Source organism: Hyalella azteca, unplaced genomic scaffold (genome assembly GCF_000764305.2).
Source record: "Hyalella azteca isolate HAZT.00-mixed unplaced genomic scaffold, Hazt_2.0.2 contig163, whole genome shotgun sequence".
In the NCBI taxonomy this organism is placed as follows: Eukaryota; Metazoa; Arthropoda; class Malacostraca; order Amphipoda; family Hyalellidae; genus Hyalella; species Hyalella azteca.
Window position 1 is genome coordinate 36,178 of NW_025930523.1, and position 72,089 is coordinate 108,266.

The 72,089-nt window shown below is 40.0% G+C and overlaps 2 protein-coding genes across 2 annotated transcripts; both read right to left on the reverse strand.

Annotated features, from left to right (window-relative positions):
• Positions 1-2,109: 2,109 nt before the first annotated feature.
• Positions 2,110-27,512, reverse strand: LOC108682050 (extracellular matrix organizing protein FRAS1). The gene is made up of 24 exons (XM_018171154.2): positions 27,495-27,512; positions 26,672-26,878; positions 25,695-25,981; positions 25,139-25,346; positions 24,603-24,775; positions 23,852-24,005; positions 22,965-23,119; positions 22,362-22,717; positions 21,640-21,898; positions 21,149-21,312; positions 19,505-19,754; positions 19,067-19,333; positions 16,819-16,945; positions 14,852-16,583; positions 13,687-14,602; positions 13,174-13,296; positions 12,781-12,972; positions 12,091-12,288; positions 11,483-11,905; positions 10,561-10,691; positions 9,325-9,427; positions 7,890-7,972; positions 6,942-7,038; positions 2,110-6,585 (listed from the first exon to the last, which is right to left on the reverse strand). The coding sequence occupies exons 2-24, from the start codon at positions 26,862-26,864 to the stop codon at positions 5,902-5,904; spliced, it is 7,275 nt and encodes a 2,424-aa protein (XP_018026643.2). The 5' UTR covers positions 26,865-26,878; positions 27,495-27,512; the 3' UTR covers positions 2,110-5,901.
• Positions 27,436-36,175, reverse strand: LOC108682051 (extracellular matrix organizing protein FRAS1). Its single transcript, XM_018171155.2, has 12 exons — positions 36,057-36,175; positions 35,325-35,437; positions 34,636-34,773; positions 33,749-33,913; positions 32,955-33,268; positions 32,284-32,644; positions 31,458-31,649; positions 29,855-30,844; positions 29,256-29,671; positions 28,514-28,772; positions 28,193-28,320; positions 27,436-27,654 (listed from the first exon to the last, which is right to left on the reverse strand). The coding sequence occupies exons 1-12, from the start codon at positions 36,173-36,175 to the stop codon at positions 27,436-27,438; spliced, it is 3,414 nt and encodes a 1,137-aa protein (XP_018026644.2).
• Between the last annotated feature and the right edge of the window lie 35,914 nt (positions 36,176-72,089).

Genomic DNA, 72,089 nt, shown 5'->3' on the forward strand with positions numbered 1-72,089 from the left:
AGGGGCCAAGGGGTGAGCGCCTTGCCCCAAGCCCATGGGCCCATTTTGACACTTTTAAAAAATAGTGTTTCATTAAAAATTGAATAACTATTCAATCATACATTCCTTCACATCATACATTCCTCATTAGTTGTAACTTTAAACAAAACAAAGAACCACCTTGTATCAATTAAAACATCATCAAAAATTTAGTTAAAAAAAGGGGGGGGCGCTGCACCATGTTGCCCTATACGGCTATACCACAGCATTTAAAGTAATCTTCCAAAAAAGGAGTTAATATCAACTTAATAGTATAGCATAGAAATCAGAAAACCTATTTGATAAGGAAAAGCACATACAAGAACAACTACACGATGCTAACGGTTCTAAAATAACAATAACTTCTTCAATAGTTTGTGTTCATCCCTTAATTTTGATCCTAGGTTCACCATTTGAAACAGGATTGTTATATTCCATAGTCTGATTAGCCAGCATTCGAAATAATGTACGATCATTATCTGACGCATGGCAGTTGCTCTAAACGTGTTAATTTGCTTCTTCTAAAGATTTCCGACATATTTAAGAATTACCAATTATTAATGAAAATATTTGAGTTGGGAAACACTGAGAGACGGACAAATGATCGTATAAATGAGATTACTTCTTACTTGGTTAAGGAGAGGCGCTTCATCGACTACTTGGCGCCCCCATTCAGCAGTCTTTGGGGGGGGGCATTAGATGTTGTCAAGCATGTTGATGTCCTGGAGGTACTTGATAATTATGTCAGCAGGAAATTCAGGGGCTGTGAGCGAGGTCAGGCTGAAATAAATGAGATATGAAGTATAAATGGAAAAGACCTATGATGAAATCGAAAAATGTATCGGTAGAATTCAAGGCTCCACCGGGAACTGCGGGTCCGGATGCAGGCTCGGCTGATGCCCTATGAGATTCTATCACTACGTTGATTCATCATAATTTAGCTCGTAAATGAAATGCCAATCTGGATTTTTTCTCGCATATTCAGTTATTTATTTAAAATTTCTCTACAGAAACAAAACATGTAAAATTTGTTTAACATCCGTTATGATAGAAGAAAATTTTGTACATCGATGTTCATTTTACATGCGACAAAACCTAAATTTGTTAAGCATAGGGAAGTCGTGCTATTTATTCTCAGCTGATCAGTGTTAGACACATATCTAAATAAACCGCTATTTTAGAGTCATTTTTCACCAAAAAATAGATAGGTTAGATGAATTAGATGCCCATCGTGTAATCAGGATACGTGTAATCAGAAATGTGTAACCAGGATACGCGCTCAGTGGCCGGGTGCTGTCCCGTCTTCGTAGCCGTGACATCCAACTAGGAAGTATGTATCACTGGGCATAGACAATCGAGCAAGTATGTGTAAGCTAATATGTTATAGTATGTTCCACACAGTACAGCATGACAAGGTCACTAATGCGTAATTGTCAATTACATTAGGTAGCATCTGCTGGAGGCTGAAAATATCCTACTTGTGGGCGTGGTGGTTACAGCCAATTGATATCATAGAATAAAATAGCGGTTTCAGCGTTTATTAGGCCGTAGGCCTGTCGCCGATTCTTAACATCGCAGAATATTCACGGCTTATTGCGGTCTCGAACGCGCAACTCACTGCTTCAATTTTTGCTTTGCTTCACCGCCCGGCCTCCTCGCCGATTCTGACCGGAAACTGGCGCACACTGCACATAGCTGGGATCGAATCCAAGCCTCTCTGACTTTATGCCTCATTTCGTCAATTTAATGTTTCGCATGGCGCATGCAAAGACGCGTGAACACGAAAGGATATACGTAAGTCGAGTTGTACTTTTGAGCAGCTGTCTCTTTAATATGGAACGAAGAGCTGTTGAGCTGGCACATAATGAAATGATAGGCTGTAGTCAACGCTATCCCATAAACGTATACGTGTACGCCAAAAAGTCTCTGTTTCGATCGAACCCTAAAATATTGTACACCTCACAGGTGTTCATAAATCTACGGACGTTCGCGTTCACATTTTATTTTCTTTGCTCTACTGTTCAATTTGTAAATATTGAACTGAAAAGCAATTTTACTCAGACTTCTTACAAAGGTGAATAAAAAATGTAATTCATTATGATACTTTACACAGAATGAGACTACGTACAGCAATTTAATTCGTTGGCAGTGCAAAAAAGAATCCTGAAGCTTTGAGATCAAAGGTAACTTGAAATGTAAAAAATAATGCCTTAGCGGTGCTACCATGAACTGTTAATGAACGGATAACGACTCTATTCGTTTACCTTCAACCAGCCGCCAGACTTTAAAAAGTTTTTACGACATTAAGTTCTTGACAGGATCAGCTTACCGCTGGAAAGACCGTCTTCTGATTGGATTTGCAATATCGTATTCTTATAAGGGGATCTGGTAACTTATGAGCCAATCACATCTACATCGGCAATTGAAGTGTAGATCGGTTTGATCTAATTAATCTGGATGTAAATAAGAATCTCGTAGCTGATAATATTATCGTTGCTGAAAATACTGTCATAATATTCACAGTCTACAAACATTCTTAGACTTGATAACAAAAAAATATTGTTTTCAAATACGTCTAGGAAAAAGACATCCAAGTTTTAACTTACTAAATTCTTTTTTAGAAAACCTAGAAAAGAGTTAAACCTAACTAGTCATCTTATGGACGATGACTACGGCAATGCCTGGAGTGAAAGGGAAGGTTGAAGTTAAAGCGAAAAGTTTCCTGGGTCCGTTCTACAGTAGAAGCAATACATTAGTCAGGTGAAAGTCATGTTATTTACATGGAAATAAAGTTTAAAAGGGGACCACTATAAGGAGCGTTAAAAGTAACCCGTACGGCGACTCTAATGACCGCTCCATTAAGAAACGAGAAGTTAAAAAGCATTTGCAGTCTGTAAGCTGCTGCTATGGCTACACGGTGAAAAGCAATTTTTGCAAATTGGCAACGTCGTCTTCATCAAAACATCGAGATGACACCAGCACGAAGACACACATCAAGGCACCAACATTGGGCTACACTGAGAACATCAATGTTAAATAGTATTAATAATGTCATTGGATACTTCAAGTAAACTGAGTTAAAAATCTTTGTTTTCCCACTAAATATTCTTTGCAGAACACAGATTTTTTCTCCGATTTTTTCCTCTCGGAATGTCAAACCAGACATGAATTGAAAACCAGCAGCCCAAGTTTTTAAACTATAAGAAGAAGACCACAATGGGCTTTTCACTTTCTGATTAGATCGTTGTTGTTGGTAACGATGCATTTCGAAGATTGGGATTTCGTTTAAAATCTTTTTGGTAAATTTGAAAGTTTAGAAATGGAACGTTGGAATAAATAGTTATCTGCAAAAATAACGTTACATAAAATATAAGTCGACAATAAACCGCCCGATTTTGCACCTTACCAGGTTCCGAGGAAGCCTGAGACACTTGCAAAGTTTGATGCGGGAAACTTAAGATGCTCGACTTCTATGCACAACCAAGATTGAATTACTACATCAAAACTAGTGCAAAGTAAGGCAATTCAAATGAATGGATATTTGCAGAAGTTAAATATTAATGTAATGAAAGAGTTCAATAGGTTTGGCATATTTCACCACAGGATGAAAATGCAGCCATATAGGCACTCTCGTAAGGCAGCATAGTTATTCAAATAGGAAGGAAGTCCTCAGGCAGTGGTTCCCAAACCACGGTCCTACATAATGGGGCGCTAAGACACGGTAAATGGGAGTAATTTTAAAAGAGAGATTTGTAAATTTTACTTGCCTTTTCCGAACAGTTTCTCTGCGAGACAGGCTTTTCAGCTGTTGCATCCTTAAAACCCAACTATCGTTCGCAGCTGAAAATTTCATCATGATTCGAGACTGACAGTTTCGAACCTATGAAGACGTATTATTATGCAAAATAGTCTTATTGCAGTCTCTAATGAGTACTCGTGCTTTGACGATTGCGAAACCGTATTGTTTACTATGGTTTGCCTTGTTGTGGATTCATGCGCTGCGAGCACAACTGCATTCTTTTTTTCACGTTTTTTACTTTGTGTTTGTTGTCTGATGTTTTTTATTTTATTTCAGCTCATCATATTCCGACACTGCGTACGGGTTTCATAACGGTTTGGAATGTACTTTCTAAATAGTGTATATTGTTGGCGCAACAGTCACCGGTGATGTGTGTAAATTCTCACTTATTTCAAGCTGGAATGCCCGAAAAAGTTTGGGAACCACTGTCCAAAGGAAACATTTTGAAGACTTTAATCTCGTTACAATTTGTGATTAGGTTTCACCTAACCTGAAACGATCATCTTCTCAAAAAGCAAAACAATAAGAAAATTACACAAGCATCAAAATTCCTTATACCGAAATTTGTTACAAGGAAGTTTATAGAGCAACGATCTCATTGATCAAGTGTTTCAACAAACCTTAACAATACAGGGTGAGAATCTGCTATTTCCATAATATTTACAGTATTTATATGTGCATTTAAACATTCGATTAACATTTCTCAATTATGCTTAAGCTCCCGAAAGGTAGTGTATCAGCATAGCGTTCAAATGTAGGCAACGATAAACACTCTTTCGCGAGGGAAGGCGCTTCTACCGCGCTGAGCGCCTAGATTAAAAACGACTGATGAGGCTTGACAAATGATATGTGAAGCAGGTCGAAACATCCGTAATATTCATTAATCAACTGTTCCTGCTCGATAACGTATTTAAATAGGATCATAAAAGGATTTATCGTTCCATTTAAATGAAACCGGGATGGTGCAATATAATACGTATTTACAAGAGTTTATTCCTAATATATAAGAAGAAATAGAAAGGAAGTTAGAATAGAAGATTGGCTTCAGCTCTCTGGCTCAGAACTGGCTTCCTACCCTCGCTTGGCACGCTCTAATTCATATATGTTGTTATAATAAATATAATAAAACTATCGCAACATTAGATTATTAACGGAACAGCACTCTACTTACACGAGGAACTTTAGAACACACCTCACGCGCAAAAAAATTTTGCGCAAAAAGGTCATCTCCACTAATTATATTAGCAAAAATTGATGACAGTTTCCCCTATACAGTATACACACAAGCACCTCTGCAGCAGAGTGCTTGCGACGTTCTCCTGGTTCTTACACATTAGGTATTTCATCACAAAACTCAGACATCCAGTTGATCAGTTGATCAACCGAAAAGTAAACTAGATCGTTCGAGATAATCATTTTGAAATCAAATGATCAACTGAAAAGGAACCTAGTAAGGCTCCTTGATATGCAATATTACGGTAGCACCGCTCCCAGCACCGCGACGCCTCCAGAGTACGCGCTGAAAAAAAAAACTTATGCCAGTGTTGCCCTCCAGCTCATTCAGGTTCAGTATAACGACGATTCTGAAACACTTTCGAGAATCTTAAACTATTAGGAAACTGTGTGGCTTTCTATGTAATGCCTCTTGGGAAGATTTAAATGCTTTAACGTGCTAATAACTTTTGCACTAAAATGAGAGGTAGGGTAGCATCTTCGTCCATCGGAATTAGTAACTTGCTCACAATTTTAACATCTGACGAATATTTGACATACGATTATAGCTTTACTTCAACATAAGCAACTCTTTGTCACTGTCGCTTTATAAAGCTCCCGTCACTTGTCAATTCAATAATTTATAGTTTATCATTTCAATCAGTGATGATTGCTGTAAAGGTTTATGCACCTCGAAAACATCGAAGTAAAGTATTTCAATAATTTTGACTGATGACACTGCGATAATAACGACACAAACTTCAGTAATTTCACCCTGAAGAATGACTTTTTTCCGCACAATTTCCATAAATTATGCACGTTCTCTAGGCATTTTGCTCATGAGAGTGACGTGTCACTCCCATGATTCATTACTATACTTCAGTCCCTTCCTCTTCCAGATTATTTCTTACGGTAACTGCCAGGGTTTTGACCTTAACTAACTGCAAGTTACTTTCACAATTAAGGGTAGTGTGAGGACCAGCACCTTTATCCCCCCAACTTTCCCTGTCACGTCTTCGTGTTTCCTCTCTTTCATTCTTGAGGCTCTTAACCACCACGATGTCGTCGGTCTTGTGCCTACCCTTGTAATGGCGCCAAACGAGTAACAACACTCCGATAATCAGAGCTATTACTATAAATACTGATAATAAAATGTATAGGATGTATGACAGATATGATATGGAAGATGTTTTTTGCTGGGAGATCATGGAGTCTCGCAGAGTGAAGCCTCGTATGTTCGTCCCGTTACGAGTTTCGGACTGCAAGTATGAAGGTGAAGGTAAAGGCTCGTGAGTCCAGTTCGTATCCTCTTCTGTCCAATTCAAGGAGTCTCTTCCAATGAACGTTACATGAGACCAGGAATCTTGCTTCGTGGTATCGGTGCCATTTTTATACAATAATGTTGGTGTTAAAGGTGACGTCACAGCTTCGTTGACTGAACTGAAGATTTGAAATTCAAGATCTTCAGTCGAATTTTCACTGTCGTAATCATCAGTAAAGTTGCCAGCATGCCGTCTTGTGCGGGGACTGTCGCGAGGTCCAATAGTGTACAACACCTGAAAAAAAAACGCATCAAACGTTGGCCAACATTGGAATTTATATCGAATAATTAACCAATTAATGGGGACGCTATAGAGGTGGTATGATGTATCAGGAAATATCGATGGGAATATTGGTATTGATTTTGGCCATGATTTTGTTGATAGGATGTTGTTGGTGAAGCTGATTTTTGGAAATCGCCTGTGTATGTCGCTGAAGCCGACATCAGAGGGAAACAAAGCTTGACTGCGGTCGAAACTAGCAAATTCGTTAAAAAAAGCACAAGTTTATTTGCAAGTAAAGAACAAGCGCTAAAACGACAACTATTAAAATGAAAGGCTTAAAAAATGATAACTGCTACTGGTCTCCGCACCTGCAGGAACCAGCGTTGGTCTGGAGACGCGGTGAAGAAGGGTTCCAGGTCCAGCACAAACCCGTCCACGCCAGGCAGGTCACTCAGGGCGACGTATCTGGATGTATGGAAGCATAGTGTAAAGATGGATAAAAATAAAAACAAACAGAAGTAAAATTTTGCTTGATAAGCCTACATAGAATGTGTCTCCAAAAATATAACAATTACTAATTTAACCAATATAAAAACAATTTCTTGATTATTTTCAAGTAGTTGTGAGAATTAAATAGAAACTGAAACTCATAAATTACTACACTAACAACTAAACTTGGTGTTGCTCGGGATAGATAATCCCTGATATTCAATAATCCTTTCACCCTAATCCCGTTTCTCTTAATTCTATTTCCGTTAACCCCGTTTCTAATAATATATTTGTAATTTTCTGTCCTGTTCATTTCTCTTTGCATTTTTCAAACTACTGTAATGCGAGTAATGAAAGGCCCATTCCCATGCACATTTAGCATGAAGCTTTCATTTTGCTTCCAGTTAATATACAAAAGAAATGTTGCTTCACTTATTTTCGATTATTAATATTGCATGTATTAGTAAAAAGTGGAATTTCTATATTGAAATAAACTCTCTCCTCTCCCATTTCGTAATACCTAACGATTTATTCTACCACTGAGAACGAAATTTAAAGACAAAAAAAGTAATATTCAGACATGGTAGGTATTGAGGATCCGCACTCGAATAACCGCTGAAAATTTTTCGATGCTGAACTTAAAACAAACATACAAGCAAAAAAACTTTTTATTCACACAAGTTTGTAGGTAAAAAATAACTTGAACTAACTTCGCATGCATTGGATAGAACACAGAGCGCTATATTAATAGAAAATAAACTAACTAATCGAAAGAAGCAGCGAAATATTTGGTGAAAGATATTGTGCTCTTCATAATCACGCCTCACCTGTCAGACTGTGACACCAGGGAAGCTTTGATCTGCATGGGATTGAGGTCCGGCGAGATTGTCAAGCTCGGCTCTGCCCGATCCTGCATGAATTAAAAACCTCGACTAAGGATGAACGTAGGAGTTTCAAACACAGAAAATATTTCAATTTTTCTCCAGTTGTAAAGCGGAATTTCATGCTCAAATACGAGTATATAGGACATTAGATTAGAGAGGATGCGCTGTAAATGCGTAAATTACTAGCAATGAGACGGTGGAATGTAACGCAAATAATGAGCAATAACAATGATTAAGAGTTTATCTGTTCTTAATTCAATGAATGGCAGTGAAACTAGGTAGATTGACTGTTATTCCGAATGACATAAGAGATGACTGCGCAAAGATATAATAGATACCAGTACAGATGGTGGATGCATGTAGATTCAAATGGTATAATAGATAAAAGCCCAAATGGCAGAATAGATGCCAGTCCAAAGAAAATAGGTGCATGTCAAAATGACAAAGTATACAAACACAAATGTTGGTATAGTTAGCCAGGAGATATTTTTAAGGCTGATTAATAATGTCTATATTCGAAACTTCGCAACATTATAATAAAATGTCACATAGAAACCATACATTCCATTTATAAAGTCCTACAAAATCTATTCGTAGAATCGAAAAGAATAATAATAATATACGTTTAAAAATTACTTTTTAAAGAGAACACTTCAAAAGAATCCAGTATCTCCAATCTTACAGATGTGCAATGAATTTCTCATCTAATTTTCAAAAATAAAAAAAATTAATTTTTCAATTTTTTTAATATATATAAATTTTTTTAATATATAAATTTTTTCAAAATTATTTATTCTATTAATTGATTCATGCATTGCCTCTGACTTCAAACAAGTGTGCAAAATTTCAGATCAATTAGACAGGTAAAAGTGTGTCAAATATCAGTTATAAGATTTGTAGCTGACAAAATTATTTTTTCAATTTTTTTAATATTGAAAAAAAAAATTTTTAAATTTCAAAAATCATTTATTTTGACATTTGATTTATGCATTGCCTTCAACTTTAAACAAGTGTGCAAAATTTCAGATCGATAGGATAAGTAGAAGTGTATTAAATTTCGATTACAAGATTTATAGCAGGCAGACAGACAGACAGACAGACAGACAGACAGACAGACAGACAGACAAACAAGAAGTGAAGTTAAAGAGAAGTGTTGTAAAAAAGACTAATAAGTATCGCACTCTGGTCCTGAAAACATAACTGTTTTCAATACAAACGTCCATTGTGTGAATGGCAGGGAAGTTCACACCATAGCACACAATGCGTGATGATGAATCCACTGAGAATGAAATTACAGGGCAAAGTAATATCCCGACACGGTAGATATTATAGACGCATACTCTTGTATCCCCTGAATATTTATATTTATGGGCCATACCAGTACGAGGGCGCGGTGCTGGAGGCCGGGGTGTGGCTGCAGACAGCCGTGCTGGGGACCATCGTTGTACAGTGCGCCCGTCGGGTCGTACGTGGGTACGTAACTGTCAACATTCAGAATTATTCACCAGTGAAAAATTCACTTAAAACACTGAATTTTAAACATGGTTATAATTCGTACAACACTTATTTGTTGCCATATATACGGATTTTGCAACGTGTTCTCAGGTTGGCATAAGCAAGCACTAATGGAGAAAAAGTGAAATGAAGAAATAAATGTACGCAAAAAAATGAAATTTGAACTCAGAGAAGCACAATACACAACTTATGAAGAAATCCGAGTTTTTGGGCAGATTTAATAATTAAGGTTTGCGGTATATGTGTTCATATATGTGAAATTTAAATTGCTGGTCAGCCGGTTAGACAGGCGTTGCCCGGCATTACAGCAATTCGAGAATTTCGTTTCCACGGATTCCGTTTTTGAAAAACATTAACACTTCCGAAATAAAAATCACATTTCAATTTTTTATTCCAAATTCAATTTTTTAGTCGCAATTCATATATTATATGAATCAGAAAATAAAAAGTAAAATTTTATACCCACATAATATCCCAATACGATAAGTATTGTGGATACGCGCGAGAACAGCCTTTCTGCGTTTGCGGTGCCAGGCTTCAAACACACAAACTTGGACAAATACATAATATACTAAATACATTCTGTGCAATATATTAGCATATCACGGACAGAGGTACATTAAGAAAAAATACCAGGCATCGTTAATCAATAAAAACATTTATAAAAATATAAAGCATGGTTAATCAATGAAATCTGCACAGCTCAACACGACTATTCACGAGACATTTTTTCGGACTACAGACCAAAAAACGGAAGATATAATTAAAGTATGTAAGCTGAAACGAATTAACTATGCAATAAATAAATATGTAATAATCCTATCATGCAGAATTATACCGATTAAAATAAGATTGATTTTTTAATCAGAATTTCAAAAAGAAAGGGCTTAATTCGTCTGATGGAAATTAATTCCTAATGGCATTTACAATACGGCAATGTTGCTAGAATAAGGAATAGTAATAATGCTAGAGCTTAACTAGCAATATACTCGTACAATAATAAAGCCGTGATGGGCTGAATTTGAACTCAATTTGTTATTTTTGGTAGTTAGAAATGAAAATATTCGAAGTGATTTAATTATAATCCGCAATAAGATACCCTTGTGCGCTGGAGCAGACGTAGACGCGCTGGATGGTGAGTTTGAAGGGCACCGTCCGCGCGTCCTGCCACAGCACCACGCGACCGAACAGCTTGTCTTCTGCGCCGTACGCCCCGATGAACTCCTCAGCCTGTGTCGTGAGCAAAGGTGTGTCGTGAGCAAAGGTGTGTCGTGAGCAAAGGTGTGTCGTGAGCAAAGGTGTGTCGTGAGCANGTCGTGAGCAAAGGTGTGTCGTGAGCAAAGGTGTGTCGTGAGCAAAGGTGTGTCGTGAGCAAAGGTGTGTCGTGAGCAAAGGTGTGTCGTGAGCAAAGGTGTGTCGTGAGCAAAGGTGTGTCGTGAGCAAAGGCGTGTCGTGAGCAAAGGCGTGTCGTGAGCAAAGGTGTGTCGCGAGCAAAGGCGTGTCGTGAGCAATGGTGTGTCGTGAGTAAAGGTGCGTCGCGATTTAAGGTGCGTCGTGAGCAAAGGTACGTCGTGAGCAAAGGTGAGTCGAGAGCAAAATTGTGTGGTTAGCAAAAGTATGTAAAATACGTTGCTTTATGAAAAATCTGCATCGAAGCAGACGATAAATTGCGTCGAGTGCTAAGTCACGGCTTGTAAAAAAGTTGCGTAATATTAACAAAATCCAAAGTATTATGAACTGATCTATGATTTTTCATGAGCTTAGCACATTACATTAACTTATCACATAATTACCACAAGAATAGGCGAGTACTGTGTGATGGAATGCAGTCATATCAGCTCGCTTGACATGATAATTATACCCAAAAGAATAATATTAGAGAATATTCCTCATATGCCACTCAACTTTCATAATTTGTTGAATCATTATTAGCTTTTTTAAAACAAGTATTGCTTGTTCTCACACACTGGTGGTTATTTGAATGCAATTACACTGTAGCAATCAATTAATAAGCATCGCACCTGAGGGTTGTCGATATTGTGAGGATCTTCCAGAAAGTCTTGCTCGTCCTTGAACAGCTGGAAGCGAGTGTCCAGCGAATACACGAGAGGGACGGGTCGAAGTGGCGGCTTCACAGCTAGTGGAAGTCGGAACGCAGTCGGGGAAAATGGTCGGCAAACTGACAACACGCTCGAGGGCTGCCCTACTGACAAGCTCGACGTCAAACGAATATCGGGGATGCGATATGACGCATCGTCGTCGGGGGGTGAGTCTGTTAGGGCGGCTGCGGAGGCCACGGATGGCCATGGCTGGTCAGCTTGCCACAAGAGACTCGTGTTCACGTCAGAGTAGTGCTGCTCTGACGACACCGTGCACGGGACCAGCTCCACCGTGTAGTCCCCCGTAAAATCTGACAAACTTGTTGTGCTCGTAGCCTGCCATTTCTAGAATAAGTGAAGACAGGTAATTTTTAATCAAATGAAGCTTGTATCAACATCAGAATATTATATCTCGAGATAAATTTTCCAAGCATCTTTTCCTTTTGACTCGGTTTGAATAATGCAAATTTCTAAGAAAACTTTCTAAAAAATTTCATGTAGAATCAAGACAATAGAGAGCTAAGAATTACCTGTTCAGCAGCATCAAAAGTAGAAGACGACCATAGAAGCTCAAGCACAAATCGTATTGGTCGTTCGGTTGGAGGTATGACAGCGGAGCGCGCGTCTGGTAGCAGCGGATGCAGTACGACAAACTGGCCGCGAAATTTGCTGATAGTCGTGAATTGGAGCACCAGGCGGTTTGCTGCATCCAGCGACGTCCGGGTCAGCTGTGCAACATTCATGTTTATTAAGCAACGATATCGTCAGCCATTTATACTAATGGTAGCCATATAAAGTTAATTGAGGCGGAATTTTTTACTCATCAATGAGTTGATGCACTTAGTTGGATTCAAAACTTAGGCGTCATTGGCAGTACACTGTATGCTGTCATTAGAACGCAAGTTGTGACATAGATAGTAATATTAACGGAAGTGTTAAAATCACCAAGATGGGAGCAGAGAGTTAGAAATTCGGAACCCGTAACAGGTTGAAAAAATCCTAGTCAAAATTGACAAGGTCACTCGGGTGGTTAAGAATCGGCGACAGGCCAACGAGGCCAAATCGAAGCTGACACCACTTGTATATTCTTGTAATAATATCTTTCCTCACTGGTTGGTGAATGACTTAGTTACGAATTTCTTTTAACTTAAATAACGATTCAATGTTCCTATGAACAGCTGAAATACTGCTATCTGACTCGAATTTCGATGTGCCCTCACTTGGATTCTGGCAGAGAGGGAAGGCTGCGAAGAGAATCCCTGTCTCCATAGAAGCGTGTCGTAGTAGAAAGACATTGTAAGGTCTCTTCTGGTGTCTACGGACGACCAGCCTGCAGGTGGCGCTGACGCAGTCATGTATGACACGTGAAGTGGGACGGTCACAAACAGCAAGCTTTGCTGACTCGACCCAATCTGAAAGTCATTAGAGCTCATCAACAGTTTGTTGCCAGCGTAATTCGTGTTGATGATCCGTGCAGCATGAGACATTAAGGGCTATTGACCGATGCAAAGTCAATATCGAGGTTCATTCTTCTGACATCGCCCTAAGGTGGGTATTGAGATAAATCATTATGTCCACCTCACCTGGTTGAAAAGTTGGATAATTTAATTCACCTGAGATTCTGATGTGATGGAGCCTCCACACTCATCCACGAGTTGCTTCATTGAGAACCAAGCCTCAAACTTCCAACGGCAAGTCTTCACGTCAAGATGTCGGTATAGCGACACGGCTCCGTCCTGTTGGTGAAAATCATGGTAACTTTCGAACCCTTGCAAATATACAATAAAAACTGTCATTACGTGTTTCAGGTTGTCCTGTGGCCTGGTTGGCATGTCAAATGTATCATTAAAAGTCTTGTGCACAAAACGAACTAAAACGGAAGCCATGTTTTGCAAATCCTCTATGGGCCTAAAAGCTATTTTAAAAAAAAGCTATTTTAAAAGCTATTTTAATAGATGATAGATAAATGTTGAACAATTAAAATCAGTAGATGATTACAATTAAATAGCTGATCAAGTGTTGACCAATCAAAATTTAAGTACACAAATTACAGGTTAGGCTAGATTTTTCTCTCGAAAATACTTGAGAGAGGCTTAATTCTAGACGGTTCATGAATAATTAATTACCTTCCGCAAATCGGAGTCCCACTGATACGGGAAAGCTTCGTCGACATCTTGATCGTGGGCTTCAGTGAAGGCGATTTGGTCGTGCAGGTTAGAACAAGCGTGATGATCACTTGCAAGTTTCTCGGTGAGGAGATAGTGGATGTTATTGAGAGGGATGGTGGAAAGCAAGGGCACCATACCTGCCACATGGGCGAGGTTGAGCTTAATATTGATAGTGTTTGGGTGCAACTCATCAGAGTCGTTAACGTATGTAATAGAGGCTTGTATGTCCGGCAGCGAGTACTTCAAAGACCTAAGGCGCGGACAAATGCTCTTTTCTCCAGAATAAATTTGGACTGCGTGGCTGTGTGACGCCGCACCTAATTGCCCTTTCTCATCCCTTACAGTCACCACGCATTTAACGGAGAAATTAGGCGAGAAGAACATAGAGTCCAAGACCTTATTGTCGGCACTAGAAAAAATGGTCGAATCTAGGAGCGTTTGATACGCCGAGAAGTTTTTGCCCTCGGTGGGAGCTGATACTTCCCACTCGTACTTCAAGGTAGATTTCTTTTCTCTTCCAAAGCCAATTTTATCACAGAGCCGTTTTAGAGTGCGATAGTGAGGGTATCGACTTTCGCATGGACTTACGCACACTAGAGGATAAGCTCCGTCGACAGTTAGTGTGATGTGTTCTGAAACTGCATCGTAGTGCGGCAGTGAAACCAACACGGGATTAGCAGGAAGCGCAAGTCGCGTCACATGGCCGCTTTTCAAGCGCGGGATGATGACGAGCGCGGCGGCAATGCTACCGGTACTGTCATTCTCTATAGACGTGGGTACGATGGCGCTAACTCCGTCCACTGAGCTCATGATAACGTAAAACTTCAATTCGCCGTCGGACTGAGCTTTTTTAATCTCAACCAGGAATTTGACTCTGCAAAGACACCCAGAATTGGTTCAAATTTCAATGAATTATAGTTTGCCATGTAAAATGTTAGTGGAGGTAAAGAGATATTTAAATCCATGAGCTAAAACTCTATCGAATTATAAACTATCTTGAATTAATATGTTATTGCTAAAAAATCAGACAATTCCTAAATGATAATCAGACAATTCCTAAATGATAATCAGACAATTCCTAAATGATAATCAGACAATTCCTAAAAAAACGATAATTTCTCACCGTTTCTGCTGAACATCGAAGTCAATGATGTCGTCAAGAGCCACGTAATGCAGACCAGCAATTGCAGTGGCGTCTTTAGAGATCACACGAACCCGGGAGATTTTTGAAATATCACCTTTGCGTTCGAGCTCAACAAACACTCGAGAAGTGTTTTCGCCATCTTGGATGGCTCGAGCAGTGTAGGTATCCTGCACAAAACTGATCTTTGGTTGATCTTCGGGATCCTCAATCCTTACGCGCAGCAGTTTGTGAGGACCCAGAGTAACGCGGAGGATTCCGTCACTCTCGGGATGTGCCAGTTTGACCAGCAACACTTCATTCTGCTCATACTTGTCATCATCAATGATATGAAGCCTGCATATAGCTCGTGACGCCCCAACGGGGAACGAAACGGTCGAGTTCTTGACTTTAGGTCGATCGACGTAATCAAGACCAGCAACTGCAGTTCTCTGTCTGGTGAAACAATTTACTTCAGCAACATGGCTCAAATTTCCAGAGCGCACAAGGGATATATCAATCAGACCCTGCGGTTCATTGACCACGGCCAAGTTTTCGTCGAATTGGATGACCGCGGAGTTTCTGCGGGCCATTGTCATTACTTTAGTAACAGAATCCGTGCTAGAGACTTTGCAGCTGTCCGATGTGACTAATCGAACAATGTACTCTCTCGTTCCTTCCGATTTGAAATGGTGAGAATCGAAGATGCAAGTACCAGTCACCGAACCAGGTTTCATAATCGTGTCGGTGATTTCCGTCTCCTCGGCATCATTGGTTGGATCTATCAGTTCGCAACGGGCATTGCATGCATAATCCAAGTCTACGCCACTCCTTTCGATCGCCACGTCGATATGTTCATTGCGCGAATCGAGGAATAGCGTACTATCCTTCATCTTGAGCACACTGACGTCATTGGGTCCATCAATGACAATGACACAGACTGATACATCTCCCAGGACTGAGTTCTGAGATGGATCTCTGAGCAGTAGCTGGAACGATTCGCGCGGCTCATGTTTTCTGTCGTCTAGAATCAGAACAACACACTGACCCTCCGTCTCTCCTGGACCAAATACAATTGCAGATGAATTTATAGGCGATCGACGCACGTAGTCATAACCCAACATGGAAACAGAATTTCCCCCAATCGCTGTGCCGTCATCAGTGATGCACATGACAGATGAAGATCTACTGATATCGCCTGACCTAACGATGCTGATGGACACGTTGCCATCAGTTTCCGTCGCCACAATTTCAGCAGACCTAAAACTCATTACTGACTGGCGCACGTTTTCTTCAGCAACTGACAAAGTTATGTTGCTCTCATTTGACACGATAGAACGACGCGGATTCTCCAACATTACCTTGAATGGCTTATATTTTTCATTGCTCAATAGATTTTCGATGTTAATTAAGCAGTCGGCTGACGATTGACCACTTGAAAACTTGGCAGTGCTCGACACTTGCCGTCTCCCATCAAAGTAAGAACACTCGACTGAAGATTCTCTCGTCAAGTCACCTATGCGGTTGACCACAACTCTCAAGGGGCTCAGTTGATTGCGGCTCACAGCTTGGGCACTTCTGTTGAATTTCAGCCAGGACCATCTGATGTGGAATTCTCCTGCATCCCTAACCACATCTTCCGAGTCGAACACAGTGAAGGCGAAACTATCTCGGTGAACTGGTGCTCTGGTAGAGCTCAACAGTACGTAAGACAGCTTGCCCAACTTCACGTCATCTGCAGGAAATATAACGTTAAAAAAATAGGCCAAAACCAGATGAGCATATTGTCATCAGTTTAAGAAAAAATTAATCAAAAATATTTATATCACTATATCATTGCCAAAATGTAAAGCCTTGCCTTTTGGGGCAATGTTCGCTTGGAATTAGCGAAAGGCAGACGCGAAATTCGCAGACTACAACCATGACTGCCTCCAGATTATCAAAATATGAAGACGCACTCGTTACCTCACCTTGCGTGAAGCTGGACACATTTTGACCGCGTAGCTGCAGTCGTCCAAAGTGCGGATGACGGGTGACAGAGAAGCGCGCCAAGGAAAGGGAAATACTCAGCATGGAGAGATCCAGACTCCCCGCCACCTGAGGGATGAATTTAGGTGGATTAAACGAGACAAAATTACAAGCACATCGATAAGTTTTATTTGCGTTTAATTTCAAGATTTTCGCTATCAACGCCGATGGATGCAAGCTACTAAATTTACAGTGAAATTACGCATATTTACGATGCGACGACAATAAAGATGGCTTTACAAATGCAACTAAGTAAATTTTCCTCATTCGACTAAAAAAACATGTTTTGCAAAATAGTTCTATCTGCAGATTGCAAAGAAAAATGCACGATGAACTGTTATTGGATATCTATCGACCCTTTAACGTCAACAAATTGAACGAGTAAATTTGGACTAATATAAAAAATGATCGCTGGTTAATATTATACTAATCAAACATTACCGTAAAGCTGTTTATGCTTGACTGGCGGTACAAGTTAACAAATAATCGAATGAATCCGAGTTGATAACATTACTGTGAGTTATTGACTGACTTACCTGCAAGAGAAGAAAGATAAAAGTTTTAAATTTCTATATAAACGAATCTAATTATTCGGCTTCAATATTACGTACACTTTTCTAGACAGGATTGTTTCGATAGAAGTACAACTTTTGAACACGGGCAAATATAATGAGTTCATGACAAGGTCAAAAATGATCGTCTCTGGAGAATTTTGCACAATACCGGCATCAATGATGTCATGATGATATACGCTTTTTACACACGTTTAGGAAAACAACTATTTTGACAAAGCACACGTACTTTTATGTGAAAATGTGGAATTGATGTTGGACTGTTTTGTTTATTGAATGCAATACGGTCCCATTTTTCAAGTCGTTCAATAGGTTTCAAAATGAAAGATAGCAAAAGAAAAAAGGTTTATTGGCAAAGAAACATCAGCAAGAAAATTACACTCCAGCAGGTACGGAAGATGACATGAAACCCGAAACACATTTACAGTTTGAAAACAACAAAGATTAGACACCCGAGCCTCCTGCAATCTTTCAGAAACTAGCAAGTAGTACAATGGACCATTTCACAATATGCAATGTATCTCATCGTATTAATTTATGCATAAGTGATGAAGATTTACTCTTGCTTCATGATTGCGCTGTGAACTTCATACTAAGTTTATGATGAATCCTAATTACACGTATGTTTAGACCACCGCCCCGTTATACTAAACCGGAAAACCATGACCGCTACAATTTTACAGCAAATATTTCGTGCAAGAGAAAGTAACGAAAACATACAAGTTGATTTCGATTGTACTCTATTTTCTATGCAAACACCTTTGATGACATTTGTAATATTGATGAAGTAAATTGCATGCACATTGACTACATTCATTCAACCAGAAAATAAGTGCTCATTCCGCAATACAATCGATATGAAGCATTCGCAGACGAACAAGATGTGATGATAATGAGCTTTTGTTTTTCCATTTTTATTTTTACTTACTCGAGAAATAAGAAGTATGATTGCAGTTATGTCTTTATTTCTGCTTGACTTCATCTAATTTTAAATGCAATAAAAGATAAAAATTCATGCATAAGTAACAATACTACAGAGTCCATGGATGCAGAAGTTTAATTTGTGGTAACAACAATCAAGCAACGATAGAATTATATATACTTTGAATCACTTTCAAAGTCCAACGAATAAAACCACGTTTAAAAAAGACAGAAGTATTTACATTATGTAATGCAAAATAACAGGAATGATCTTAGAGAGAAAATAGTTCCGCATTCATTAAGATATACCCGTAGTAGGTGTGCCAAAAATACTAAAATCTAAATGCATTCATGTAACTCTACACCCGTAAGTGCTCAACGCTACGTAAAATACAGAGTCATTTGATATGGGAAATAAGTTATCCTTCATAACAAAAAATACGATCAATGAACAAAAATAAGCGAGGTAGAAGCCTACAAGTTAGGATACATGCGGACCCCTTACTGCATACTGGAAACCGATTTGTACAGATTCATGTTTTACGAAAGTGCACTACACTTATGAATCATCCAAGTAATGATCCTCAAAGAGCATAAAGAAGTGATCAATTTGGAAGATACCAGCATGCAGCAGAAGCAGGAAGTAGAAAAGTCCGACGGAACGTCTGAAGGGACACAAGATGGTAAAGTGCGATACCTGGCCATCCTGACGGCGTTCGAGGAACGTCAGACCCTGGTTGACGAGGGTCGTCTCGGATGACGAAGGCGGCGGTGCTGGTGCAGGAGCAACGACCTCCCGAAGACGCACCTCAATGCGCACCAATGCCACCGACGTGTTGGTGCGCGGTCCGGCGAGAGGGCCACGAGTATCGCTCACAGACACTTTGAAGGAGTCCGAGGATGTGTAGGTATCGTCGTGAAAGTAACTCAGTCGACCATCTTGTACATCGTCCATGGAAAATTCCTATGGACAAACGATACAACAAAGGAGTTAAAAATGAAAATTGGAAGTCATTATGATCATATCCAACAAGCATCACAGAAAAATTATTCTTATAAAACGCTTCAACTTGACTCACATTTTTCAATTAACGGTTAAAGATTCAAGGGAGAATGTTAAATATGTTTTCCCTACCGTGATCCGCCGCCACAGCTCGGGGTTTCCGTTGCTGAGTTTGAGACTGCCATTCGTCGGAGGGGAAGTCACGCGAAAAATGATCTTGTCATCAGGAGTATCCAAATCCTTGGCTTCCAAGTTATCCACTGTTATCAAAGTCGAGGTTCCTTGTGACAAACGCACAGGATTTCTGGCTACAACAATCGGGTCTTGGTCATCCACCGGGGAAATGAGAATAGGCAGAACTTGGCTCTCAGTTTCGTGTTTTCTATTGGTAAAGAAGAGAGAAATTTGTGCTTATATGATATATAATATACTAATATGATATATAATAATAATGATATGATATATTGATATACAATAATAATGATATAATACTATTGAGTAGAGAAGCGGAAAATGATATTCCGTTTTTCTACTTATTGTCTTTATCAAAACTATCAAACACATTGATAATGGTGGTGTACCTATTAATTCAAAAGAACGTGTCATCTCATTAATTAATAAATCATTGCTTACAACATTTCGTGTTAGGTGTGATGACAAAATTGTCTCTTTGACGCGTAATAATCTATTACATAAGCATTCGAAAATATTTAAACTCGACGATATGTACAAATTCCAGCTTTTAAAATTTATGAATTGGGGTACGCACACAGTGAAAGCAGGTTTGCCTGCGCGGGCAACCTGCTCCAACCTGCCACAAGAATGAACATAGGATAATAATGTAAGTGTTCACAGCGAAAACCTGTACGAATAGGCTTCTGTATTCTATGGTTTCAGGCGCCAGCCTGAGCAGGTAACCAGCACGCTGCAGGCAACCTGTTTTCACTGTGTGCGTACCCTAAGAAACTTTTCCATGATGATCGCATTTTCGAATCTGCGTTCGCCTCTCTTCTTCAACTAACCCATAATACCAGGGTTATACGCTTTAACTTACCCCCGGTTCGGTTAGAAATTGAAAAAAACGGTTGAGGTTTTAATTGTGTAAAATATTTTAATAAACTGCCTTGCTGATGATTGCAAAATAGATTGTTCCAAATTCCTTTTTGAAGACTAAATTCAGTAATTTTATTCATACTAAATATTAATTGGACTTGGATTATCTTGCAAGATTAATAGCAGTTCGACGTACTGTTTCAATTACACTCTATTTTTCAGTGCAATGCTGATTTTGCCTTAGATATGCTTGCTTATAGTGAGGTTTTTGTAATGGATGTGTTCATTTTGAGAAACTTTCTGTCGTTCTTATCTTTATCGTATTATCATTTGAATAGGGAGCCTGCAAATGAACATTCATTCGGAAGCTTTTGCTATTTTATTTCGTGCTCCTTTCTATTGCATTGCGTTGTATGCTACAGTTTGTGAATAAACAATAATAAATAAATAAAATAATAGAGCTGTTGAAGTCTTAACATGACATTCGATAAGAAGGGTTTTATCGCTTTGAATTGAAGCTGCACTCGGCTGAACACAACCCATCATATCTAACAAAACAACATGGAGCCCTTCCAGCAAATAAAAAGAATTTCGTGTTCTAGTATTCTATTTCGATATAAATATTCGTACTAAATCAAGATTTACGGGAATGCATATGTCCAAAGAACCAAATAATGAATTCATAGAAGACAAGATAAATATTGCCCTCGAATTTTAACTCACCCATCAGTCACAGTAAACGATATGAAATCTTCGCGAGCCTCGATAGAACTGTTCTGTATGTACGTCAGACGGCCGGAGTTGATGTCGCGCTGAGTCCAGCTCTTGACAGCCCCTGGAGCCTCCCCCCGCAGCGCCAGGGACCCTTTGGTCGGCCCAGTCATGAGCTGGGAACAATAACAACTTAATTTTTAGCTCCCAGATGGTGATCCATATTCCATGAAAATTGCTTTCGTTGCGAAACGTTTTCATCCTTAACGTTTCCTTAAAAAAAATCGCAGTAAATAATTTAGGTGCCATGGTGTGACTCCTTTACCCAAATTCTCAATGATATTTGAATCAATTATAGTTCTAATTTCTATATGCAGGTTATACAAGCAGCTGAAAGCTACTCAAGGCTGCTTCATGCCAACAGTATGAACAATCAGAGCAGAATCCTTAATTTTAATTTATATTGTATGATCATACAAAAATATTTAAATGAACCACCTAACCTTGTAAATAACATCGGTGTTGGGTGATCCCTCTTTCTGCCACTCAAGACTGCTTCGTGTGATGGTCGTCTTAGAGTTCTCCTCCACCAGGAGGCTCTCAAAAGATACCGGTTGAGGTAATGCATCGTCTGGCAAGACTTGAATTTTAATTTTTTGGTTCAAAAGACTCTCTACGCGCACAGCATCGTCGGCAGGAACGACATGCACGTCAAGTAGAAACTCGTCAGGCGCTACACCACTGCGCGCGTTGTGCGAGTACCTGAAGCGATTGCAACATTTTTCTATACAATATCTTGACAAATTTTCCAGTTGGTTAAAGTACCTATTTGAATTATAATTCAACATTAAAATAGTAATGTGATCTATTTCATTTGAAACCTGGAGATTTGGTTATTATTCAATGTACTAGGCTTGAAGATTGGAAGCAAGTTTATCTCAAGTGGAAATTTTTTTTCGAATTTAGTATATTGACTGTTTAAAATAAATCCATGAAAATTCTATCTTAAAATTAACGTGGATAACATAATTATTTATTTTATACTTAAGAATGATTAATGAAATTAATTTAAAAACTTAAAAATTAAATTAAGTTAAATTAAATTAAAGGTAATAGAGTATATACTGTAATTAGTAAACTTCAAGTTAATTATCTGCAAACGCAAATTTGTAGAAAGATTTTAAATTTAAATAAATATTAGAATACGAGCAATTAGTACACTCACCGGATTAAGTTGTCATCGAGATGCGCCTGCAGAAAGTCATCGCCAGATCTGAGAGGCCTCCAGCCTTGAGTGGCCGGGAAGTGCCTCTCGAGGACACCTCTGAGGGGCGCTTTACTGATCACAAACTCAATGGCGTTAGAAGATCCGCCATCAGCAGGCAGGCTGTCAACGACTGCCAGAAGCTGCATGCTAGTGATGACGGTTGAACGGCCTTCCGTCACCGAGAGAGTTTGTTTTCGCAGTAGACGAGGAGTCGAGACTTTCGGCGCTACCTCAGACGATGATGACTCCAGCTTCGTCACGTCCTCGATCAAGAGTTCTAACTCGCCGCCAGATTCTTGGACGCCGTCACTGACCTGTATGCAATACATATTTAAGTCTAGATTTCTTATCAGAATAGATAAACTAAAGTTGGTTTATAACTAATAATTATTCGGTTGTGAAAGTGAACAATTATTTCTACTTATGACATATCCACTAGACAAGCGGAAATCCTTTCCGCATTATCTTATCTGTCAAAAATAATTTAGATGCATTAGTTAACAAAGATTCAAGATAACAATTGGAATCACAATAAGTACATAGAAACAGTGAGCAGTAAACCTTAATTTCAAGCGAGTCCCTCTCAGTATTGGACCCATCGTGCTCATAGAACAGACGGCCGCTGGAGACGTCCTCCAGAGTGATTACTTGTCCAGCCTGCAGCGCCAGACTGTTTTTCAGGTCCCCAGATGGCTGCTGGTTCAGGTACAGCGTACCTGCATCGCCCATAGAATAAATTAATTGGTGCTGCAGTGATTGTGGAATACTGTAGCCTGTATTTGCTTACCTGGTAAATTTTGGGAGATTAGGGTTGAGCAAATTGGTTTAATAATTGATTTCGTGTTCTTAATAGAAGTCAAATGTTATAGAGGTTTACCAATAATGAGCTATGAAATTGTCTCGCATCAAAAGTTACAATATAACCGACACTGAAAAGGGTTAAGATTTGTTTTAGCAGGTGAGCTGGGGCAGAGTTACTGGCTTGGAGAGACGAATAGCGAAGAAGGAACAGATGAACAGAAACACACTTTTACAAGAAGCAGTTTCCAAGAGACAGAGAAGTGGCATGCAGTGAATACTGCCTACATGACAACTCAACCCCACAAATGGGACCCGTCACAGTTCGCAAGCTCTGTGGTTTGGAGCTTACGAACAATGCCCTTTGGAACATAAAATTTAATTTGGATCGGCGAATTTTCAAGTCAGAACACCCACTGAGAAAAGTATGGCAACAGTAAAGTTAATGAGGCACAATAGTATATAAGATGAACCATCTCCGAAGCTCAACAATTTTTTACAAAATAGGGTGGGAGTTATATCCGAAAATAAGCTCATCATGCCAAAAGGACTTCCTGTGCAACTGAAACGATACCGTAGTGAAAACGATAACCCTCTTCTAAATTTTCGCAGTATCGACGATGATGGTTTGATTATCTACAGGCACAAACCGTGTTGCGGCAGCCTTGATACGGTGATGCTGAGGCTGTTCTGCGGCGTGTCATCATCAGTGGCCGTGATGCTCGTATCACCGAGGACGATGGCAGCACCGCGCTGCACGACGACGCTGTACAACTCCAGCACCGGACGCTCGTCGTCAATCGGCTACGCAAGAAAGATTGCAAGAATTGAAGATTCCCAGCGACCAGTTTCTTTAAATTTTCTCTATTGCAAGAGGAATAAGCAATTTTCATACTTGTACAATATCGTTTAAATCCTAAAATAAAATGGTTAGGTTACCTACTCTTGCGGTCGGCAATTCTTCAACGCTACTGTCGGCCATGAGTATCATACGTGGTTGGAATTGCAATACATGTAACGTTTCTTGTGTGGAGGCTTATCCCAGTCACTCGTAAGAGTGTAACAATTTTTAAATGAGGGCAACGTGCAGCCGGCAGTGATATGTCAAAGCAACTTATGGTGATGGAGATGTTCAGATGCCAGCTTACGGCCACAACAACTTGCATTACTTGCATTTTGGAGAAGTCTTTACGGCAACATATGCCGCACAAACTTACAGTGACGGGGAATTTCATTCGGCAACTTAGGGTCTCTGCAACTTACATTGATTGAGATGTTCGTACGTCAGCGTACGGCCACAGCCGCTTACGGTGATGGAGAAGATCATAAGGCAGTGTACGGCCACAATACTCACGGTGAAATAGATGCTCATAAGTTGCCGCATGCAGCATAACAACTTACGGTGATGGAGATGTTCATGCGGAAGCTCTGAGTGTTTCGTAGTCCATCTGTCACGAAGAAAATTATAGCGTCGCGGCGCGGCTCCTGATGCAGGTGTTGCGATTGCCGGTAGAAGAGGCTACCGTCGCTCAGCGCCGACAGAGGGAACTGAGATATTCCCGTTTCCGGCCCTCCTGCAACGAAAGGATGTGAAAACAAATGAATTGATTCCCATGGATGAGACTTAATAGTTTCCCCCAAAGAAGAAATTTTCGAAACAAACACGATTGGAATGAAGAAAACAAAGACACCTATGAAGTTTAATTACAACGAGAGAAACACGAAATTCATGAACAACGTTATTCATTATCATACAGGAATATCAATAATGCGTCACAATGTCAATGAAAGATTTTATCGATCAGTGGTAATTTCTATATAATGTTAATAAATCGAAGCGTTAAAAAACAATCGCGTAGGGCAAATGATATAATCATATTTAGAATTTAAACTGATTACATTGAACGAGCGAGTAGACACTGGCAACAATCACAAACCCTTTGCGTCGTGACTGATGTAGCCATAGACAGGAGGCACCACAAGCATCACCCTGAGTTTGGATGACGGGGTGTCGGCATCTCGCACCCTCAGGAGCCCCAGGGGCAGCGTCACAACTCCGCCTTCAGGCACTGCCAATTCACCGATGTCACCGAGCGACATTTCAGGAGGTTGGTTGTCCACAGGCAGAACCGTAATGTTGAACTTCTGTTGGCGGAAGTGGATCAGTTTTTATTACGACATATACTTTTTATAAGCGTATTTTTATTTATTTTTTTATTTTATTGTACTGTATACTGAAGTTGAATATTGTACTTTCGACCAAATTATTAAAATTTTGACGGGATTTTTCATGAAGTATTCTTGCTGCGTAGTTGAGATCAACAACAAAATATCTCCGTGTGATAAAATAAGAGGCTCTCTGAAGCCAATTTCATCACAAATATTTCGTATTATTCGCTTTTGGTAACATAGAAGCACAGTAAATAATTTCCAAGCGAATCGTATTCAATTATAAAATTATTACAATAACTTGCATTAGCCAGCGTTACAGACCTGGTCCCGGAGGACGTTATTACTGGGGTCCGTGACGTTGAAAATAACGACATCATGAACCTCTCTCGGCCCAATGTCAACGTCGGCGGAGAAGATAAGTTTGCCTTCCATGATGTCCTGCTGTGTGAACTTGTGGGTGACATTTAGGGTGCGCGACGTTTGTCCGGGGTATGCAAGCATGAGGGAGCCATGACGGGGGACAGAGGCTAGGGTGTAAACGAGTTCAGGGTGACTCGAGTGAAGATCGTTGTAGTAGATCACTGATGGAGACACCATCGTCGAGGAGCCTGTGTGGTCCGAGTTGTGAATAAAGATCGTCAAGTTTCAAGACAGAGCTCAGAAATTTCGAGATCTAATTCGATATGACGATATCCCAAAGGTCAGAAATTATCCTTATTAAGGACCATAAACTCCTCCAGATCTGCAGCAATAGCACTTTTAAATTAATAATAATTTCTGTTTTAAGTTTTCATTGTGATTTGGAATCTCAAAATGTCTTAGCCAGATACTCTCACTAATATTATTAATCGAAACTTTTCCATTAATCTTATTCGTACAATACCTTCATTATCCATTTTATTATCTTCTCCTTTACCCTTTTTTATTTCCATTATAAACAAGGAAATAAACAAGGGTAAAGGAGAAGATAATAAAATGGATAATGAAGGTATTGTACGAATAAGATTAATGGAAAAGTTTCGATTAATAATATTAGTGAGAGTATCTGGCTAAGACATTTTGAGATTCCAAATCACAATGAAAACTTAAAACAGAAATTATTATTAAAGAACTCAGTGACCATTTATATAGAGTCTATGGGCTTGAATTCTGATCAATGGCATTTGATTGGGAAATAAAGCTATATTGGCATTACTAAAATATGTATTTAATTATATTTAGCTTTATATAATTCAATATAAGTGCTAAACCATAGACACTATCGGCGTAACGCCCGTTAACTAGGTAAACAGCTTTACCTTCTTCAACTTGGATGGCGAAGGAGGCTGATGGTGAAGGCTCAGGTGTGAGGTTGTCCTCCTGTTCAACAAAGAAACTGATTTTCTTAACGGCCTCTGAAGCCTGTCCGAGGGCCAGCAGAGTCGCCGTATCGCTGATAGAGTCGGAGCCGGAATGCTGGTAGCGAATCCGGGAATTTCTAACATCCGCCATTGTCAAGCTGACCTCTACAATAAAAGGGAAACCAATAATTTAATGAAAGAAATCTTTCACAATAAAAAAAAAATATTTTAGAAATAAAAGTATTGAAAATTTAAAAAACAAAAGAGATAATCGCATGAAAATACAGAAAAAAGAACAAATAAACGTAGAAAACGGTAAGAGCTCATGTTCAGATGGAAGAAATGAACGAGTTAAGGGAATACTTACGGAACCGCTGGCTTTAAAAATTCAGACATAAAGCCTTTTTGCCAAGTATTAAAACCTTTAGTGTAAAACACTTAGAAGTTATTTTTTCGTCTTCTGATGTCACATGTTCCCTAATATGTTTATAAAGAAGGATTCGGCAACTCGAAGACAATAAAGGTTTCAAAAATAATACAATACAGAATACACGAACACAATAATGGTTTCATTCTTCAGAAAAGCAAACAAAAAATATCCCAAACATTGCTTTGTAATAAGAATTTCCAAATAAAAAGAGTTAAACTTGATATCTATACATTGATAACAAACTAATACTCATTATGTTGAAAACAGATAAGCACCAACAAAAATATCAATGTTAAAATATCTGATATGTTCTAATTTTGATGGAACATGTTAAATCTAATTTATTCGAACCCTTAGTGAAGGGAACATCAGCCAACGACCCGCCGCTGGTGAAGGGCGTGATGACGAGGCGGCCGTGCTGAGGCGGTTCCTGCAGCACGAAGAACACCCGCTCGTCCACGCCGTCGTCTGCCAGCTGGAACACGCTGGGACCGAGCTCCACGCTGCCGTGCTGTCAAGATGACAGAAATTTGCCATTTACACAAATATTTCTGGGATATATTCTCGCACTTACGATATAACGAAATCTAGAACTATTGGCCGCTACTTTTGAGGACCTTTAATAGATCACTCGAAACAAACGTTTTCTAGGTATTGACATTTGTTTCGGGTAATATCCGTCATATTTGCTTTGCCTTCGTTCGTTGAGAACGAACTGAATGGTTGGAATGTTTTAATATAGTCACATAGAATATATGTTTGGTCAAGACGCAATTGAAGTCTTTATAGAAGCGCGAGCATAATGATTCTCATTAGTGGACTTCATGTTCATAAAAATTTCTTGCTTTATTGGATACCAATTTCTGGCAAATGTTCAGACATGACCGCTTCTCTTGAGAAGCCCTACAGAATTATTGCAGCACGGAAAATAATTCGGATCTAGAGTTGCCAAGGAAAAATATAGAATGAAAAGCAGTTTCTCTAATTTGGCCACAATACCTCAATTCGATTGAAATACTCAAAATACGAGCAAAAAAAAGTGTACTAACAGCAGCAACGAGCAGAGTGGGATCAGGTTCGGCAAAAGAAATTTCCTCCGCAACTTTAGGAATAACGCGGATGTTGATCTTGTGCTCCGGACGACCTGCTAAGTCGTTGCCTGCAGAACCGTCTGAAACTGACAAGCGAGGACAGAAATTAGAATCCAAAAGCCATTACAATGGCGATAATTATACATAGTTAGGTGTGTAAATAAGCGACACATTAAAATAAGAACATTTACCAATTCTCCAATTCTTGATATTCATTAAATAACATTTATGTATTCGGAAAATAACGTTTTTATTCACAAAACATGCAAGCAGTCGTACCTTTGAATTTGAAGCTGTACACTTTCTCAGAAGGTCCGATACTCGCGAAAGGCGGCAGGTAAATAATCTTAAGACTGTCCACGTCGAATTGTGTGAATTCTCGGAGTTCAAGGCCCGGGGAGTCGATGTGGAAGAGAACGCCTTCATCAGGCCCCAGCGGCCTCGTGATGGAGTACAGGATTTGATGCTTGGACACCGTCGAGCCAGGGTAAAAATTCAGTTCGGCCGAAGTAAAGGTTAGAGCTTGGCCCTCGTAAACCTATTGAAAATAAGTACTAATGAATAACAAGGAATTGTTTCATTAATTTTAAAATAGCACTTGATCTATTTTACTATCCTGTTCATGTCATATTTTAATTACTCTGATCATGACGTCCAGATCGAGTGACTGCTAATTCTTTCAGGGCCAAAATATTCGAGATATACGAATATAAACGTTAATTTTCTTACTAAATTATCACATTCTACTCTCCAATCATAATCAAATAATAGAAACTTGTTCTTAGGTTACCAGAATAATTTGACGCATAATTAATCTGTACGTAAACTGAGAATCAATGGCAAAAATTTCTTAAATAAAATTTTATTCAATTCGTATGAGTCGCAGAATTAAATTACTGACTCCAAACACCAAGCTCATTCATCAAAGTATTAATGAACATTTCAGCGATGACTACCGGGAAAAAGTTTTCTATCCGACAATGAAATTCTTAGAGAAGAAATACCGTGTAGAAAAACTCGCCTCAAATTGAAGGTCATTTTCTTTTTTGGTGTCATTGACGACCAGAGCGGCGGCGGGCTCCTCGATGTGCACCACGAAGGTTTGGTCTTGCAATACATTCGGAGGCTCAGAGGAGTCGGAAACTGAGAACAAAATAACTTCAGAGTACGCCGAGTCCGTTGACGCTTCTAAACCAGAACCATATTCATAATGTGCGCCGCGTCGGTCCGAGGAGTCAGGATAGGCGTATCCTTTCGTGGGTTCGACTTTGACATTTTTTGTGTCAGAAGTTACATACCAAACTCTGCCTTCGTTCAAGTCACGTTGGGAGAAGCTCATGGTTGGGCGCAATAAATGCGACTCGTCCATTTGGATCCAACCGTCGTTATAGAATCCAGCGGCCACCGGAGGAAGAGGAATCACCAACACAAACTCACCTGGGTATGATCAGAAGAAAGAATATTTAAGAGGCAGACATGAATCCTGTCAATGACTTTACGCTAAATACAAGAAATTCGTATATGACTTAGTCAAATTCTAAACGATGATTGATTCCCTTTCACCAAAATGAAAAGCTGGTTATAATGAGAAACATGAGCATATAATTGGCCGAGTCTCACCAGTAGCGCGTTCGCCGGAGGCGGCAGGGACAACGCTGTAGATCAAAGTTTCGTCCCTGGAATCTACGTCACGCACTCGAAGAACGTCTGGAGTGATTTGCTTGCGTTGCCCCTTGGCGATTGTTATTCCTTTATTAGTAATCATGATAGGAGCTGGCCTGTTCTGATCGACGAAAAGAATATGAAGTCTAAAGTTAACGACATTATGGCCATCGTTGGCTTGTAGCAAGACTTGATCGCTAACTACCGGAACGGACTTTACACTTGGCTCGCTATTTATGTAGATCACTGCATTGTTAGACAATTCCTCAAGGCTGAATAGAGCAAGGTCTTCGTCGTCGATAGTGAGTCTTCCATATTCAGGACCATCCCGAACACGGACATTAACGGCTTCTGGGCTGTCCTGATCTATGAGACGCAAAATATCTTTGGTGACAGTGGCTTTTCCTCCACGTCGTACAATCAGCGGTTCATTGACCACCACATGAGGTTTGTAAGAAGACACAACGTTGATAGATACAATTGTTGGGTTCGTCGTGAACTTACCATCGTAAAGTTCTAAAGTCATCTCTCCATAAAAAGATGAACCTCTTTGATGCTGAAATATTATACGACCTTCTCTCAAATCCTTTGCTGAGAACTTCGAATCGTTGTGCAGAACACTGTGGATACCTTTGCCTACTCTGTATAAATATCCATTTGCCGGTTCAGCTTTTACAGTAATAATTAAATCTTCCTCGTCAGTGTCTCGATCAAATATGTGGATAACTGATGAATTGAAGACTCGAGGACCTCCATATTCAACGACCAACGGACTCAACAAGTTCATGATGGGCTGATAAACGTTACTTGCGCATGTTGACACGTTGCGCGCGATGACGTGGTAGTTCTCACTACAGGCCATGACACACAAACCGTTCTGTACGAAGTACGACTCCTCGCATTCCAGGCACTTGTATTCAGAACACATCAGGCAGTTTTCAGTGCATCCTGAAAACATTAAATCGTGCATAAATTTCACAGAAAATGCAATTACAATATCAAGTTATTCTCGGAGGTTTATTACTTAGTCAAAATGAATGGAAAGGAAGTTGCAAGAAAAATGCGCACCGTAACAATTGATACCATAAATGAATAAATGAATTCAACATGGTGAGTGCGATACGAACCAACCCACCAGGGTTGGCAGATGGCCTAAAACCGGCTAAGTCAGCGGACAAAAAAAAAAAAAAACAGCGGACAGCGGCTTTTAATGCAATAATTCAATATTAACTAGAATATTTGTATCTTCCGGTGCAAAAATTCAATGTTCCTGTACTCTGTAATATTCGAAATTTAATAAGTACAGCCATCATAAAGTATTGCCTTCCTACACAAATGAAAAAAAATAACGTGCGAAATTTATCCGGGAAAAAAGACCCTGCAACCCGCCGGTGGGTGGTATCGCACTCAACGAGTAAAAACCCCAACAGTAACGAAAATTTTCTCATTACACTTATTAAATACAGTTGCTTACGATATTAAAAGTTTTCTCCGATATTATTTGACTTATAAATATATACTAGTTAAATGTTTAAAGAAGGTAACTATTTAAATGCCTCACTAGCACAAGCTTGGTCCCAGAGGTTGACAGTGGTGCCGTCCGGGCAGTCTGTAAGGCAGCGGCCGTCGGAGAGAAGGTAGGGAGGCAGGCAAGAGTGGCATACGACGGTGTCAGCAGTGTCACCCCTGATGCACTGACGACAGCCTGATGGACAGCGCACGCACTGTCTTGTCTCCGGAGACGCGTAAAAGCCTGCCAAGATGACATATAAGAATAATAATCAAATGCCAGGAAAAAATAAGAATTTGTAATCACGCAATCGATTTGGTTGAAAGGCTGAGAATATGACTAAGTAGGCATTTGCATCACTCGTACATGCAGGTGCAGCATGCGCGACGTAAAACTAATATGGTGGCGGGTCCTCGCATTATATATTTAAAACTTAAAAATAGACAAGCAATGAAGCTTACATATGTGAAGACAATATTAGAGAAGACAGCTGCTTAATCTCTATTCTGCAGGTCCAGGAGAGAATAAAGCCATCAATGTCTTGTATTTCAATAAGCGTGGGCACCGAAGTGGCTTACACATGGAACCCAAATGCGGGCTTATACTGAACTTGCTCTAGTGGACATAGTACAATAGTACTGCCCAGCAACAGGACTGGTAGACTAGGGAGCATGTACCAAATAAATGTCTAAGTAAGCAATGGAAGTTGAAAATAAATGTTGTGATTTTCATCGGTCGGAATGCATGCAGCGAATTGGAAATACCGACTCAGCAATCAAGATCAAGCGTAAGTGAGATTGTCAAGGCTTTCCCGCTCCCATGAAAACTAAATGACTCGAAACTGGTTTCAAAATTGAAATAAAGAATATTTACTGACCGGGCGAGCAGGACCTGACGCAGGTGTTGTCTTCTCTAAGGCTTCCTGGGGCGCACTCAAGGCAGTCCCTAGGGCTGGGTCCGAGGCACCCGCTGCAGGAGTAGTGACATTCTTCGCACACGCCTTCAGACGCGGTATAATAAGGGGCGTTCTCAAGGGGCACCGTGACGGTATTGTTTAGGTAGTATTTAACCCCGCAGTTTAAGACACATTGTCCTTGCAGGAAGAATTTGCCGCGCTTGCAGGAGATGCAAGAAGTCGAGTCCCCCACGCAACCGAGGCAGCTGGCTGAGCATTGCTCGCAGGTACCATCCGAAGACTTGAAGAAACCGACGTCGCAACCTTCTTCCGAACACGAGTTCTGCCGACAGAATTGTCGGTGGGGTGGAAAAGCATAGTTGTGAAATTCTACAGTCAATAATTAGACATGCGTTTATTAGTAGAATATGTTCAATTGTTTAAAGAAATGGATCAGAACCCACAGCTGAACGAATGACTGGGGGTAACTAATCAGCACAAACAGCATAGAATTTTTCCCTTTAATAAAAAATTGAGGCTAACGAGCGAGAAAATTCAAAATATGTATTTTTTATCAATTACTAATATCAATTACTAATACTAATCCAATCATTCCTATGAAATTATTAGTAAATCACGAGATGGGTACTAACGTGCATCGTAAGATGGAGGCCCGGTTTGCACTTGGTGCACCGGAAAGGTCCAGGTCCATCGCATTCCTCGCAAGTGAAGTGGCAGCGCTCGCAGGTACCGCGAGAAGCGTAAACGAAGCCAACGTCAGACGCAACAGAATTTTGCTGGTAACCCAGGGAGCTCTCATAGAAACCTGGCGAGCAGCGCTGGACACAATGGTCGTCCTGCAGCAGCGAACGGTTGTCCTTGCACTCGACGCATCGAGAGGAGGGCGTCGAGTGCGGCGAGAGGGAGGCGACGGAAGCTACGCAAGCGTCGCAGCTCGAGTGACAAGCTGTGGATCGTTAATTTCATTTGAATTAGTCGCATCTCTGTGCTCGGATAAATATTGATTTATTCAAACAAATTCAATAGCATTTTAAAATTTACACTGAGAACGTGGCCTAGTTGTGTCGTCTGCTATATTACAGAAGTTGTTACTAATGCATATTTTACTATTTGCTAATAAGAAGAATTGTGAAGTCACAGCCATACTCTATTTCTATACACGACTGTAATAATCCTCCGATCCTTTGCTTATTCCCAACCTATGAATTGAAGTGATATCTTCATCCACAGAGTTTTCCGTCCATTATTAAATGAGACAGACAGTGAAACAATTGAAATTATTTAAAGCCTTCCATTGATATTCCTGGACACTCTCACAGCTTGGACGACAATTTAATTCAAACAGAAAAGTCAATTATAGAATTTTCAAATATAACTTGAACTGCATATATATGAAAACTTATTGGTGAGAGCAGTAACTACTGACGAAGGCAGGTGAGATCAGGAGCGAGGTAGTGGCGCTCGCGGCATTTGGTGAGGCACGTCGTGGCTGTCGGGTCGGACGGTCGTCGGAAGATCGTCGCGAGCGGCGGACAAGCGGTGCATGCATACCGGCCGTCACCGGAACACGTCGCGCAGCGGGCGTCGCAAGCTGAGGGAAGTACCATGTTAAGCATATGACATTCAGTCAACTCCATGTGTTACTGAATTAGTTTTAGTCTAAAAAAGAATTGTACGATTCGAGTAGCTTTCTGAAAGTAGTTAAATACATAGTTAAGCATAAGTAGCACAAGTTATAGTTATAGTTATATAGTAGTTATAAGTTATAGTTATAGTTATATAGTAGCATAAGTTGAGTTTTTCGCGATCCTATAATATTTTATAGGGTAATACGGTAGTGGCGTAAATTAAACTCAAGTATCAACGCTATAACATTTCAACATGAATAATGCCACAATGTGATATATGTGGCATTCATATTATCATGAACAGTGGATATAGGATGTATAAATTTCAAATTGAAAAAATTCAAAAGAAGTAGTTAAATCGTGATACCTACATTAAAAGGATGTCTTTAAAGAAACTTTAAAAATATTGCCATCTGTATTATTATTTAAAGACTCAAAATATGTGGAAAATAACTACGAAACCCATGTATCATAAGGTTGCTCTTGAAACACTTGCTAGTTGAAGGTATAAAAAAATCATGTCTGCACAAGTAAAAGATGTTGCAATGAAAGCAACGATAAACATGGCGCATTAAAAGTAGAAAAATATAGCATGGATGAGCAATGATCAACATGGGATCTAGTAATGATCAACACGGGATATAAAGCTGAACTCAATGGTAATAAAACTTATTAAAACACTTACCCAGACAAGCTCCCTCCTTCTCATGATAGCCTGGTGGGCACTCGCTGACGCAGGCGTCACCAAGCATCACCCAGCCCGGCGCGCACTCCTGACACTCGTAAGGCAAGGAGCTCGAGTAGTTCGAGCACGAATTGGACCCTGCGATGACAAAGACATTTTAACGACTAATATATTGACACGAGCTCCCTCCATGCACAGTCATGCCACCGTGGTAGGTGAAATAGGGTTTAGAGACTCTCGCTAATACATGCACACTGCGCAATTATCGCGAGAAACTAATCATGAGATCTTAAATTATGATGAGTGTTCATCTCACCTAACTATTTTGTAAAGTAGGAGCATTCGTAACTGTAATATTTAGATTTAGTTGAATCTTACATATGAATTAGCGATTGGATTGGCCGATTTTAAACTCGGCAAAACTGCAATCATAATGATTTAAATATAGCAAACACAAACAAATTTTTCCATCCGTTCAGAATTTACACAAATTAAATAATTCGGAAATCAAACTAACTTTTCCCTCTTAAGCGAATTTTAACTTTGATGCCCAAACAAAATATTCACCTAAATCGCAATTGATTCCTACTGTAAAGAAGAGAGAAAGAAAATTTAATTTTTCTGTAGGAAATCGATCAATAACTTTCTTCGTTGAGAACAAGATAGTATTATTGATGCCTGAGACTAACCGAAACAAATGTTGTCATGAGTAACGAAGTTGCGGGGACAGCTAGAGACACAGCGGCCCTCACTGGAGTCGTCCTCCAGCACCAGCACCAGGGCGCTGGAGCAAGACGTGCAGCTGCGAAGTGAACGCGGGAACACTCGATTCAATAGCCGGTTACTGGTGATTGTGATGAGTGATAAGGTATAGTGGTTCAATGGCGACAATTTCTTGAAAATTTTACGATATAAGCGTATGAAAACCAAAACTGGCCATGTATATGAGTTGGGCCGTCTTTTAACTTGTTTCTCTATTAGTTACGTACTTTACCAAAATCAATTTTTGTATGTAAAACTTAATTATTATAATTACAACTGTGTCGGCAACTTTCTCAAATCATATAAGTCATGAATAATTTACGTTTTAGTGGTTAGTTTGTAATGTTCGTTTCAATGTTATCATTACTTATATTACTGATGTTAAAGAACATGTTGACGAACGAGACCGTTTGGTTCACTTTCTTGCTCGACTTACCAGCCGTTTCAACATTCTATTCATTTCCTATAACGTAACACCTTTCTTGTATCACGGTAACGTACCATTCATCATTGTACATGCTTTTGGTATGTACATTGTACATACTTGGTACCATTCATCATTGTACATCATTGTACATCACGAGATCGAAATTGCTAATTTAGGAAAACCCGACACCATAATAGTATCCATGCTACCATCCGACTCGCTAGATACTGACTGATGGGCGTCGGGTCCCCGACACTCGAAGCAAGAGACGTGGCATGGGTGGCAGGTGCCGCCCTGCTCGTAGGAGCCTGCAGGGCACGTGACGAAGCATGACGCCTCGTGCAAGTGCATATGCGGGGCACAGCTGGTGCAGGAAGAGATGCCAGGACCAGAGCAGCTGGCGCAGTGAGGGTGGCATTCTGGGGGATGCATAAAATCTTGGTATGCTGAGGAGATGATTGATGATGTGAATTGGTTGTTGAAAAACGCTTTTCACAAACGTGCCTGGATTTATTAGCGGATTAAGTTGATACAATTAGTTTATGTGTGCGTTATTTCACGCACCGTACAAGACAATAAAGAATAATGTGACAAGTATTAAGACCCGTATATAAAAATATAATTCAATCATTGTAGCAGAGGTTTTTCGATTAAACACGAGTCCCTGAATAAAACTAATGGCTGGGACATGAAATGTAGTTGATTCCTCCTTCGTATAAGCATAAATGAATCAATAAGATGCACAATATATGGGTTTTTATCCTAGAGACCTACTAAGACATTCAGTTTTGTCCGGAGATGAGTAGTAGCTGGGATGACAGTGTTGCAGGCAGCGGCCTTCCTGTAACATCAGCGGAGGTGCACAAGCCAGGCACTCCTCCTGCAGTCCACACGTTAGGCAAGACGACGAGCACGACGTGCACTTGCCAGCCCTGAAGTGCGAGAGGCATTAATGCGTATACGTTAATGCGCACAATATACATTGTATTCTCAGAACTCTAATACCGGTATGAAGGAGTTTCCATTAGAGATCAATAAATTGTAAACAGAACTGTTATCTTGAACTCCCATTAGCTTACATATTCATCCTAAGGACACTCAGAACCCCCACTCCCATGCCCTAGTGAGTCAAGTACTAACCGGACTACATGTGCCTCCGGGCACCGCGCCACACAAGAGTTCTTCAGGAGGACGAGACCGCGAGCGCAGCCGTCACAGCTGTTGGGACCGTCACCGTGACACGACCCGCACGAGGCGTCGCACGGCACGCAGCTGCGCGAGGACTCGGAGGCGTGGTGCGACTGAGGACAGCTTGCCAGGCATTCGCCTTCAAAAAGGAAACGACCGGCCGGGCATCTGGATACGTGAAAAACGAATTTGAGTGAATGAATGTTACTTTCGACAGTGAAGACTCTTTGTTATGTTGGTAGAAGGACTACGTTGCAGTTCACTCCGGAGGATAGTTACTGATAATAGTGATAGTTCGTCGAGGATATAAGCATAAGCCATTGAAAATGATCATCAGAAGGCAAAAGAAATCTAGATTTAACTAACAGCGTGGACGATAGAAATAATCGAAATAAATCCGGTGTCAACGGAGCAGAATATGAAAATGCAACTGAAGCATTAAGGAAATATTGATTGACAATAGTTTCTGACGTACCATAATCTCAGTACTGTACTCCTTTAAAAATTGAGCATTGGAATAAATGTCCAATGTCTATTTAAATTGTAAACAATACGCAACTGACTTGGTGCACTGAAACTTGGTTTCTTCAGAGCAGGTGAGACAAGAAGCATGACACTTGATACATTTGCCGTCCCTCTGGAACCTGTCGCCGTCACATCGCTTGGTGCAGGCTCCATCCTGCAGCTTGTAGCCTGTGCTACAGGCCGTGCAGGCGGGAACAGACTGTCCCCTACGTGGGGTTCGTAGCGCAGAGCTTGCAGGTAGCACGGTCAGGTGGAAGCCAGGGGGTGACTGGCACATCAAAAATAAATTTAACAATACCAGTAGAATTAATAAAAATTCGATGTTTCCATTGATAAACCAATTGTAGATAAACTTAGACAAATACCTTTATTAGAGGATCCATAAATTGTTTATTTCTGACATTAAAACTTAAAATGTAACAATATAAAAGAGTTACACATTTACATTCATTGGCTTATTAGCGAGACGTCGATTGATTATATCTGAACCAATGGAACAATTTCGACTGTATGCGGTCAAGAGCCATCAGTGTATCCCGGTATTCTGGTATCGTGTGCACTTTTACATGATCGTTTGAAAACTTCCTCGGCCAGAAAAAGAGATCAAATGCGATCGTAGAAAAAGTAGTGCTCATGCTACTGTATAAATTATTTTTTGTAGTTTATCTTAGTACAAAGCGTTCCTTTAGCGTTCAGTTTATAGGTCTCTCCTTAGTACTATTTTCATTATTTACTGTGTATTTATGAATGTATTTATTTGTAGTGCAAACGTTTGATTAATCACTATTTATTTACGGGTGCCTTTACTTTCAGTTCCACTAATCTTCTAAGTTAAATGGCTCTATCCCGTAATGGACATTAAAATGTAAGTCAGTTTTGTTTAAACTTGATTTTCACGTAATTTTAATATATGAAGATTATATACTCATTCTTTCGATTATAATGAAATTACACTTCGAAACGCTTGTTTTGGTTTCACGTAATACTAATTAGATTAGCAGATAATCAGTTAGCGGCATAGCTCAAACCTTAACGTTGTCAACACCGTCACTACTTCGCTCCAACCTCCTATATTTGAATTTCAAAGTTTTCATGACTACATAACCGTTTTGACGTTCAACAACAGAACTGGTACTCAAATTTACCTGCTAGTAAGAGCACATCTAGAAGCACCTAAGTGCACCTTGCTAATAAATAAGTTAAGCCATTTGAATACAAACTGAATTATCGAAATTATAATAATGCTCTAGGATAATTTTATGTATCTACAAACAGTAAAAAGACGTACAGATTTCCCAGTAGATGTACTCCTCCAACCGAAGGAGATCCCTTCAGATCAACGAGAATTTGATCTGACCGCCTCTTGTTAATATTTTGATTATTATTATATATTTATCTTAAGGTATTATTCATAATAATTTTCTGACGCTGCGTCTGCCATAACTGTAAATTGAAATAAGGGTTACTGGTTGAGAAGTTTACCTGAAGATGGTCCAAGGAGTCCTCGCACGCGATGCAATTGGCGGAACAAGACACGCGTTCACAGACGGGACAGCAGAAAGAAGCATCGTCTTCTGGACTGGTGGAGGTCACAGCAGTGTGGGGAGTGGTCGACGTGTTAGGGCTGCGGTAGAAGGGAGTGTAGCCTGGACTGCACGCCGGACACTCCGGAGCGTAGCAAGTGATGACACCGTCTTCACAGCTGCACAACTTGCAGCCCGAAGACCACACCTCACCACTCTGATTAAAAATATTTTTTACTTTAATTTACATTCATAGTGTTTTTAAGTGTATTTTTTTAGAAATTCAGACGGCTAATTTTTTCGCTTATAAATTTACTTCTCGCGATGTTATACGAAATGATAATAATCTAGCCTTAAAATAATTTGCCAGTAATATATTTCTTGTTCAGTTTGATATTAACATAGTCAAAACTTTTCTTAGTGATAATTTTAAATTATTTCATATAACTTTGTAAATTTATTTTCAATTTAGTTTTAATATTACATTATTATTTTGCTAATCCCTCTAAGTCTAAGTTATCTCAAAGCCCACGATGTTCGGAATTGCAAAGCATGCAAACTTCAGTATGCTGCTTTTGAAATCTTCGATAAAAAGTTTCCATCAAATCAACAAAACTCTTTTTACTTTACCTTTTTGACGTGACCATCAGTAAAGCACAAGCCAGTGTCCCTCTGGCAGTCAGGACAGCAGCGTCCTTCAGGAGACTCGACGAGCTTCTGGCCGTGCCCACACACAAGGGCCGGGCAGACGGCACTGGAACACGTCACCGTCCCACCAAGGCACTGACACACCTCAGGGCATGACGGCCCTGGCCACACCGCACCGGACGGCTTGCGGTCCCCATTAGGAAGGATGCACCAGCCTACATTATGGTCGGAAAACAGAAGATCTATATCATGGTCAGAATTAATTTCGTGCAGTTACAAAAAGATAAATCTGTGAGGAAGTGTATTGACTAATTTAACCCACTAACAGCATCGGAAAAAATGCTATCCAGCAAGTGTTCAGACAGGGAGAAAAAATATAAAAACACTCAACATGAACGAAATAAAATGTAACAAGAAGCAGGCACATAATCAGATCAATTCTTTACAAATTTTCTAGCATCAATAAATGAATGTAACCTTCTTTTGGAGCACAGGTGGCACAGCAGGCACCGTCTTGCTTCTGAGGTTCCTGGTCCGGAGGACAGTCGAGGGCGGGGCATCGTGTCACGTGACACTCCACGCGCCCAGCCTGACAAGCGCACAACTCGCATGGGTTTGGCTGCCACTGCTCGCCAGACTGTAGGAATCGTAGGTCAGGAAATAAAACATTGTAAAATAAGAAATTGTTTACTGCTGGAAAATAGTGAAAAAAATTGTACACTATGGCAATAAATTGTAAACAAATAAAGCGAAAATAGTTTCTGTACTTGATGTGAAGGGAAGGAAATGGACTATATAAAGAACATTTTTAATAGTATGGACTAGTAATATAATGAGTAACAGTAATATTATTTCATTCAGACAGGGATTCTTTTGATCTTCACACTAAAGATAGGATTCGTGTTCTTCAGAGCAATAGTCAGTGTTGATTTAGCAATTAGTGTCGTTTAGCCAGTAGTGTTATTTTTCTATGCGTTTGTGACAGAGAATCAGCAAACAATTTTAAGGCATACTGTGGAATATGTTCTACAGTATGCAAAACATTTTCAAAGTTTATGCACTTGGAAATTATGCATCTTGAATGGGGTTTAGCGTCTACAAATGTAATTTTAGTTTAGAATTTGACCTGACACTGCAAACGCATAACGTGACGTTGGCCTAAAAACGCTGGTCAATTAATTCAGATATAGATAAAATATTCGCACTGAAAATTATCATTAGAATGCATGAATTGGCTTCAGAATTAACGTTGAGAATTTGAGGTTACTCGCCAGAGACATTAGGTTTCAACTCACTGTCTACTGTAGGCCAATCCTGAGAATAATCATATCTCATAAAGTTTATTCGCAGTGCTCTTTTACGTGTAAGAATTGACCAGCTGGGGTCGTAAAGGCACCGTATGAGTTAGCAAAGAAGGTGGTAACATATGCGCAACAATGCAGGTCAATTGATTTGAATTAAAGGAAAGACTATGATCAGCAGGAAGCATCTAAATTAAACATCAAGAAGGTCTCTCCTACATAGTGTGGAGTAGGTGTTGTTTCTAGACGAGTTCTATAATCTATATGATCTTAAAAAAATATCAATCATTAATGCACTAAATTAAAAACCATCCACATCGGAGAACCAGACCACAATCTGGTCGCATTACAGAACGTAAGTAGGACTTGAAATTTTTGAAGGTTGTACACATCATTTTTTCACAAGACAACACGTGTATAAAATCAGTTTTCCCTAAGATAAATTTTGAATTAGTATAGATAGCTAGATTGACAACGTCGTATCAAACATAATATGCGAATTCTTGAAGGTTACTTACAGCGAAGACCCTGTCGGCGTGGAGGCATGGGTGGCCCAGACACTCTGGGCAGCACGAGGAGCCCTTCGTCGCTGGGTTCAGCTCCAGGGTGTGGTTGGCGGGACAGACCAGCCTGTGCAATGAGGATCATCAGGACCCGAGGTGGTAAGTGTTTATTCAATCTCATTCATATACATTTGTATGCCCTACTCATCAAGGTTAAGGCTATTCAATGGTTTTAACTAAGTATTGGGGATATTATAATTTCTGTTTTACGTGTCATTGAATGGAATGAATAAATAAAAACAGTTCATAACACGAAGAGAAGTCGAGCAAGAATTAGATTGATAACGTCATCGCATGCATGTAAATGCGTTCATGATGTCCTACATCACATTTCAGTAACAAAGACAATCAAGCAGTTAGTCTCCACTTAAAATAAAAGAAAACAGCAAGTAGAATCACGGAAACCTTATACTACACATGACAAGGTATAGTTCTTTAAGCATTCGCCAGAAATTGAATTGATGCAAACTGCAGGGTTGAAAAGAATCGATAAAGAAAGTCAATTGATTTTTCGGTTTAGGCCAACAGCTCAGTAATTACATACACCTAAATTAAGTGACCTTATAATTTTCAAAAAGCAATGAAAATTTTTACCTACATTAAAAAATCATCGTTTTAAATAAAATTAGAAATTGACATAAGCATCGAAAAAAGATCCATTACAATGAAATGATCAGAAATAATACTCTTCGGAATCCACGTAAACAATGGCAATTTTATTAACATACATTTTTTATCTATCTGTCAATAGCATAAGCATACCGTACAAGCCTATTGAGGACATAACTCAAAAGTATGGTACTGTATAATCCTTTTGGAGTTACAGCGTATGTATTACACATGGAACGTTGAGGTTAGAATCAATAAGCATGTATCAGATCATGGACATAATGGTTAAAATGTTGTACGCTGGTAGTATCTCTAATATGATGTTCTTATCCCTTATTAAGCATACATAATAACTGGGACGTTGAATTAGCAATTAAATATGCACTAATATCACAGAAAACTTCGATGTCACTACTCAGTATGCATATATCGCTCTATGGATATAAAGGTTACAACCCAATAAACATATATAACTTCGAAGTTACTACTCTCGAAATTAATACTTATGCATATGTATTTCACACTAGGGACATTAAAGTTACAGCACAATAAACATGTATCTCACCTGGGACACTCGGCCAAGTAGCATCGTACGTCCCCGTCACGACAGTGACACTTGGTACAAGCCAGCGGCTGCCAGATGGAGCCGTTCGGCACAGTCTTGCCATCTGCCACGTGGCACGATCCTAGCACGGTGGAGACAAATGAATAATCAATTTAATCAATTGCCAATCAGTGTTCAAGACCAGCAAATAATCCCTTCAAAATTCTCATCAAGAATTTGCAATCAATTCTCATTGAGAGCATTAAATAATTCCTTAAACAATCAGTTCAATCTTTTCATGTAGCCATTCTGTGAAATGATCGTCAAAGAATTAAATCTCATCTTAAATAAACTATTCGACAACAATTTTTACAACTAGTTAGAAAATTATTACGGACATCAGAGTAATTTACAAAAATTTCCCAATCATGGAGGAAAAATAAGACCCCAATCAATCATAAAATATTACAGACAAATAATATTGTACAAAGACATATCCTAAACTAATATTAAAGGAACACATGCTTATGATCAGTTGCGAATGGTTAGGACGGTGTTATCAGAAAACGTCAGAACGGAAGCACTTCATAGCTATGTTTCCCTGAAAGAAGTGCTCCACGATAATTTTACAATTATTAAGAGAAATGTAATAAGAATTTTGACGACGATGGTTATCACTCTTATATTCACCACAAAGAATATAATGAGCAATTATAGTTTGTAATTATGAGCAATTATTGGCTGTAAGGAAGTGACAAGTTCAGACTCACTTCCAGAGGCAACGCATGAAGGACAGCACTCCTGCGTGGTGCGTTTGAGAGTTTGTCCCGGAGGACAGTACGTGGGACTGTCCCGACACTGCAGCGTGCCACACGACACAGAACCGTCCAGGCACCGACACTCTTCACAGGAAGAGCCTAGGGACCGCCAGACTTCCCCGTCCTGTAATAATCAATCATTTGGACTCAAATATTTATTCCAGCATCGCTAAAAATGGCAAGCATTTCCCGCAAAATTAACATATAGAAAATAAGTATAACTAATGGAGCCAGATATCGACGAATGCTGTAGTTAAAATAGTGTACGTGCGTCAGATTTACTATTATTATGATTATAAAAAAATATATTATGATAAGGCCTTGTGAGTGTATCTACTTGGCATGAAAGGAACTGCATTCAAAAATATGTTCGGTTGGGGTTTGAATGGAATTATTTCAAACGCGAGCCGCTTTGCTACACTTAATAATTAATTTTTACGCTTTGGATTTTGAGTAATGTATTATAAGTGACCGTGCTCATAGTTTCTGCTCGAGTGAAAATAGTGGAAATAATTTACACATACAATGAGAAAACAAGTTTACCATGTGAATCAAAATAGACATAGAACATGTATAAAAGATCATGCGCAGAAAAGAATTTAAGAACGTTTAGACATCTGGTAAATCCATCGTAATAACTGGGCACTTTTCGTTTCAGAGTTTTGCCATTGAATAATAACAATAGAGATTAGGACAATAGACGATTTGCATGTAATAATTTTAAATATTTATGTCCTACACGAATGTATAATAAATAAAAGGTATTACCATTTAGGTGACGATCTCAAAAAAATAGAGGCGCTACCTGGTAGGTGTGGGGCCCGAGGTGGCACGCGCGTCGGGGCGTCGAGCAGGTGGGGCAGCAGCGACCAGGTTCGAGGGCCAAGACCTCCCCGGGACCGCATCCAGGGGCATGGCACTCCTGTAGCAGACATGACGTCACCCAGCCAGTACACGTGCAACGCTTGCACGCGCTCGGTTGCCACGTGGATCCGCTCTGCACAGAAACAAAATATACATTACGCACCGGTACTCGTAATGTAGGAATAAGATTTGTTAAAGTTTCTCTTGTAATTTATCGATCCACTCCTGTACTAGTGGATCGATACAAAAGTCCTAGTATATTCCATTCAGGTTTTGAAAATTTGTTCCGAGCAATGCTGTAATTTTCAATTAAGAAAACCGAGCTTTTATTTTGTACGGACAACTTACGAAAGAAATCGATATTAATGTACGTATACATGAATTTCCTGCGTAAATCGATATCGTGCGACATATGGGTTTAATTTAGGCGTTCCAAAAATCTTTTGTATGGCAATTGAATGAACAATTGTAGATGTAATCCTGTGTCGGATTTATTTAGTCTAAAACTAGGCCTACAGCAAAGCTCCTTTGCATAATGAACGCCCGACATAGGCTCTATTCGTTTCACCCTTTAGGCCGCATGATGTTTAAGGAAATATCCGACCCAGTGAGAACTTCATCAAGAATCATGTTACTATCTTGACACTGAACTAACTTACGAATGCCATTGTGATGTCACGTGGGGCCTAGGCATAGAGTGGCTTGTAGGCTTATTTAGGCCGGTAAATTTTCCCCAAAATAGGGAGGAAAACGAATTGTGTGACATTAACTGACTTTAAAGACTAATGCACAATTTAAAGACGTTATTCATGATCTAAAGACCAAACTTATTAATGCATGGGAAGCTAAGGTAGGTAAGAATCTTGTTTAAAAAACTGCTGAACTAATCGAAAGTAAATGCCGCCAAAGTTGCCACAGCACCGAAGCGATAAAATGATCTATTTTACTAATCCCTGCAAATTATGAACATACTTTTTAATATAATATTCAATATACTTTTTTTTACGACTAGCAGCGAGTTTAGTGCAGGACCTGCCGAGGGACGCCTTGTGTGTCGTTGACGATAACAATAATGATGAATGACTGTTCGCAATTTTTCTAAATATCATAATAATATGAATCAAGGTCTGCTTCATCACAAGAAAAAGTCAGAATTTTCCATCTCAAGTTTCAATAAGGAAACCGCGGAGGATTAAAATGAATGACTTATGTTATAGAGCGTGTAATTATCAATACACGTTCAATACATCAATAAACACATCAATCTTTCTAGAAGTTGAATCTCCATGTAAGCCATCGTACCGTAAATTGTCAAGATTTATTTAACGCCCTGCACGCCCAGGGATCTTTGGTTCATTTATTGTTCATCTTGGGTCCTTGAAACAATCAAGCTTTACTTCGACTCACGGGAAGATTAAATACTTGATGAAGTTGACTCCATCGTAGTAGGGTAATAATTATGAGACTCACCACGTCAATTTTCAGTCGGAATGCGACGAATGGTGCAGCAATACCGGCGAACGTGCACCTTGTCGGGCAAGGCAGTGGAAGTGTTTGCCGGAACGGGACCGTTAGCGCCGCACTTCATCTTTCACCAAAGCCAAGTTTTACAAAATTGTGCAGACCGCAATTATGCCCTCAACAAACTGCAGCGTCCATCATAAGGGCGGCAACTGGCAAACACTCATGCCGAGCTTTCTCGTCAAGTCGCATCGTTGTCCTCAATATCACCGCCCGATTTCTTCTGCGTGTTTCGGCAAATTTTGGTTCCTTCATAACCGGGCATAAGCGACAGAATTTATTCACGGCTTTTCATCGAAAGTTGATGGGTAATTTTATATCGATGTTTACTTCCAACGTGTCAGAGAGCGTGCAGGAAAAGCATATTCTAAGCGTCAATTAATGACTATACGAACAGTATATTATCTGAATAATTACTAGTAAAACATTGTAGTTCTTTATTTAATAGCAAAATAAAAATACAATATGTTAAATATTTTCTCAATGGATATTCGAATTTCATGAAGAGAATACGGTATTCAATTTCAGGGCCAGCTCTTCCACCTTGCGGAATTCGATAACAATTAGGCCAGTACTCACTGGAAAAAAATGCGGCCCAGCAGATGTATGAATAGAATCACAAATCTATGGCCGCATCTCGTTGCGAAACGTACGATGCTCTCCATTTGCCAGCAGCGAGGTGTTCGTGAAGAAATTTGCGTCTTGCTTTTTATTCGAAGAAACTCAATCGGTAAAGCTGCTCCTCCAATTAACGAGCTCGAACTTTGCTCCCCGAGAGAAACAAGGTCACTCAAGAACCGCGGCAGGACTAAATAATGTCGTTGTCTTAGGGCGTCCTCGGAGGGAAATCCTTCCAGAAGTCGCAAACGCCTGCTTGCAAAACAAGTAATTTGTCTCGGCTTATCTAGACTTGTCGAAGGGGTGCCACTCAATAGGAGTCTTCCCTATTTGTCAGCTTGAAAAGATTGGAACTCTTTTTCTTTCTAGACTCAGGCTATCTCACCATCTCGGCTTCTATGTTGCGGCTGACGCTCTATCGACAGCAGGTCCGACATGGTTCAAATTCCTTATTTCATTCCCAGGACATGTGTCCCGATGAGACTCGATCGGGCGGGAATGAATTTCACACCAGGTTAGTCCTACACTCACACTCACTGAACTTCTGCATTATAATTACCCTTTATAAAGTATGTTAATTGCAACGCTCATGCAATGCCAGTGCACTATATATCTATTTTCCTTCTTTCTAGATTTCAAACTATCACAGATTCTATATGAATTTATATTTCCTGATGCAATCAAGGCAGTTGCAAAATGAGTCCAAATCATTATGTATCTAATTATACACTTTTGAATAACTACCCGCATATAGCACCATAATCGAGCAAAAGGGTTCTAATTAAGAAACTGATAGAGATAATATTGTATAAATAAATATATAGCAAGAATGAAATTTCCTGCACATGAAAGCGACGGCCGCGCGCACGCGTGACAATGTCGTACTTAAAGTGAACGACGTTGTGCGGACACGGCAGATCAGTATTGGCCAAGATTTATGAGGCATTTTGGACGTGTGGCGCAGATAATATGACGAGCATTCGATATTTTATAGGCACAGACGAGCGTAAATTGCTCAATAAAATTGTAACGTAAATCTGGCGCTGCAACGTTTCCTGAGAAACTCTCCTAAGTAACGAGGAAATAGAGGATAATGATACAATGATTGTCCAGAAGATGACGCAACGCCGGCGGTGGTTCTGCGACTTCCAGGAATGAAATTTCCATTGAAAATTTTCATGGTGAATGTTGTTAGTCTGACGAGCTTTTTATAAATGATTCTTAAGAGTTCGTGAGCCTGGCGTCGACTAAAATCCCCGCGAACAATTAACATCATGGTGAAATAGATCGGTATTGCCATTGATCATTAAATAAATATTAGATCGGATAGGTATTTTTTACCACGTTCAAGCTTTTTTATTCGCCTCCAGATTATATGAGATAGATGAAAGAACATCCTAGAGTTTTTCTCAACTCATATTTTTCGGCAATTTAATACAATTTGAGTTGAAAATCTATAGACCAGAATTCCTTTATTAGGGAGGGAGAACAACAAAGTATTCGAAGGTGCCAATCAAACGTAAATTTATATTCATTCTTGGTTTTCTGTTAACTTGAGCTTCAGAGCCATTATGGCTTCGCACCCGAAAATAACTGACAAACAATGACCAGCTTTGCAAATGATGAAATAATCTATAAAAATCCAGCGCTATATATGTAGGCACACGATGTAGCGACTGATGCGAAGTAAGGCTGCCATGCTGGCGCAGCAATGAACCCTTGCGTCGCGATGCCGTGAGCTCGCCCAATCTGTTTACTCTGCACGGGACTAAAGAGATGGCATTTTTTGGCCGACGGGTGCGGTGGTCAGTCGGAGACGAAGAAGGTGCATCCGCGCATCGCGTGATTTTCGGCCCTTCGTTAGGCACAAGCTCGAGCAGGTCTCGTAAAGTGAATATCACCGAGGCCGGATGGGATGCGGCTGCACGCCACCATACAGCAATAAACTTCCATACTGGCTACACTAAGACAACGAAGATACCATCAACTGCAGGCTTTGACATGAGAATGCGGCTGTGTGCTCGGTAACCACATACAACTGCGCACGAATCGCAGACAAGAATGTACGTAAAACTGTAAAAGCTCAAACCTTGAAGATTTGATGGCAACCAACAGTGACAAACTGATGAGAAAGCGCCCATTACAAGAGTCCAAATTATATACTGCTTTTCCCTTTCATTGAAAGTGGGGCTGCTGTTATTCCAGTTTCCTTGGGACAATGTTGACTTGTAGGCGAGATTGCAATCGTATTGCTAGAGCGGTGCCACGTTAAAATTCATTTACCTGCAAAATATTTTGCATATCAGGCATCGGCGTGGCATGTCCACATGAAAATTTAAATAGGATACCATTATCCTTTGATATGTATCCAAGTTTGATTGGATCCAAGTTTGGTTGGATCCATATCAATGCAGGCGTAACATCTGGTATCAACAATCCTTTTGAATTCCGCGAGAACAGTAAAAACAACCATAAATTATTACGTTAAACTTGATTTCCTTTGAAGTATCTTTAAAATTTTACACATTAATGGGTAATTATAGCACTGGCTAACATTAATAAAAATATTTATTTTCATGAACTAATTTATTTTAATGTAAAGAAAAATTCGCTATCACACAAAAAGCATTTGAATTCAAATCAAACAGTGAGTCGTGTGATCGGAGTGATGCTGCTAGCAGGCATAAATTTTAATATCTAATCGTTCTAACACGTGCCTCACGGTGCGGTGACAAGAACATGCCAGTCGGATACACCTGCCTCTCACCAACTCTGACTTTGAGGAGGTAATCACTAATCACAGTGTCATTTTTTAAACCAGTCTCCGAGTCTTCACGCTACCAATCGGCATATCGTCCCACCAAAAACATGCTTCGTGTGAGCAGAACAAGCAAACGCAAGCTGCTGGCAGCAGGCAATTGCAAAGCATTAATTAAAGCACAACAAAAGGGAGCCTTCTTGTGAAGCCCCTTTAGTGACGAGACAAAGAAGGAGGAAGACATGGAGGCTCTTGGTTCGTTCCTATTCTTGGTGGCAACACGACTCAATGATTGTTCGGCAATTATCTCGACGAATACGCTACAACTTAGTCGAAATTCAATGAAAATCTCATGAGTGAGATATATTTTATTATCTTACCGGCAAAACTAGTGTGTATAAAAATCGAAAGACTTTGCATTAATAATAATTCAATATTGCAATGAATCAGCGGAAAAAATCAACCATCAAAAAAGATGATGCTCGCAACGTACTTCTTTCACAACTGCACGATGTTATTTGCGAGTGCAAAATAACTTTATAACATTCATTTTCTGCTTAAAGTCAATGTATAGCAATGAGTAAAAATAATATATTAATATTAACTAAGGAATAAGGTAACATGGCATCATAAATATACTGTATAACGATCTATTATCCTGTGTCGTCAGCACCGGTGGGCTTGGGCAATACGGGTATCGATGGCCGAGCATTCGAGGAGCGAGATGATGACCGATCGCTGGTGAGGACCAACGGCCAGAATTACGAAGATGTCAGTCGTTAATGAGCGAGTGCGGTTATGTCACCCACTTAGAGTGCGTCATTCGTCAACATACTCTGTTTTTTCCACGAGTCATAAAAAAATTGCTTAATATCGACAATAAATATGAAGGAAAACATAATTCTAAGTCAGTACATGTAAATATATATAAAGAATCGCGAACCTAGATATATTAAACGAAATAAGACACTGTTTACGATAGGATATGATGAAAAATGATTAGATTAAATTAATAACGTGAGATTAGAATATTAACTAGCATAATAGACCTATTTAGGATTGCTAACATCTGAAATAGAAAACCTTGACGAATTGCGACACATTTACAAAAGTAAACTTCAATGCAAAGCTAAAAACATTGAATCAACTGAAACAACGAAGAGCTGGGCACAGCAGCGGCATTTCTATTCTCATAAAGCCCGGACCAAGAAATCGGCCAAGCATCAGTGGGATGCCCAACATTTTGAGGCCCCACAAGGAGAAGGCAAAAGGCGTTGTCGTTACGAACCTATTGACCCAATTATTTGGCCCCAACGACGCAATCTTTCACCTCAAACAATGCCATCTAAAGAATGACTCTTTGCTGGAGTTTGCTAGTCGTAAAAATGTCAACATTCGAAGGAAGTTTCGTAGGGCGTGAGTGATTTTGTTAAAAACATTTTCATGTCTGGTTTCTTCGATATTGAAGTCAAAATTGCGAAAATTAAACAGTAAATCAGTTAATTTAATCTTTATATTCTTGATGAAAATATTATAAGTATCTGATAATTTTTTTTCGAAGTTCATTCTAGACTATGCATGGATATTAATTCTATATGACTGTCGACTAGAGCTACTCTAATTCTTTAGAAAAGCTGAGTCATGTGACGCTGACAGTCTTAAAGATTGAACAAAAACAAGACTTCTTCACCGTGTAAGCTTCGTTAAGGGAACTTGTGGCTGCGGTGAATAGGTGGCGTGGACAATAACTGTGGATAAGTCGCGGCTATATTAGTGGAAAAGTTGCTGCTACGGTAGAAAAATTGCAGCTCAAACGCGTGAATTGTGGCTATTTGAGACAAGTTGCAGCTGCGGTTGGCAAGAAACAGCTGTGATTGACAAATAATGGCTGTAATGGACAAATAACAACTGGAGTATATCAGTAAGGGATGTAACAGACAAGAAACAGCTGTAATAGACAAAGAACGACTGTAATAGAGAAGTGGGGTGCTTGTGGAGGATAAATTGAGGCCCTGGTAGACAAATTGTCCCGTTTGATAAATGACATATTTTTTGAGCAGAGCAAACTTATTTAAAATTGAAACGTTGCGTAAAATGAGAAGGAAAAAACGCGTAGATGCTTTTTATAACATCATGCATACAATTGAAACATACGATGTCACAATGACATAAGAGCAGGTAAAAACGACAAAGATATTAATATGAAAAAGTCATTTACTATAGATAAACTTCGGGCTAAGTTGATGTGAAAAATAGTGATGAGAGACTGGATGCAAACAGTCAAAGGATAGGAAGAAATCCAGCGGAAGTGTTTCACTCCTTCAAAGCCTATGAAGCAGGATCTATATAAAAAAAATCTCATAATTCAGAGCGTAATGCGGGGGTTGAGAGCTGCCTTTGTGTGTACACACCCTGGGCTTTGTTGTAGGAGGGGACCCGCCAGGTAAAGGCCTCTTCAATTGACCGTAAGTGCCCTGTCATGTGGGACGAGCGGCGTCAACTAATAAAATTTCAGGCCTCAAAAAGCCAATAACTCAAAGCGAGTGTGTTATTTTCCGGCCACGATACAAAAAGTTAACGAGATTACAAAAATATCACAATAACGAGGGAGGCTCGCGCAGACAAGAGTCTACGTTGGCCAGTTCATGGCTTGAAAATATGCAGCGGTTCGACAGATAACATCGCTGAACATGTACGTGATTAATGGTTTAAATTTGTGAAGAATTGAAAATAGATGGAACGTTTCAACGAACCCGTACAGAAAAAAAAGTCGGGGAACACACGTTGCACTGCACAATCAGAGGAAAATTAGTCAGTATTCCTTTCATTAGGATATAACCGAGAAACTACAAAAATTTAGAGATATTGCTGGAACATTATTGAGCGTTTTCTATCATTAAATAAATTAAAAAAATGCAAGAAAGTTATAGGAAAATGTAATAAAAAAATCACAGTGCGTTCCAATACACAGAAGATGTGTTGGAACCATTGTATCGTAGTGTCTGAGCAATATATATATATATATATATATATATATATATATATATATATATATATATATATATTTACTATAATCGTTGCGACAATACAAAAACAATATATCCGAGGGTAAGAATTGTTTTCACCGTATTTCCGATAAAAATATTTAAAACCAAAGTAGTGGTATAATTTTCAACATTTTATTCCGTACTTGTAGAAAACATTTGGTTAATGCAAAATAACCTTTTAAGACGAAAAGAGCTCTACCGCATCAGAGGGGCAATTTGTAGAGCACGCGCGAAGTTGCAGCGTGCACGACGCTTGCTAGTAGCGCGCACGACGCTCAAAGTTGAAGCTCGCAAGACACGCGAAGTTGTAGCTCCTAAACGCGCCAAGTTGCAGCGCGCATGACGATGGAAGTTGCAGCTCTCAAAACGTACGAAGTTGTTGCTCGCAAGACGTGCGACGATGTAGCTCAAAAGACACGCGAAGGTATAGCTCATAAGACACGCGAAGGTGTAGCTCAAAAGACACGCGAAGATGTAGCTCAAAAGACACGCGAAGGTGTAGCTCAAAAGACACGCGAAGGTATAGCTCATAAGACACGCTAAGGTGTAGCTCAAAAGACACGCGAAGATGTAGCTCAAAAGACACGCGAAAATGTAGCTCAAAAGACACGCGAAGGTGTAGCTCATAAGACACGCGAAGGTGTAGCTCAAAAGACACGCGAAGGTGTAGCTCAAAAGACACGAGAAGTTGTAGATCGTAAGACACGAGAAGTTATAGCTTGCAAGACCTAAGAACTTGTAGCTCACAACACTTACGATGTTGTGGTGCACATGATAAACCAATCTTTTGCACGCAAGACGTCATGAGTTTTAGCGCGCACAACGAGCGAACTAGAAGCGTCCAAATCACATATAATTGAAGCGAGACAGACACGTATAGTTGTAGCGCGCAAGAAATGCGCAGTTGTAGCGCAAAAAACTGCTAAGTTTTGGCGGGCAAGAGTGCAAGAGTCGTAGCGCGGCAAGGATTGCGGAGCTGTAGCGTACTCGACATGCGAAGTAATAATGCGCAAGACGATTGAAGTTGCAGCACGCACGACAGGCAAAATTGGATAACTATCGAGGCCCGAAGTTGTAGCGCGCACTACGGAAAACTTGCTCAACGAGCAAAGTTGTAGCGCGGACAAGTCGTTCAAAATTATTATGTAAGCCAGTCATTCAAAGTTGTTGCGCGAGGCAGTTGTTCTACATTGTAGCGCGCACCAGTTGTTCTAAGTTGCAGCGCGCACCAGTTGTTCAGAGTTGTAGCGTGCACTAGACTAGTTGATTAAAGTTGTAGCGTTTACCACTTGTTCTAATTTGTTGGTGCCACCAGTTGTTTAAAGTTGTAGCGAGCACCAGTTGTTCTAAGTTGGAGAGCGCACCGGTTAATCAAACTTGTATAGCGCGCACCAGTTGTTCAAACTTGTAGCGTGCACCAGTTGTTCAAACTTATAGCGCGCACCAGTTATTCAAACTTGTAGCGCGCACCAGTTGTTCAAACTTGTAGCGCGCACCAGTTGTTCAAAGTTGTAGCGTGCACCAGTTGTTTAAAGTTATAGAGCGCAGCAGTTGTTCAAAGTTGTAGCGCGCACCAGTTGTTCAAACTTGTAGCGCGCACCAGTTGTTCAAAGTTGTAGCGTGCACCAGTTGTTTAAAGTTATAGAGCGCAGCAGTTGTTCAAAGTTGTAGCGCGCACCAGTTGTTCAAAGTTGTAGCGTGCACCAGTTGTTCAAAGTTGTAGCGCGTGCCGGTTGTTCCAAGTTGCAGAGCGCACCAGTCACTCAAAGTTGTAGCGTTCACCACTCGTTCAAAGTTGTTGCGCGCACCCATTGTACAAAGTTGTAACGTATGCGAGTCGTGTCACAGTTGTAGCGCTCACCGGTCATTTAAAGTTTCTGCACATACACCAGCCGTTCAAAGCTGTAGGGCGCATTAGTCGTTAAAAGTTGTAGAGTGCACCAGACGTTCAAAGTTTCAGGGCCCACCAGTCGTTGGAAACTGTAGCGCGCACCAGTTGTTCCAAGTTGTAGCACGCACAAGTCGTTCAAAGTTGTAGCGCGCGCGAGGCGCTAAGTTTCGGCGGCCGACGCTGGTTGAGGAGGCCCGCGGCAGGAAGGCCTTATGGAGCGGCGCAGGGGGAGCCGAGCGGCGGCTGCAGATTATAAGTCTCCCGAGACGAGGGCGGGGCGCCGGCGTTCAACACTGCGATTTATGGCAGCTCTGCAAACGAGTTCGCAGCCTCAATGCTCAAACACTTTCACTCCGATCGTAACTTCAACGGCGATCGTAGACTATGTCTACATGTCAGGATTTGCCCCGTTTAGGGAATAACTAAAATGGTTGTTGGCAGAGTAATTCTTACAATTGCTAAAATTTATGTGCGTCTCGTTTTATCCCTAATGCACTTGCTTGGACAAACCGTTCGTACATCACAAAAAATAAAGTTCTTCTTACTGAAATATAAAATGTAATATTGTAGGGACTTATCGAGACCGAGTATGAACTATAAGTATAAGTGAGAAGAACATTGCTTAATAAACAAAAACAATGCAATACAACTGACAGCCAAGAAGTAACTGAGGATAACTAGCCATCTTCAAATAGGCAAAAAAATGAGGGATAGTTTTCCCCTCAAGAAACGGACAAAAAAAGTCAGTGACAAGCTAATCGTCATATCAACAACACTCAACCTGATTGGAGTGAGACAGTCAACCATTAGGACAGGTAACCAACGTGATAGTTTACCGTCAGTAAAGGTAATCAGCATGATTGGTAATTAGCAAATAATTGAGCAGCAAGGCATGGATGCAGCAAAACAAATATCAAGTAATCCAGGTGATCGGCGATACAGGTATGCGTTAAGTTACCGCGATAAACAAACGAATTAAAGCCAGACGTTTTTATTGATTGTTGTAAGGTTGTGTGTAGAAAATAAAAGGGATGGAAGTCATGAATGATTCTGCAGCGGGCAACAAAGAGCTTTTAACCGCCACGCCGACGCATTGAAATGCAGAGCACAACAACAGCTCCGAGTCATCGTTTTAATGATCTAAAAATCATCATAACATAATGCGAGCAGTCATTGTTGCAGGCAGCAATCAACGCCAGCGCCGGAGAAACATCCGCACACATGTCAATTAGGCACAGCATTTGCTGATGCATCTGGCATCAGCTGCTAGCGGCATCTGCTCCTGCTGGTATCTGCTACGGATGGCATCAGCTTCTGCCTCCACCTGCTGCTGCTTGTGTCTTCTACCGCTGGCATCTGCTGTTGAAGGCATCTGGTGGTTCAGGCATCTGCTGCCACTGGCATCTGTAGCTGATGGCATCTGCAGCCGCTGGCATCTGCAGCTGATGGCATCTGCAGCCGCTGGTATCTGCAGCAGGTGGCATCTTCTGTTACAGCAGGCATCTATTGCTGCTAAAAGGTATCCACAATTAATACTTTCCCAAGCAGCTGCTCACAAACATCGCTGAAATCCTACTGCAATTTGCGCTGCAACCGCTGAATATTACTACACGCACACCGGCTACATGCTCTAATAATTAACGCACACTCGCAACATGCACACATACTACACGCACATCCGCCACATGCATGCCATTACAAGTGCACGCATGCCCGCATGCCCACTGAGAACGCATCTTCCACATGCACACTCACACATTGCACAAATACCCACGACAAACACACAACTTTAGCTCACCCACCTTGCGAACAACCACCACATACTCACCCAAGTTCACCCACTACACACTCCAGCAGCCAGCGCTGGTGAGGGCAACAGCGTGGGCCTGCGCACTGCGCAGGATACTCGCTCTTAAGAGGATAACAGCGCGGCGGATATGTGACACCGTCGCCTCGTGAAGCGCTACTTCAAACGCTGCTCTCATGCCGCTTCTGGTGCTCATTTGACCATATTTAGCGAGATATATGTTGAATATTAAAAGAATAATTTCGTTAGCATTAATTATGTTGCGATTTAATGTTGCATTCTTGCCTGATTTTAACGTTTATTAAACATAGTGGAGTCAACGAAATTTTTAATTTGAAAGTTGATCAACGAAAGATATCCATTGATGAGGGCAAGACTAACGTTCTAAATCGGTTCTTTTTGAAGCGTGTTCACAAACGAGGATGCGAACAAGCCCAGCTATCGAGGAGCGCCCAATGGGCTCGAAGTTAACACGTTTTGAAATACACGAAGAAGAGGTTCTCAAGCGCCTGGTCGCTCTGAATACCAACAAGTCAGGTGAACCTGACGGCGTCCATCCCAGATTACTCAAATAATTAGCAATTATTCTTGCCGGCTCTTTGGCAGTACTTTAAAAAAAACCTTGAGCGAAGGGACTTTGCAGGCCGATTGCAAAGAAGCTCAAGTGACACCATTGTTCGAAAAAAGTGACATATAGCCCCGGCAACTATTACCCTGCAGTCTGACAAGTGTTGCTTGTATAGTAATGGAATTTGTTGTGAGTGATATGATTATCGATTACTTGACTGTTAAGTTGTTAACCATCTTCTATCAGACTTTCAGCATGTCTTTATTGTCGGCAGATCCTGCACCATGCACTAACCTCTTGATTTGACTTGCCTGCTGAACGACAGGGAGCCAGTGAGTGGATGCAGTGTACCTTGATTTTGCCAAAGCATTTGACAGTGTTCCGCATGAGCGGCTGTTGCGTAAAGGGAAGTCTTTGGGAATAGAGGGAAACTGACTCCAAGAGATCAGAGACGTTCTAGTTTAGGTAGACGAAAACGTGTCACTATTAACGGAACCGTGTCAGACTTGGCATTAGTGCGCATGCAGTGGTGTGCCACAAGGAAGCGTTTTTGGTCCTGTTTCGTTCGTTGCTTTTATAAACGATCTGCTATATATGTACATATAGCAGTAGAGTCAAGCGTGTGTTCTATGTATATCGATGACACCAAAGTTTACATTACATTTACGAATGTGTCAAATGAAGTGCAAATGCAAGATGATCTTGATATTTTAGTTAACTGGGCTTTTAGGTGGCACCTGCGTTTTAATGCAGACAAGTGCAAAGTACTTCACCTCGGCAGGAACAATGAACAGCAGGTTACAATATGAAAAGACATGATTGCAATGAGAGAATAATGATTGAATATTCTACCATGGAAAAAGATTTGGGAGTTTATGTCAACAAGGAGCTGAAATTGAGTAAGCATATTGGAACGCAAGTTAACTAATTCAATAAACTGCTTGGACTGATCAGATGCTCTTACGCATGCCTAGATGCTGAAGCGATGAAGCGGTTGTTTGTTGCAATCGTGCGCCCAAACCTAAACTTTAGAAACGCCGTGTGGTCACCGATGGTGACCACAAAAAGGCCACAAATTTAGTAGAAAGTGTAAATAGACGTGCAACGAAGATAATGCTAGGCCTGAAAGACAAGTATTATGAAGAAAAATTAAAAATTATGATGCTTCCAAGCCTCTGCTATCGACGCATTTGTGGTGACCTCATTGAAGTATACCATTATACTAATGGTTTATGCAAGGTCCCAGGAGAATTACTAGAATTTAAAACAAGAATCAACACCAGGGGCCACTGCTATAAACTAAAAAAAACTGCGCTGCAACTTGTACACGCCACAACATTTCTTCTCGCTTCGAATCACCGACATGTGAAACAGCCTCTCTGCGCATGATGACATCATTGACTCTGCAAGTATGAACGCGTTCAAAAACAGACTAAACAACGCTATGCAAAGGTATATGTTCTGTCTTGAAATGCCTAGCACCCTATACGGAACTATTGAAATTCTAGTGATGATGTAAATATTATCAAGTGGTCAGTTTTTCGACCGGTGAACAAGTCACGAAAATGCAAAAATCGGCCAAAGGCCTAAAACAGGCCTATTTATTCAACGCCGAAGATGGGACGCGATACTATGCTAAAGGTTCGTTGCATGATTTTGGGCACATCATTTGGTTAAACGAATGAACACTAATTTGAATATATGAGAAATACATTGCAAACTACGTGGCATTTTTGTTCGTGGACAGACACAGAAACGAAACGAAGAACGTTAGCCAATTTACGTGACGCTCTAGACACGCAATCACAGAAGAGCGTATCTCTAGAAGGCGATGTTCGTGAAATAGTGAGCGCAGATCTTGTAGAACACGACTAGTCATGAGAGGTCAGTGGGGCGAAAAAACAGCGATTGTATTCTGGCATTGTCACTATACCTAAATACGGTGGCAAAGGTGCACTGGGATCTATAAAGCTCAGTGATGCATCTCCAGCTGACTCGCTTCCATACACAGAGTTTGGCTAGTCCACTGGCACCATGTAAATTAGCCAGCACTGAACTTCATGTCCTTCCCTCGCACGACAAAGACAAATGGTTGCAGATCTCACCTGATAACGCGAGGAGCACCAGACACCCTGCAAATGATGTTCGACACGATACTGGTGCTGAGACAATAGATATGCAAGATCGTGCAAGGACCGAGAAATCAAAGTGCCCATCTTGCATCGGTATCTACTAAGATACATCTATCCTTATGGAACTATTTCCTTTTGAAGTAATGTTTTTCCAGTATGAATCGCCGTAGAGGTAAAAACGGTATAACTGAATAGGTGAGGAACATACTTTAGAGGAACTTTATAGTGGAGGAGCATGAACACCGAAGTACAAAATTATTCTAGAAATTACAGCTCTTAACTTAACAGAAAGCATTAAGCTCATACTTCATGAACTCAACGAAGACAAAACACTAAGAAGTAATATAAACTTGGAGCATGTCACACACGCAACAAAACGCGATCAACAGAACGCGCGAATTTTCCAGAATACATATATTTTATTTGTTCCTCCTAGGGGCAGGCCATCGTGAGAGCAACGATCAAGTGTTCGTGCGATTAAGAATAAAGGCTTTTATGATGACACGACTCTAGATTTGACACGCTTACATGCACGTCACGGGCCCTCGATCTGTCAGTCTTGCTATATAGCGCAGCCCGTCAAATACGCCCCTACTAATCGTCTCTAGTGTGAACACTGACCAATCTAGCGGCCAATTTGTTAATATTATGAACAATCAAGCGGCCTATTTTTTTATATTATTAGAATAAAAAATGAAGATGGTTACTTAATTTCAAACAAAATTTGTAGTAATTTCTGACTTCATGTCGATTAAAAACAAACTAAGATTCCTCGAATTTTTACACATGTATTTATGATGACGGTACTCGAGACGCTAGATACCTCGACCCTATATCGACTGGATGACTCAGACGCTGGGGCAAGTCTAGATTTCGAACCTTTCCGATAACGCAGATAATATAATGACTCTTAATCTCTACTCTAATTCATCTAGAGAACAGATACGTATGTAGAAACAAGTGTAACTAGATCTAGGAGCAACATCGTTAAGACAAAGATGAATCTAGATAAAAAACTCGTACAGATAACAAATATTTACTATGAAAACTATAGCTAATGAACACATATCACTAGGATAAATACAAGGTCGATGCCAGTCTTCGAACGAGTATTGATCACGCCGAGCGTAAGATTAGCGCCTGTTTAAGCCTCGTTACATGGTAACCGATGACATTTCGAACGACTTGTTCTTTCATTTGTTGCTAATCTTTTATTGACGAAAACTTGAATTGTTAACACCAGTGTAATTAAGAGGTACTCGTAAGCTCTAATTGAACGATTTTTCAGTAGCATTAATCTTCATCGCACTTTAACTACAAAATCCAGAACTGGGTCTGTAGAAAAACATCACCTGAAAATAATGTGACGGCTTATTAAACAAAAAAAGTATCCCGAAACTCATTTCTCTCATCAATCCTTCATTTAAATACATTTAAACACAATCCTCCATTTAAATCCTTCATCAAATAATTCATTCATTTTGGTGATTTCAGCCGCTGCAGAATGCAAATTGATATCTTGGCAAGTACATCTCAGTCCATGGAATTAAAGCACATTTCACGGAATCGGATAAGTCGGCAACCTCCCACCGCGACACGTCCCGACGAGACGCGTATCAAACAACGTGCATTGTGATGCAGACGTCCATTATGGCGGGCGGCGGCCACGCAGTCGCATCTTCAGAACTGGATAATTGTCTTCGCTTGGTTCCGACGCTTGCAAACTCTCGAGCAATGCTGCGTGATGCAAGATTTATGTCAAGTTCGCGCATGCGCAGTAACGAATTGCGCACAAATGAGGCGAGCGTAGCATATGAGGTTGTGTGAGCTGCACGATTTCCATCCTTGATGTCGTATGACTCATGTGTGCGCATCCAGCAGGTTTTCGACCATGCGTATCATAACTGGGTAGAGATATGACATTGTGAAGATATTTTTTACCGTTTCTTGCGGTTAATTAATTAGTTAAATTCGACTTAAATCATGTTTAACTTTGACAGCAGCTAGCCGCTGCCTTGCCCAATTGAGTTTTAAGGTGGGCAGCCTCCATCAGAGGGTCGGCCAGTGCGGAAACGATCAAAATTTACAATTATACAAGTAGACGACATCACGACAAGGTCTTCGTCAAAACTCAATCGCAAAAGTCAGCGACCATGCAGATACTACGACATTGAAGACGAGTATGAAGTTTGAACGTTTGATATTCCTAATTTATTGGAAATATGATGAAAAAATAATTTTAATTTGATGTATAGGAAACTATCAGCGTACAAGACATATTGTAAGAGAATTTCTTTTTTATAACAGTTTTCAATAGCATTGGTAGGACTATGGGCAATAATCTAAGTAATGATAATGGTAGCTGTAATAATTATGGTTTGTGGATTGATACTAATTGCACATAGTGAAAATATATAGTTGAATTGAAAGATAGGCGTCAGTAACAAGAAGATTATGTCTCGGCTCCCGTGTTGGTGCTGATCACTGCCGCGGCCTGAAAATGAAGGGCCGTGGATGGCATCAGGGTCGTTATTTTTACCTCTTAGCCTATGGACCACAAAAAGGGTAATATGCATTGTTTACTGGGCTGGGAATACGGCTGCTCTCATGGGAGCATGCCATCCTGGATCAAAATATCCTGCATATCCCATTAATCATTCAACGAGTAAGGGAGGCAGAAGCCAAATTAAGAAACTCATTCAGATTGTGCTTTTACTGCTCAATTTGCAGACATTATTAATGGATTAGTATTACTTTGATCAGCAGCATTAAGTTCAAAGACTTTCATGACGTGCAGATAATTATAGACGAGCAAGAATAAATTGACCACGAAAGATGATGGCAAGCACAGAGTGACTCATGCAAAGCACCCTGATTCTAGTGAACATTAAAAGATTTCATTGTTAAGCAAATCCTTAATAATTATAAATGTAATAAAAAAATTTGACGAAGATTGCTGCGCATAAAATAGGATCGTGCTTTGAAAGACCGATTACTGTACGGAGTCACCACGAACGCATAATTTAAAAATGCCCACAACGAACAGCAAACTGAAAACTGCTGCATAATTTTCCTTAAAGATTCGCGCCACATAGCGCACTCGAGCTCGCAGTCCGACGCCTTGTCAAGATTTTGCGGCTAAGTTTTATGGGACAAGAAAGCTGAAGTGAGCAATGCCCGATTCCATCACGCACGAGTCCTGTCGACACTTCGAAGAGATAGTGAAGCTCTTGTGAGGTCTAGACAAGAGACTCGAAGTTGCAGTTGTTGCGTCTGCCCAGGAATGTGTTACACGGACGTACGGAAATCGAGGCAGATCAGCGACAGCTTTGATTGAACGGTGAACAGATAACGGCGGCGAAGACGAAATGTGCGTCGGGGAATCGATGATACCATTAGATCTTTTTATATAATATGATTGATCGGTAAAGAGAAATAGACCATTGATAACAATAAATATATACAGGCATAGTATTACGGGAAGTAATTGATCATCGTAAAATGGACCTCATCATTTTCATGTAAACATCAATTTAGAAGTTTATGGATAATAAATTGAGTATACGGATCCTTCGAAGATAAAACTTGAGCTGCAGTAGGGCAGGCTTCCCTTGTCTCGGCAATTTTGAATGTTTACATATGCGATCCGGATATGAAGCTTAAAATTATAACTGAATAATATTTGCATAAACAACACGAAATTGAAAAAAAAATATTCTTGTGCTGTTCGCATTGCTGACAAGTGTAGCTCCAAAGTATCCAATTATGTTTTCCCTGCTAGATTAAGATTATTACGAATTAAAGACAAACGTAAATTAATTGGCATCAATATTCTACAGAGGAAAATTTTCTCGCGCACCAACACAAAGTTTTTATTCTTCGACTGAGTTGCGCTTTCGTCGAAATTACTTTGAAACTTGTTTGTTGATGCACTGCGTGTCTTAAATTATTTGTATAGACTCTGGCTAATTGCAATCTGTAATGAAGCATCTAAAAGCTATCATCCTCATTAGCAACAACAAGGGATCTCGCTAATGATAGAGGATTTATTGTAATAATTCAAACGAGGCAATTTATCCATTATAAAATTTTCTTACATACCGCATCAAGAGAGGCTTCTTTGGCGGAAGCTTCGCGTGCCGCCGGCCATCACAAGGAGTGGGGACTGAAGGATGCCCTCGAGAAGGCAATTTGTGCGTTGTAGGGACGTGATGATAACCTCCACTCAAGTCTCTTCATTAAATGTTAAACGACTTAACTCGTCCTCCATCTGCAGCACAGATGAAGTGGGCAAACAAAAACCGCAGCTCACACCGGGCAATCCATCACTGACTTCCAAGGAACTCACGAGACAGCAGAAGACTAATTTTGCTCGTCCATGGGACAGTTGCTACGATAGTCTACAAGTTCAAGTTTTTATAAATGGTATCAAAAGGAATAGACCTTTTGCCGTATAAGGAATGGAAGCGCCGTCTTCCGGGCGCTTAGAAGTTATGAGCCTAGCTGTTTTTAAAAAAACTGTGGGCTGCTCTTGCGGCTGAATATTTTGTTTCATGGTCATAAGCAACTCACGGTCACGACAAGACGTAACGACGAAGCCAAAAATGGTCAGAATCTGACGACTGCAGCGATGCAGAACATGTATGTAAGTTTGGGGCTACGACGACATGACATCTACTAGCTAAAATGTGTTCAGGTTTGACACATAAAGCTTTAAAAAACAGCTACAAGAAAATAACTGGTTTGAGTTTCATCTCAACAACAAGTTGATAAATATTCAACATGCCAAAAAAGTCCTGCAAATTGACATGACTGCAGATGACGGCAGATATACCGTCAACATGCATAATGTAAATATTCCAAGTTCGGGAAATCGAACAATTAGCACTGAAAATGTAATTATGTTGGTTCATTTTTATGCCACTTACAAATTATTGTGGGTCGAAAAGCCATTTACGAAGAAAACTAAGCGTAAATAAAAATAAGCAAAATAATGTAGTCCATGATGGACCACCGAATTTCTTCAAATTTTTATTCCCGTTAGCTCAAACTTTCGAAAATGCATGATTTGCGCAAACAAAAGGAAAATCAAACCTGAAGCTTAGTAGCATTTCTCCAATTGTCTATTATACCAAGAAAGGCGTCATGACCGCAAAAGTGTGACCCTGGGTCTAGCCTATGACCCACGACCTGTACAGTCCCGATACAGAGCAGGTTGTAAACATGATACTACCTCGCTCGGGCAATACAAACCTCCATCAAACACAGGATATGGACGGCTATAAAGTCACACACCATTCAGGTAATGGATTGTTTTCGCACCAAATCTGCACGATCATTTGATCCGCAGCGCCTCACATGATGTCCGCATGATGCTATCAGGGCCTCCAGACTTGCAAGCTATGGGCAGTAAACAGAGCTAGACGGAAGGCCTGAGCACTTGCTAGAGACAGAGTGTCGATGTCTGTTGAGTAGACAGTAACTGTAGAAGTAGATGAAGAGACGCCCATGAGGGTAGAAGCAGACTATCCGTATCCGCCCCTTCTTTAGGTATACGCCTTTACAGACCCCATCTATCATTCACAATAAGGAACCCACCATCTTAACTCGGCTACACCATCTGCCTTCTCTTATCTCAATTTATGGGCTTCCGATGCCTGCTCCAGGGTATATTGCTATTTGGATTGACAATTAAGTCCCCGCGTATGCAAGGGTGTGTATAATCTAAATGACCAGCGTTATCAGTCATAATCCACAACAGCATTGGAATTAATTTGAACTACTTTATTACCACAATACAGTAGCTAACTTTGTACCAACTGAGGGCTTAAATCAAGCTCCAGCCTGAGGTACTCTATTCCCACAATTAACGATATATCACTTACTCTTCATGACAAATTCTCTCTGAAATTTTGAACTGCGCATGCTACTGCACCAGCGATCGATAAGAATAATTATGAAAATATCTAGTTTCAATTATTCAAATAATGAAAACATGACGAAAACCTGCAACGAGGCCGGTTACCACGAAAAAATTGTCCATGTACCACGTTGCCAGTTCAGTGCAGGTAAAGAGTAAGCACAAGGGAGGGAAATGTAGCAGCCGTACGGCTGCCACGTCATTCAGTGATACAAATGATGCTACGTCTCATGATTCGTGCACTTGATAGCGTATAATAACTACACAGTGCATGCCATTGCCACTGCATGCCACATAAGATGTCTGGCATGTGGGAGGAAAGTCTTGGTCTTAACTATATTCGTATTTATGATGAAGCGTAATTGTTCAACTAATAATAAAAGTCGAACCTATAGCAAACGTGTTGGAAGAAAAATGCTCAGTATTTGTATTAAAAGTTGAACACTCGTGAGATCAATAGTTCAAAAAATTTTGAATCTCGGGAGATTGAACGTAATAGTTTCATTAAATCTTCCCAATCTTTCCTTCGTAGCTCATTCTTGGAGAAGCGGAGCGATTTGAATCGCCATGTTATACGTCATTGGCACAAAGAAAATAATTTGCCCCCTGTTAATTACTGCATTAATTTACAAAAAAATTGTTTATCGGTGAGGAATTTTTAGACACAAGTTCCAGGGCGGTAGCCGTGGAAGCGCAGGGCAAGCCGGGGCTATCTTTGTACCTGAGGAAACAGCCCCTCTGGGCTCATCAGGTCAATCGGGGAAGGGACACGGACAGGGGTAAAGGAAAGGTCAAACACATGGATAAATGCAAAGAAATAGGTCTGGAATAAGCAAGAGGACGAATGACATCAGGGACAATAGCTAGTTATAGAAAAAAGAAAGATTAATAAAATGAGCTTAAAGCGGATAATGACGTGGGGACATCCGTAATCCGCTGAATAATGTAAAATTTTTTCACCTTTGTTCTACGGATAACCAAATGAAAATACATACTGTTATATCGAATAAAAATAAAGCTTGCAGACTAATGCAGCGTACGATGCACACCTTCTGTTATAAGAATCAAAGATGGTATCATAGAGCGCATGTTAACATGCAAAAGCATGACTCGGGTACATGCAGCCTCTTTGTCGGCCTTGGTTAAAGCGTGACTTTGCGAAACATTACGGAACAAAATAGAAACATTTATTTCGCCGCCGTTGCACCAATACAGTCATTAAAGGTAAGCTGGTTTTAACGCTCGTAATTAAGTCAGAGCAAACCTAATGAGAGTTGTACGCGGGAGCAGGACTAGGTAAGTCGTGCCTCCGATGAGCCGTAATAAGAGAGGAGCAAGGATGAGCTCCGTTAAAGAGCCACCTCAATAAGCCCCAAGAATTCAGTTGAATGCCTTGGATAAAAAACATGAGGTTTTTTCTCAAGCACTGCACGTCGTGAAGATAGGGCGGGGTACACCAAGCAAAGTAGCACGGAGATCGTGCCGATAAGAACTGCACAAAGAAGATATGGTGTCGGTCTGCTCGCCGTTTAATAAATAAGAAAGCTAGACACTTAATTCTGGCTTCTACAAATACGTGGGCAATAAAGGCTGAAGATATTATAACAAGAATAAACTTACACAACCACACAAACCGAACAAGGCAGTCCATAATTGAGCCTGAGAAATAAGAGTGTGGTTGGGAGACCGGCTCCTTAATTTATAAACACAACTCACTGCATTGCTCCTATTTACAAACGGCAAATCTCAAAGCAACGTCTGCGGAGTAACATTCAGATTTTATTCAGGAGTAAAGCCGAATATGCGTAGCAAAGTAACCGTCCAGTGCTCACATGTCAATGAGCGATATCAGCCTCAATACTTTAAATTCGTTGTTATAATTGATTTATATTGAGATAATCACTCGCAGCTGGTGAAATTTTTACTCCAGCATTCAATAGGCTAATAGCTTATCAAACTTGCATTGAGACCTACAACCCAATGGGAAAAATATAAATTATTAAGGTGCCCAGTTGGTCGAACTTTTATCAAATCGTATGGCGTTATGTGTATGGCGGTATGTATATGGCAGTATGTATATGGCAGCATTTACCTGGCAGTATCTATATGACAGTATATATGGCAGTATATATGGCAGTATATATGGCAGTATGTATATGGCAGTATGTATATATGGCAGTATGTATATATGGCAGTATGTATATGGTAGTATGTACATGGCACTATGTACATGGCATCAACTTAGCTGGTAAACCATACATCGAGGTTTTGAAATCAATTGGGCAAACGTATATTGAAGCTACTCAGTGTGTAGGCTATTTTTAATCTATAAAATATGTTGCAATAAGCTGAAAAACTTCAATGCAATATGCTGATGAAGCAAGTGCGACAACATAGGCCAGCTGGCAAGTATCTTGTAGCAGGAAATTAGCAACACAGAATTTGTCTAGATGAACACCGTAAAATCGAACTGAAGAAAGCATAAAAAGTTTGTTGCATCTATAGCTATAACTACATAAATAATTAATCATTATCCGCTTTGCGAAATTAATTTTTTGAAATAGCTTAAAGAACATCTATGAAGCTAGCTTGTTTGGAGATTTTTTTATTAATCGCCCTATTCCTTTTTAGCATTTAATTCATGTTTGTCACTAATTTAATTATAAAATTAAGGAGTAAAACTGGCAGCGACGGCCAAATTTCTTTTTCTTTTCAAGGAGCGATCAGGGAACCGTGGAGTTTTTATTAAGGTTCTCTTTCAATAAGAGGTAAGAACTCTGAGAAAATAGCTGAAATACGGTGCAAAGGTAAGATTTTTCGACATTTATTAATGAAACGACTCGGATGCCATGCGGTATGTACTAACGTAATGATACGATCGAAACGCAAGCGTTAAAACAATATTCCAGCAGATTAAATAAACGTCCAATAACGCCTAAGAGTAGACGATCAACAAATTAAAATAATAAGTGGAGATTATTAAGCATAAAAACCCTCTTGTTAAATTGGAGCAAGAAGTGGACATTATTAAGCGTTAAATGGACCGCTAACAAAAATGGATTATTAAGGGTGGTTATTTGTAGGCGTAATATGAACTTTCTTACAAACTAAACACAAGAAAAACTAAAACTGAAAGAACCAACAATGAAACCTACACGATGCAGCCAAAGCTACTTAAATGTCAAAAGGCCAAAAAATAATTACAGCGAATGTGAATTTTTCTCTCGCCGCACACACCGGGCATTCCATGGACCGATGTGAGGTAGCCAGGCTACGGCGGTTCGGGGGGTATTTACATTACGCCTGACACAAATTATAGACCATAAGAACCTAAGTTGTCCAATTATCTGCTTCCAGTTCAACCACATCAAGAACTTACTGAACTTATAAAGCGTTTAGCGAACACTGCAAGGCGAAGATATTATTTATAAGACCTGCAACGCTTTATTGATTCCCATACTCTAGTTCAATCACCGGTTAATTCTACTCAGCTGCATTCTTGTGTACTTGGAAGCTCAGCTCGTTTCAGGTGGTAGTCTTGTACTTGCTGGTAATCGTACTGCCTCTTGAAAAATCTTGATTTGTTAGCGTTAAATAAAGAAAATCATTTAATAGATATAGTACTATATACTCTCTACCATACAGTAATTGATATTTATATATCCAATTTACTAATTTCGTACATAAGTCAACCCAAATTTCGCTACTCAATGCGTCTTTAACTTGAAAATGAATGTTGTACATTTAAAACGTCGTTCAATATTAAAGATGTCTATCGGTAATTTAATTTTAAATCTTCCAACACCTACGAAGAATTTGGTACGGCTTATTGAAAAAACTAACAAGAAGCTAATAAGTAAAACTAATTCTCTGGTCTTTAACAAAACTTGCTTAAAAGAAGAAATCCTGTCAGCTTACACTAATTGATATGTATATATTAATTATTATACGGTTATTATTCATCACAGTCATCATTCAGAAAAAAATAGCATGAATATTATCACAGAGCCAATTTACATGATGATATCGAATGACCGCATTGCTATAAAAATTGAGCTTATTATCCACTAGTGAGTAGATTATCGTATTGCTTGAGCGTTACTTACCGTACAATTAATTTACTACTAGGCCGTCGTTACTTCGGTCAATCTCAAAAAAGAATAACATTTGTCGCACTTATCTCTGAATTTAATTGCGATACATTTCACACTGCAGGGAACAGTGGCGCATTAAAAATTAATTTTAAATAATTATAAATTCTAACTCGTAAAATTTTAAGGCGTAACTTAATTCAAGACTCGGCCAAAACATTTTGTTTGTCATACCCACCTGAAAATTATGGTCGATTTATGCGTGACCAATGTATGGCCATTGGTCTTTCGGCACCGATTCCTCTATATTTGGCAACGATGCGTCACCATCAGGGGCAGCGGTCAGCGTCGGAGTTGAGTTTTGAGCAAGTCAGCGTCTCGAGATGTTATCACAAGCAAAGCCTTAACCGACGACGTCTCGATCCTGCGATGCCAGTGCCATGTACCGCTCAATATCGCCACCAAATGATCCCAAATGAATGATGCAAATGATGATCCCGGATCAGAAATGCCACGCTTCATGATACTGGTGATCATGGGTGAAATTTTAATCATGCTTTCTCTTCACAGAGTTTCAAAAGGGAAATTTGAACAACGGAACGTGGAGCCTGTCACATGACGGGCATGGCATGGCAGGAATCACTGCCAAGACATTTTAAAATATTTCACGAGGTTTTTCAGTCCCATTTGATCTTTAATATTTTTCACTAATAGTTCAAATATTTTCTGATGTTAAAATCTGCACAAATATCCCGTATTATTTCGAAATACGTTTCGCGCTTCAAATCGAAAGGTTGAATTCAGTCTCAAAAAATCTGTCAAAAAAACAAATAAATTCACGTATCACTGCCGTTTAGAACAACAAATAGAGACCTAAACACCGGCCGATGACTAGTATAAGATCATCTGTTTGATCTGAGGTTTGTAATAATAAGCTAGCTCGCGTGTTCACACGCAGTCATGGCGTGCGTGTATGTCGTCGATCGCGCGAAGCTGAAGCTTTTAACACGCCTCGGAAGAACATTAGCGCAACGCTCCGGCAGCGCAGCAGCATATGCGCACGTTCGACTCCTTGTTCGGACTGAAATCTGGCCATGGAACATCAGGGGTAACAAGAGACTGAAGATCCTATATACGCTCCTACACACAGACAACTACTAAAAGACGTCCATTCTACTGACGGTCAACGAAAAATCTGGTCGGTTGTACAGGACCAAAAAAAAATTTTGGTTTTTCCAATATCTAACGAAAAAGTTTTGGCTATCAAGGACTAACAAAAGGTTTCAGTTGTACTAACTAACGATACGGTTTTGGTTGAACGAGTTAGAAAGGATTTATTTGGACCAACGCGATTCTTAGTCTTAGTTTGAAAAGGTCTTACTTGTATTGGACTAAGGAAAAAAATTGGCTGTGCCAGAATAAAGATATGTTCAAGATTATCCAAGATAAACAAAAAGATTTTTGTTGTACCTGACTAACGAAATGGTTATGGTTGTAAAAGAACAATGAAAATTTTTAGTTGTACCAGACTAATGAAAAGGTCTCTAATTCATGAGAGACTAGTTTGGTTCGCTCTCGTGGTGGCGGTCTCTCAACTCTTCATCGATAGTCAACACGATGGTCTCATCACGAGAGAGTGAAAGAGGGTTGACCATAATGGTTTGGTTGCATAAAACTAACAGATAAAATTTGGTTGTGAGGATCACTGACTAAAAAAGTTATGTTTCACCGACCACTGTAAACAGTTAACAAAGAGTTGCACTGACAATCGCTGAAGACTTTTCGTTCATAGCGACGAATAGCCCACGGCCGCTACGAGCGCGTATCAAATTAGTGAAGATGGGTCAGATTTAATGCACGAAATATATAAGGAGAGCTTCGAAAGATTCTAGAGATCCACTAATAAAAACCATCAATGGAAATTCGACGATCGCAGAACATTGCATCATTTCCTTCTGTCAAGAAACATTGCTATCGAACCTGACATTTTCAGCAATAACAAAAATGTATTACACAAACAGCGGAGGCAACCAATGAATACAAAGACTCGCATAAAAAAAGATTCAACCGTACGTCAACACCAACCGGCTGACAAAATTGCAATTAAAATGAGTATGAGGAAGTGAGATGCAGCCGCCATACGCATCACATTAGACCGAGACAAAAGATTTGGGCAACGATAATTCGAGAGGCGTCGAGCAAGAAGCTGCATCAGGCAGGGCAACCGGATTGCCAATGCAGGAGGCTTTTGTCTAGCCACTCTCGAGCAATCTTCATAAAATCAGACAAGAATAAAGATTCAATTTTGATACGAGGATTATCTGAATAAATTTGTAATTAATTTCATCGCTGAGAAAGATTTCAATTTGCAATTTTATATAGTAAACGAAGAAGAACTTCAACAATTCAGTCCCTATATCAAGGGATTCGTGTGTTGTGAGGTTAGCAATCACTTAATTGGCATCTCGCGGCAAGCTTCAGGATCAGAAGCAACCGAAAGCCAGTACCAATACAAGAAGCGGCCCTACACCAAGAAGATTGCAGTTCCCACAGCTTTAATTGAATGCCCCGTGACGTCTCGTACAATAAAGGACTCAAATCTACATATTCTACACTGGTAATCTTAACCATCGAAAGCTTTTCTTGAGGCGGCGAGCAATAGGCGAACAAATCTCGTGCGCAGCATGCACTGAGCGCCATCACTCGCAGACAATAGGCTATTGAACGCGCTTGATTTCTTTACAAATGAGAGCGACGCGGTGGCGCTGTCTTATAAACCCTTTGATTTACCCAACCCGCGGTAACTATGATTGATAAGGCCTTGCCGCTCAACAAATAACATCAAATAAGGTGATTCAAGAAATAGCAGATTGTAGTCCACGAATAAAAATAAACTCGTTACAGGCACACACAATCTATGAAATCTACACCGTAGATGAAAATGTGTATGTAGTGGAATGAAACAAGGTTATGGAGCTAAGAATGTTGATTGCTACGCCACAAAATCGACACGACTCTTCTCACCGCCAGACAATCAAGGCAGCGTGTGGTACCGTTGCTTTTAAGCGCTGATTTATGCCCTGCCCACCCATTTTTGGAGACCCGTTCCTATATGAGAAGCATCTAATGTCCTGCGGATCACGCAGCGTATCTGATGACGCCGTACCCTTACACTCGTATGCCCCTGCTTGTTACAAGCGAACTGAACTACAACACTTGTCAGGATTTTCCGATCTTGAATTAATTACTTTAAAAATCTCAGAACATTTATCGTGACTGTGGGTACATTCGAAAAATGAATAAGTTTGTCTGGATGGGAAAAGCATGAA

Excerpts from the sequence above, each read along its gene's own strand:
- LOC108682051 (XM_018171155.2), bottom strand. The coding sequence starts at position 36,175 with ATGCACTTGCACGAGGCGTCATGCTTCGTCACGTGCCCTGCAGGCTCC. Across the intron at positions 32,645-32,954 it reads GCCTCCATCTTACGATGCAC|AACTCGTGTTCGGAAGAAGG; the intron begins GTTAGTACCCAT and ends TTCTGTCGGCAG. Across the intron at positions 30,845-31,457 it reads CTGGGACCAAGCTTGTGCTA|GATGCACTGAAAACTGCCTG; the intron begins GTGAGGCATTTA and ends TAATGTTTTCAG.
- LOC108682050 (XM_018171154.2), bottom strand. The coding sequence starts at position 26,864 with ATGGCGGATGTTAGAAATTCCCGGATTCGCTACCAGCATTCCGGCTCC. Across the intron at positions 11,906-12,090 it reads CTTTTGATGCTGCTGAACAG|AAATGGCAGGCTACGAGCAC; the intron begins GTAATTCTTAGC and ends CACTTATTCTAG. Across the intron at positions 7,039-7,889 it reads CTGGTGTCACAGTCTGACAG|ATACGTCGCCCTGAGTGACC; the intron begins GTGAGGCGTGAT and ends CCATACATCCAG.